At 46.7% G+C, this 72,089-nt stretch overlaps 1 protein-coding gene across 2 annotated transcripts; it reads right to left on the bottom strand.

Annotated features, from left to right (window-relative positions):
• Nucleotides 1–43,926: 43,926 nt before the first annotated feature.
• Nucleotides 43,927–58,054, bottom strand: LOC141085172 (acidic phospholipase A2-like). 2 transcript variants are annotated; one of them, XM_073570372.1, is made up of 4 exons: nucleotides 57,911–58,054; nucleotides 57,592–57,742; nucleotides 56,492–56,595; nucleotides 43,927–44,133 (listed from the first exon to the last, which is right to left on the bottom strand). In XM_073570372.1, the coding sequence occupies exons 2-4, from the start codon at nucleotides 57,690–57,692 to the stop codon at nucleotides 43,949–43,951; spliced, it is 390 nt and encodes a 129-aa protein (XP_073426473.1). In that variant the 5' UTR covers nucleotides 57,693–57,742; nucleotides 57,911–58,054; the 3' UTR covers nucleotides 43,927–43,948. The 2 variants fall into 2 exon arrangements, with proteins under 2 accessions (XP_073426473.1, XP_073426474.1); XM_073570373.1 differs by having other exon boundaries at nucleotides 56,492–56,539.
• Between the last annotated feature and the right edge of the window lie 14,035 nt (nucleotides 58,055–72,089).

Raw genomic sequence — 72,089 nt, 5'->3', positions numbered from 1 at the left:
TATTTAGTCAGTCAGCAATAGTGCAAGTTCCACCACTTAAAAAGATGAGAGGCGTCTGTAATTTACATCATAGGTAGACCTCAACTATGGGAGACAAACTGAGAAAAAAAAATCCAGAAAATCACATTGTCTGTTTTTTTTTCATTTTATTTGCATATTATGGTGGAAAATAAGTATTTGGTCAGAAACAAAATTTCATCTCAATACTTTGTGATATATCCTTTGTTGGCAATGACAGAGGTCAAATGTTTTCTGTAAGTCTTCACAAGGTTGCCACACACTGTTGTTGGTATGTTGGCCCATTCCTCCATGCAGATCTCCTCTAGAGCAGTGATGTTTTTGGCTTTTCGCTTGGCAACACGGACTTTCAACTCAACTAGGGTTGAGATCTGGAGACTGGCTAGGCCACTCCAGGACCTTGAAATGCTTCTTACAAAGCCACTCCTTCGTTGCCCTGGCGGTGTCCTTTGGATCATTGTCATGTTGAAAGACCCAGCCACGTTTCATCTTCAATGCCCTTGCTGATGGAAGGAGGTTTGCACTCAAAATCTCACACGATACATGGCCCCATTCATTCTTTCATGTACCCCGATCAGTCGTCCTGGCCCCTTTGCAGAGAAACAGTCCCAAAGCATGATGTTTCCACCACCATGCTTTATAGTAGGTATGGTGTTTGATGGATGCAACTCAGTATTCTTTTTCCTCCAAACACGACAAGTTGTGTTTCTACCAAACAGTTCCAGTTTGGTTTCATCAGACCATAGGACATTCTTTCAAAACTCCTCTGGATCATCCAAATGCTCTCTAGCAAACTTCAGACGGGCCCGGACATGTACAGGCTTAAGCAGTGGGACACGTCTGGCACTGCAGGATCTGAGTCCATGGTGGCGTAGTGTGTTACTTATGGTAGGCCTTGTTACATTGGTCCCAGCTCTCTGCAGTTCATTCACTAGGTCCCCCCGCGTGGTTCTGGGATTTTTGCTCACCGTTCTTGTGATCATTCTGACCCCACGGGGTGGGATTTTGCGTGGAGCTCCAGATCGAGGGAGATTATCAGTGGTCTTGTATGTCTTCCATTTTCTAATTATTGCTCCCACAGTTGATTTCTTCACTCCAAGCTGGTTGGCTATTGCAGATTCAGTCTTCCCAGCCTGGTGCAGGGCTACAATTTTGTTTCTGGTGTCCTTTGACAGCTCTTTGGTCTTCACCATAGTGGAGTTTGGAGTCAGACTGTTTGAGGGTGTGCACAGGTGTCTTTTTATACTGATAACAAGTTTAAACAGGTGCCATTACTACAGGTAATGAGTGGAGGAAAGAGGAGACTCTTAAAGAAGAAGTTACAGGTCTGTGAGAGCCAGAAATCTTGATTGCTTGTTTCTGACCAAATACTTATTTTCCACCATAATATGCAAATAAAATGAAAAAAAAACAGACAATGTGATTTTCTGGATTTTTTTTTCTCAGTTTGTCTCCCATAGTTGAGGTCTACCTATGATGTAAATTACAGACGCCTCTCATCTTTTTAAGTGGTGGAACTTGCACTATTGCTGACTGACTAAATACTTTTTTGCCCCACTGTAAAGTGATTTTAGGCAAAACCTGTGGAGAGATCTAGGTCCAGCTCCAATCATTATATAGGGTTAAGCTGGGTTCACACTTGCATATTTTGGATGCACATGGATCCGTTTTCGTCTCCATTGACTTTCAGTGGTGACGGATGGGACTTGCGTGTGCATCCAGTTGTCACCGTTTTCCAACACATCCGCATGTCTGCATATTTTATCAGATGCACAAAAACGCAACTTGTTGCAGTTTTGTGTCATCTGAAAAACACGCAGGCACAGGGTGACACACGGATCCGCGGCTACACGTCTGGAATTAAAATGGAGCTCTATGGAGCACGGATCCAGGACAACACGGATCCGTGTGCAGAGATCCGTTTTGCGGCACTGAGCATGCTCGGAAGCGATGGATGTGCTGTATGGGACCAGTATGCAGACATATTATAGACTATGTCCGCATGCTGCTCTGTCATACAGTGATCTTTCCTGCCTCACTAGAAGGGCTTATGCCCTGTGTTACAGTGTGGTAATGATAATAAAATGTATTGGGAGCATGTATATAACATGGCGGCACCTGGTTAGGGGCTGCACGAGTGGGGCTGCGTTCACACTAGCGTTGTGGTACGGTGCGTTGTGATGCGTAGCAATCCTGATGCATCCTGATCCAGATTACATCCCTATACTTAACATAGGGACGCACGGACCTGTGTTTGCATCAGGATCAGGATGCATCATGTGCACCAACACATATCACAGCACTTACTAATTCACAAAGCACATGAATAAAAAATGCCACAATACATGGTAAGGCTACAACTGAGGAGCCGGGGCCTGATCACAAGAGCTGACAATCTGAGGAAACAGCAATGCTGAATAACAGTCTACACTGCGTCACTAGACCCTTATACAGGTGGAGAATGAGGCCTCACTGTACAGGAGAGGCCGGAGTGAGGAGCAGAGGCCTGATCACAAGAGATTTTTGTCTTCCAATTAGAAATCGTCCAGACCTGAATAAGTAAGATGTTTCTTTATTTGGTCATGCTGGCATGGAGAGAGAATGACAGCCACACCAGGTGTGGGCCGTCCTCTGTCTAACTCAATACATATTCTTAAGAGTTTAAATAGCAAAGCCGAAAGGGTGTTGTAACATATTGCGTTTGCAGAAAAGAGTACATGGAATATGCTTAGCTTGTTAGAAATCCTTATCTACGTTACCAGAGAAGTCATGCAAGACAAGGAAAGCCAGCTAACGTTCACAAAAAGTAATGCCCAAAAGTAACACCCATGTCTTTACAATACAGTCAGCTGAAAAGAGTTTCAAAGTCTTAAGCAAAAATAAATGGCATATATGCAGTCATGTGCATAGATACATATATACATACATATATATATACATATACACACTCATATAAAAGAAAGGACTTTATTACAATTATTGTAACATTCCCTCATCTTGTAATAAAATCATTTATCTGTACACATTGGAAACAGATTTCTTTTTGTCAGATTTCACAGAAGATCTTCATATAATCTAGAGGGAGAGTAATATGTTCAGTATATTTATCATTAAGTCCAAAAATTTTCATTCTTTCGTTGGATTCCAAGGTCTCCATTCCTTGATGCATAGTTTTTGTTATGGCAGAGTCAATCAGTCTTTGAACAAGTCCTCTAATGCATAGAATAGCACAGCATCCACAAACAATCAGCACTCTGGCCACGATGGTAAGAGATGTCAACGCAGAAGTGAATAATCCGGACCATTTCCCAAACCATCCTTCAGTCCAGGAATATGTCGTCATATCCAGAGTTCTCTGCTAATTCATTAGACAGAGCAGTCAGTCCATCAAGAGCTTTGGAGATACTTCCATCAAAATCTGTATTAAGGATAAAGGGTGCAACAAAAATCCTCCAAGCATTTTATATACACCTCCCTTTTCTGCTACTAACTTGTCTAATGCCATCCTGTTCTACCAAGCCATGAGAGGAGTTGGTCCTAATTGCTCAGCTGTCCATTTAACTGCATCTCGGGTATAATTAACAAATCTCTGCTGGTTATAGTATAAGTAATTTATCCAATCTACATTCATTTTTATAATCACCCACCAAATTATGGATTCCCACCCGGCTGCTACCTGGTTCCTAGCCTTGTACTCCTTGGTCACTCCCCTGGGAACTCCAATGTCATCTCTGTAGATACTAGAATGGAAGGATCCTTGCAGAGTTTCACTCTTCTGTCTCTTCCCACTACGTACCTTTGGCCATATCCCTGTTGACAACAGGTGGAACGGCATGATTGGCTGGACCACCGCACAATCCCCTCGGGAACCATGTGGTAGTCTGGCTCTTATGCTTTTATCACCGCATAACCACCATATATCCGCTCTCAGGGTAGTGTGGTCTGACCATATGGCTGAGGACTTGGCCCTGTGGGAGACAATGATCCATTCTCTACAAGAGTCGCCTTGGAGCTCTCCGAAGTCGTGCCCATGCCCTGGAAGACTAAAACAAGTATAGTTACCAGGATTAGTAATCACCGGTGGTGGGATATCCACTTTCTCTAGTGGGGGATATAAAAATGATAACATTTTACATTTTCCTTCCCTTTCTGAGCAGACATAAGTTTTACTTTATAACTTAATTTTTTAAGCTTTCTGCAATGTATTTAAACCATTCTAACCATTCATTCTTCTTCTCACAGCCTCTCTCTAGAGCTAGTTTATCTTCATAAGTTAGGTTAGACAATCCAACTATGAACCCTATGGACTCTATTATGGTTCTCTCTGGCATACCTTCCTTGGGTCTATGTATGCTATTATTCTGAACTTCTATGTAGAAATGTCCTATTGGGTCTGCTCCTGACATATCAGCTCCTATAACCTTTGATCCCTCATCTTAGGGTTTTTTAAAAGTTCTCAGTAGCTGATTACAATTATTCTTATTTGTGTAATGGGATCTCCTTTTTTTTCCTAATGGAGAATCAGGCTTTAAATCTATGTAGCCATAAGGCTTATACCTATAGTCTCGGGCTACAATTGTCCACGCTGCTTTACTCCAGTCACACACATCCATCCCCTCTGCTATTAGAGCTCATAACACAAACATACTTATCAGACTCTGCTAGTTTCACAGCTTGTTCCCCATCTCTGTATCATTTATACAACAGACAGAAATCCACTAACATGGCGGCCTCCTGCCCGATTTCAAAAGTAAGATTTAAAGTCCTAAATCTGAAACCATTCTACCACCCTGGACTTTCCTCCCCTGCTGGGTCTATTACTCTCCAATCTCCCATCACTATGGTCACGAAGAATATACATGTGACTAACCCTGATGTACACATCCTAGATCTGACCGTCTTGTCCGGGTAGGGGGATGAATGGGAGACTTCACCAGTTTGAGACAAGCTTTCCCTTGTGGAAAACCTCCCTTTGTAGCTGGACTTTGACAAGCAAGTCAGATCCTACTCTGTCCCTACCTGTCTGACAAGTTTGCAGCATGAGAGATAGATCCAGGAATCTTGACCGCAGTAGGAGAAGTCTACAGGACTTGGTAAGGACCTTCCCACTTAGGATGGTGCTGGTGTTTCTTCTTTATCACCTTCACAAGGACCCAGTCTGCAGGTTTCACGATCTCAGGTTTTGTTAGTGGGTTTCCTGGAACAAAACTACGAGTAGAAACTTCTTTGTGAGTTAATATCTTAGCCATATATTCTGCTAATGTGCAATCAACTTCCTCATCTATCCTTTTAAAGGGTTTTAGCTGAGGTAACAGAAAAGACCTCCCGTATATGACTTCAAAGTGTCATGTCGGCGGTCTCGGCTGCACCCGCTCCCGCCCCTCCTCCAGCGGCAACCGCCGCCACCTCCTCCTACCGGCGTCCTCGTCGCGGCGCGCTCCCACGCTCTGCCTCTCCTCCTGTCACGGCACCGCGCTCCTTCCTTAGGGCGCGCGCGCGCACCAGCGTCCCCTCTTCCGCCTACGGGGGGTGGCGCCGGGGGCGGCACGTACCGCCCGCTTCCGGTCCCTAGGGTATTTCTGGCGCGCTCTCTATGCAGAGGACGCCTGAGTGTTGCTGTGCGCTCGCCACGCTGCGCTTTGGTCCCCTTCCGTTCCTATAGTGCCGCCTGTTTCCTGTTTGTCTTCCCCGTGGCTTCCAGCCCCCGGCTCTGCATCCTTGTTCCCAGCGTTCGTTCACCCTGCATGACCGCTCTGTTCTCCTTCTGGTACCCCCTTGTGTGCTTCCTCCCGGTCCTCTCCCCTCTAGTACCTGCTCCCTGTCTGTCTACCCATCCAGTAGTCCTGTTAGGTCCTCTACCTCTCAGTCCAGTACTCCTGCCTACGGGCGCCTCTTGTCCTTGAGCCGCCCCTCCTGGTACCGGCTGTCGCGGTTCTGTCCTCGGTAGTCTTGCCCCAAACGATCCCTGTATAGGGGTCGGTCTTCACCTGGAGCGCTCGACCCCCGGGGCTCCAGATCCGCGACCCAGAGGGTCCACTCTCGGACGTCCTTTTCCGAAAATCGTCACAGTACACTCAGGCCATGGACCCCGCCGGTGCCACGGCTGCCACGCAGAAGGAACTGTTGTTCCTGCGTGAAAATCAGGCCCGAATCATGTCCTTTATGAAGTCCATGGACACCCGTTTGTCCGCTATGCAGACCTCTGACCCCGGGCATGCTCCCCTCCTAGCCAGCCTGCAGCAGGAGCTTGCGCAGCAGCGCGATGCCCAGTCCCACGTTTTGGGGTATATGGCGTCCATCGATGACTGACTGCTTGCCTTGCAGTCCGCTGCGGTCGTCTCTAACCCTCCCAGGGACGCCGTCTCCTCCCCGCTCCCCCGCCTGGGTAAGCCTCCCAGATATGGTGGAGATTCTAAACTTTGTCGGGGCTTTTTAAACCAGTGCAGACTGCACTTCGAGCTGTTGCCCCAACAATATCCCACGGATCGCGCCAAGGTGGCGTTCATAGTATCCCACCTCGAGGGAGAAGCCCTGTCCTGGGTGAACCCTCTATGGGAGAGGGATGATCCCGTCGTAGCGAATATCCAGAACTTCCTGGAAACATTTCGTAGGGTGTTTGACGAACCCAGCCGCTTGGCTTCTACCACAGAAGCTCTCTTTAATCTCCGCCAGGGGTCGCTTACTGTGGGGCAGTACACCATCCGTTTTCGGACGTTGTCGTCTGAACTCGGATGGAATAATGAGGCACTTGTGGGTGCCTTCTGGAGAGGCCTTTCCAGCAAGATTAAAGATGAGCTAGCCGGTCGGGATACCCCCACCTCTCTGGAGGACCTTATAGCCCTGGCTACGCGCATAGACCTCCGTTTTTTGGAGCGCTCGCGGGAATCGGTTAGAGAACGCAGACCCTTCAGGCTATATCAAGCGCCCATTCCACGCTCTGCTGCTCCCTCTACTAGCAGCGTCCCCGAGCCCATGCAGGTAGATCGGGTCAGGTTGACTGAGCAGCGTCGCAGAGAGAGGATGACTAACGGGCTCTGCCTGTACTGTGGTGGGGCTAATCACTTCATCCGCACTTGTCCTGAGAGGCCGGGAAACGCCTCCACCTAGGTCAGGTAAGAGAGGTCTCCCTAGGTGATCATAATTCCTCTCTGCCTCTTACCCTTTCAGCCTTAATTGTTTCAGGACGGGAGCGCAGATCTGTGGAGGCGTATGTGGACTCGGGTGCGGCTGGCAATTTCATCCGGCAGCAAGAGGTGGACCAACTTCAGATTCCGGTGGTTATCCTAAAAGACCCACGGGCTATCACCTCCGTCGATGGAACACCCCTTCCCGGGCTCGTTACCAGGATCATGACCGAAGTGGACTTACAAATTGGAGCGCTTCATTTTGAAAAGATAGCCTTCTATGTGCTGCCTAAATTGTCTCACGCTGTCCTCCTCGGATTACCCTGGCTTCGGCTGCACGAGCCAGTTGTCGACTGGCGCTCAGGGGAGATCCTCCGCTGGGGTCAATCCTGCCACACTCGTTGTTTGCAATCCGTCCCCCATCCTCGTCTCCTGCCTACGCCGACCAATCTCACGGGTCTCCCCGCACCGTACTACGCGTACGCCGACGTTTTCAGTAAAAAAGAAGCGGAGTCTCTGCCTCCGCATCGGGCCTATGACTGCCCTATCAACTTGCTTCCTGGAGCCACTCCGCCCAGGGGGAGGACGTATCCCCTATCTCCAGCAGAGACCTCGGCCATGACTGAATACATCCGGGAGAACTTGGCGAAGGGGTTCATCCGAAAGTCCTCGTCCCCAGCTGGTGCAGGCTTCTTCTTTGTTCGGAAGAAAGACGGATCTCTTAGACCATGTATCGACTACCAGGGCCTGAACAATATTACAGTTAAGAATCGATACCCACTTCCACTTATCCCAGAACTCTTCGACCGGCTGAGAGGGGCTCGAATCTTCACGAAGCTGGACCTGCGGGGGGCCTACAATTTGATCCGGATTCGCGCAGGCGACGAATGGAAGACGGCCTTCAATACCCGTGATGGTCATTATGAGTATTTAGTCATGCCGTTTGGTCTCTGCAATGCTCCAGCTGTCTTCCAGGAGTTCGTTAACGAGGTGTTTCGGGACCTTCTGTACACTTGTGTAATAGTGTATTTAGACGATATCCTCATCTTCTCGCCTGACCTTTCCTCCCATCGGAGAAGCGTACGCATGGTCCTGCACCGTCTCCGGGAGAATCACCTCTACGCCAAGATTGAGAAGTGTCTCTTCGAGCAGACCTCGTTACCCTTCTTGGGTCATGTCATCACAGATTCCGGTCTGAAGATGGATCCCGAGAAACTCTCGGCGGTACTCAAGTGGCCCCGTCCTGTCGGAATCAAAGCCATCCAGCGTTTCCTCGGATTCGCGAATTATTACCGACAGTTCGTGCCGCATTTTTCCTTGTTGACCAAACCTATCTCGGCCTTGACTCGCAAAGGAACTAAGCCTGATCACTGGCCCTCCGAGGCGGAAGATGCCTTTCTAGCGCTGAAACGCTCCTTTGCAGCAGCACCGGTCCTACATCGGCCGGTGGCCAGTAGGCCTTTTGTTCTTGAAGTGGACGCCTCTTCCACCGGAGCTGGGGCGGTCCTCTCCCAGCGAGTTCCCCCTGGACGTCTGGTTCCCTGCGGGTTCTTTTCCAAGTCCTTTTCCCCAGCAGAGTGCAACTACTCCATCGGAGATCGGGAGTTGCTGGCCATCAAGATGGCTCTGGAAGAGTGGCGGTACCTGCTCGAGGGGGCTGTGCACCCCTTTACCATCTTCACGGACCACAAGAATTTGGCCTATCTGCAGTCCGCCCAAAGGCTCAATTCCAGACAAGCCAGATGGGCCTTGTATTTTTCTCGATTCGACTTCCAGCTTCACTTCCGGCCCGGTAATAAGAACACCAAAGCAGATGCACTTTCCAGATCTCTACAGTCGCCAGAAGAGGACGAGAACCCCTCGTATATTATCGAGCCTGCCAAAGTGATCACCGTGGCCCCGATGAACTTTTCTACTCCTCCACCAGGCAAGACCTTCGTGCCTCAAAATAAACATCTGGAGGTGTTGCGCTGGGGGCACTCCTCCAAGGTTGCTGGGCACGTGGGGTCCAAGAAGACTCTATCGCTACTCTCACGTTATTACTGGTGGGCCACCCTTCGCCAAGACGTGGCAGATTTTGTTGCCTCTTGCCCAACCTGTGCGCAGAACAAGGTTCCAAGAACTCTGCCCTCCGGTCTTCTCCATCCGTCGCCAGTGCCAAAGGCCCCTTGGCAGCAAATTGCCATGGACTTTATAACCGACTTGCCCTGCTCAGCTGGTTGCACCACCATCTTAGTCGTGGCGGACCGCTTCTCTAAGATGGCTCATTTTATCCCCCTGGCCGGGCTGCCCTCTGCTCCGAAGTTGGCCGAGATCTTCATCCAGCAGATCTTCAGGTTGCATGGTCTTCCCCTACGGATTGTGTCTGATCGAGGGGTCCAATTTACTTCTCGCTTCTGGAGGGCTCTATGTCAGCTTATTGGTACGTCCCTCGACTTCTCCTCCGCCTATCACCCGCAGACCAATGGGCAGGTAGAACGGGTTAACCAGGACCTAACAACTTACCTGCGCCACTTCTCTAATGCCCACCAGGATAACTGGGTCTCTCTTCTACCCTGGGCGGAATTCGCCCATAATAACCACCCCAGTGAGTCAACCACCAAAACTCCGTTCTTTGTGGTTTCTGGTCGCAATCCTGGTGTTCCACTACCCTTTGTCGCCTCTTCAGGAGTTCCCGCAGCTGATGCCCTCGCCACTGAATTTTCGAATATTTGGAAGGAGACCAGAGAGGCTCTTGTGAAGACCAGTGCCCGAATCAAAAGACATGCAGACAAGAGACGGAGGGACCTTCCCCCATACCACCCTGGTGATAAGGTCTGGCTCTCATCCAAGCACATCCGCTTGAAAGTTCCTTCCTATAAGCTGTGTCCTCGTTACATCGGTCCCTTCGAGGTACTAAAACGCATCAATGAAGTGTCTTACAAACTGAGGTTGCCGGCTTCACTCCGAGTCCCTAACGCCTTTCACGTCTCGCTCTTGAAACCTGTAGTTTTGAATCGGTTCCAACCGATCTTCATTCCCCCTCCTTTACCTATTGGGTCGGATGACATCTTTGAAGTAAAGGATATTTTAGCCATGAAGAGAGTCAGGGGGAGGACTTTCTTTCTCCTTGAGTGGAAGGGATTTGGTCCTGAGGAGAGGTCTTGGGAGCCTCAAAAGAATATCAACGCTCCTCTAATACTAAAGAAGTTTCTGGCCAATCTCAGAAATGGGGGATGTAAAGAGGGGGGTACTGTCATGTCGGCGGTCTCGGCTGCACCCGCTCCCGCCCCTCCTCCAGCGGCAACCGCCGCCACCTCCTCCTACCGGCGTCCTCGTCGCGGCGCGCTCCCACGCTCTGCCTCTCCTCCTGTCACGGCACCGCGCTCCTTCCTTAGGGCGCGCACGCGCACCAGCGTCCCCTCTTCCGCCTACGGGGGGTGGCGCCGGGGGCGGCACGTACCGCCCGCTTCCGGTCCCTAGGGTATTTCTGGCGCGCTCTCTATGCAGAGGACGCCTGAGTGTTGCTGTGCGCTCGCCACGCTGCGCTTTGGTCCCCTTCCGTTCCTATAGTGCCGCCTGTTTCCTGTTTGTCTTCCCCGTGGCTTCCAGCCCCCGGCTCTGCATCCTTGTTCCCAGCGTTCGTTCACCCTGCATGACCGCTCTGTTCTCCTTCTGGTACCCCCTTGTGTGCTTCCTCCCGGTCCTCTCCCCTCTAGTACCTGCTCCCTGTCTGTCTACCCATCCAGTAGTCCTGTTAGGTCCTCTACCTCTCAGTCCAGTACTCCTGCCTACGGGCGCCTCTTGTCCTTGAACCGCCCCTCCTGGTACCGGCTGTCACGGTTCTGTCCTCGGTAGTCTTGCCCCAAACGATCCCTGTATAGGGGTCGGTCTTCACCTGGAGCGCTCGACCCCCGGGGCTCCAGATCCGTGACCCAGAGGGTCCACTCTCGGACGTCCTTTTCCAAAAATCGTCACACAAAGGCTGTCAGCACTACCGATGTCCGTGTGACATACATATTTAGCACAACCAATAGGAGACAGTACAGCCACTTTTTCCTGCTTCCTGCATGGTCTTTGTCAACCTATTTTTCAAGATCCCACTGTGTCTTTCCACCAGTCCGGCGGACTGAGGATGACAGGCACAGCGGTTTCCCAACTCAATTGACAATGTTTTAGGTAATAATAACATTACTTAGTTTACTATATATTTTCTGGAACCCCAAATCTGGGTATGATTTCCTTTAGAAGGGCCTTCAGTACCATTCAGGGTGGACAGCTTCAATCCACCTGCTGAAAGCATCCATAATAACAAGGCCGGACTTTTTCCCTCACACTTGTTCAATAAAATCCATACAAATGTGTTGGAATAAATATTCAGGGTGAGGACATTGTCCTCTCTCTGGTCTCAGATTCCCTTAGGAATTATTTTTTGCACAAGTAATGCAGATTAAACAAAAAATTTTAATAGTTAGTAAAGCCATACATCATAAATACGTAAGATATGACCTCTACCATCCCTCCTGTTGAGACATAGCTTATGCCATGGCTCAATACTGTGACATATCTTAGGAGGTCACTGGGCAGTTTATACATATAGGTCATCTTTAAAGATCACCCCTTTTGTTACCATTTTTTTTTTCTTTCTTTTTTTAAGTACCAATAGCATGTCATCCACATATAAGAGTATCTGGCTACCTTCTGGTGACTCACATTGAGCTAGGTTAGCCGATTTTACCTGGAAAACAATAGTAGGTGATTCACAGTACCCTTGTGGGATTCCGGTGAGTGTATACCTGCTCCCCTTATATGTGAATACAAACCAAACCTGGCTATCTGGATGTACCAGGATGCTGAAGAAGACATTACTGACATCACTGTAAAGACCTTATGTTCCGGCCTACAGTCATTCAGCAGAGTATGGGGGTCTGGCCCTGTGGGGGCTCTTGTTATCACCGCCTTGTTTACAGATGGGGGGCCCTCCCTACTGGAAACAAGGTTGTGTTACAAGATGAGCTGGACAGGGTATAATCACCTCTTTTATCAATCCCACATCTGCAGGTCATGAGGACCACAAAGATCCTGGGTATGTGGTCAATTCTTCCTCTAATTCTAGGAAAGGATCAGCATTTCTCACTCGTTCCCCTGCCTCGCTGCAGGTGGACACTGGGTTTAGAAATGGTGTTCCACTTTAGTACTTGTGAACATGCCTGCAGTCTGACATTGTAGAATGAGCCATCACCCAAATCCTCCCATTGTTACTTTCCTTACACTCCAACAAAATAACCAAGGAATTTCCATTTTCTACCTTTACATCTGGAGAGGGAAACATGTGGCACGGTGCCTCTAAAAAGCAAAAACAACAATTTAATTTGTTCTGACAGTTTACAACTGATGACACAGTTCCCTTTATAATTCCAGTATATGGTGTGCAAAGAACAATCTAGAGCATGAAAATTCCCATATTTTACATCAGGACCCCTGAAATAACTGTAGTACATGGTGCAGTGTAGTTCTTCAGGTGTGTGAACATCTACATTTGTATACCTTTATCTACTGCTTCCCTGATGAAGGACTCAGTAATAAAGGAAGGTCCTGCAGTTATTAGATCTAGACTGTAATAATATCTAGATACTCCATACCCCTGGAGCACCATTGTCTCAGCCATGGATTTCACCTATAGTCCGGCAGCAGTAGGAATTATTCCCAGGCTCAGGGCTTGCATCATATCCCTCCACACAGCTGTTAATATAATTTGTGTAATTGCACTTTTACCTGTGCCGAGGGCCCGGTGTCTCCACAGGCATAGACAATGGTTCTCTGTGTCTTACCACTTGCTCCTTTTACCATTATGCAGGCAGCAGACAGTCCAATAGTCGGTATCTCTTCTGGATGTACTAAGGTTCTAGTGGCTCCTGAATCAACAAGAAAAGTGACCTCATGGCTTCCCACAAGGACGGTTACTTCTGGAAATACAGTGTTTTTTCTAAATGTATTTCTACTTTAGCCAAATTAAATATTTCCTCTCATTACACCTTTCTTGTACCAAATTTTCACATTTTTTGAAACTAAATTTATCATAAACTACAACCCATCTGTCAAAAGACACATTCAGGGTTTCCTAGTGGCCCCTTCTTATCTCAAAACCACAACCACATTCCACAACAATCCTCATGCTCACAGCTTATCTCCCCACCTCAGGACTGTGTGCTCTGGGTGGTGCCTACTCCTAGTGTTCAAGACTAAAAAGACATTGACAGGGATCTACAATGTTCACTCTCTATTTGTTATAATATGTAAGAGTTAGGCCTATAAGTTAGCAATAAGGACACATTGCACATTTGATCTGAAGACTGTTCTCTCTGGGTACCCGATGAAAAAGGACCATATCCAGTCTCATTCCAGGGATACCTTCTTGGTACAATCTTAATAACTTTCTAGCCTTCAGATAAAATGGTCAATAACAATCCTGCCTTACAATGAGGACAAGATCTTAAAATATATATCTATGGGATAAAGTCCCATAATGATGTTACATAAAATTCTTAAACACAAAAAGACAAACAAGATGAGGACTATACACAATATAAACCCTGGAGCACAATGGATTTCTACCCACTTGCAAGACGTTTGACAAATATCAGTGGAATTCATATATCAACAAGAAGATAACAAACCAACAGCAACAATTCAATTACTGCTACTATTATCCAGGATCTAAATAATCCTCACCGATTACACTATGTCCGAGGTATTTACCAGCTTGTATCTCTATATCCTGCCACCTCCGTCCAATGAAGGCCTATAGGGACGAGTGACACAGTGTAACAAGCATGAAAATCCCCAAGGGCTATGGTCACTGATATGACCGAGATAAATATGCTCACAGGGACTTCTGACCAGTGTAACAGTACAAACACACAATGTACAACAATCTTCACAGTTATGGATTGGACAGACACACGTACACAGAGACATAAGACAAGAGATTATTAAAGTTCCCTCGTACTCCTATTCCTGAAGTGCTGAGATAAAGTCCAATGACACCGCCTCTTTATATACAGAGACGTTCCCGTTCTTAATATCAGGTATTCAGAGCACCACCGGCGCAGACTCTCCTCAGTAAAACCAGGAGGGTTCAGTCACTCTGTGTTATTAAAAGAAAAACACATAACAAAACAACATAGAATATTCTCTATGGGGATCAGGTGACATGTACCTAGGTGATTTATACCACTATAATAACCTATGATTTGTCTCCAGTCCACACATGACTGTTGACCACGCCTACTGGACTCCCTAATACAGCCAGGATTTTATATTGCAATCCTCATACATTCACTCAAGGTAACATTCAAGGAGTCTCATGTGTAACATAGAACATATATTTATGGCGTTTTAGTTCTATGTAATTTTAAAAGACAGACAAAACAGCACACTTAACAGGAAACAACATTCAACAAAGTACAGAAGACAAAACAGAATACCGGCAAAAATTCATCTTATACTGGGTTCTATTTTAGGTTAATCCAGCGGATTCCTTAATCCGATGAGAATCTCCCTTGATTCTCCCATCTAGATCAATTTAACGTGCACACGGAGTTTTTTATTCCACAGTAGCCTTCTCACACTGGCTTTGTACCCATTGAAAAATAAAAATAAAAAAAATAAAGATTACTATTGATAGGAACTGAAGGAGTTAAATTGAGTTCTGTCTATGTTGCATTCTCTTGTTTAAAACCTTATCTGTTCTTCAAGGAGATGTCTCAGACATCTCCCTTGTGAACCAAGGTCAAATACCTCTGCTTTTTCGCCTAAATGACTTTCTTTGTCGAAAACAAGTTGTAAAATCATTTGTACTGCGCATGTCTGTAAAATGTTTAAATTCTTTACTATAAAAGACGGAAGCCTAACTGATAAGCCAGAGGCGTCTTGGCAGGCATCCCGAGTGGTATTATACAGCTGGTGTCTGTGTTATCCTTCTCGACGGAGCAATTAATTAGAGACATATGATGCTTCACACCTAAGAACATCGGTCCTTCAGATGAAAGAGTAATCTGAGGGATCCCGACAGTTTCCTGGCGCCCGAAACAGGGACCTGATATAGGCACCTCTCCAAGACTACCCGATCTACAGACCACTCCAGTTACTGATGAAATTGTGAACAGCAGACCTAAACACCTGGCCAGGTAAGAGATCAATTTTTCTCTTCTCTGCTCTTCATAATCTATCATTATAACTAAGGTCCGTATAAAGGGGAATCTAGTAGAGGAGGGGGCCGTAAAATCAGGTCCATATAAGAACTCTGAGGAAATCGGGTGTGACACGCATATGTAATTTCTGCTCGAATGAGAGGTTACTGTAGGTTCTGTGTGTGCACAGCTATTTTTAGAAAAAGAGCTGATGCAAATCAAAATGGGAGAGGTCTGACATTATGGAATATAAGGCTGGGTGAACAGTTCATACTGCGCAGCCCGGACGGACAAGTTTTTCACAATAGACGATTCCGCACTAGGAATAGAGGAGGTTGTTGAATGGCTACTTTGATTTGAAAGGTTGTGGAAAGTAGAAAAATAAGCTGCACAGTAGGTATTCGTTCAAAGAGTGGTGATATTGCCTAACTGGGTCATGTGACAGCGTCCTTTCGGGGAGGTCACCGCCTAAGCTTAAATCAACACCCTTTACGAATAAACCTTGTGACAGATAAGAGTGTGACCGAATGAGCACAGGACCGTGAAATGAGCCTGTGACAGGATATGACTGAAGAACCCCAGTAGATGGACACTTTATTTACAATCCTGTGTGTTGTGGGAGTATTTCTGTTCGGATGCTACATAGCATATAAGTACACGAAACACGTAGTACACCGAGGAACAGACACTCCATTTAGCCTGTTAGCACCTTAGGAAGAAGGTAACGAGGTATAGTAGAGCCTAGTCTTGAGCTTACCCAATACACCACCTAAGGCAGGGGACTAACAGGAAGACAACAAGAGAGACAGGATAAGAATAAAAGATAAGATGGGGAACAGTCAGGGAAAGACACCTGAAGAAGGAAATCGGTTATGTGATATAATTGAGGATAGATATGGAAGTAGTGCAGCAAAGAACCTGGAAAAAGTATTAATCAAATCCAAAGTGCAAGATAGGCAGGCTGTGTGAATCCTTGTATATATGTCTATGAGAACCTCTGAATAAGATGAGAGATGAGTAATTGAGTATAAAAAAAAAAAAAAATCAGTGAATGAGCACGTATGAATGAATCATCACACATCATTTTTGTGTCAAGAGATTTGTGACCTTTCTAGTTGTGGTGGAATCCCGGACAGATGCGTTATAGATATTTCAAATCTACATCTGAGACTGAATGAATTGAGTAATGATATAGTTCGTGTTATATGTGGCATTACATTGTAAAGTTTCCTGAATGCATTTGGCCAGAAAAAGGGCAAGACATGGTTAATCTCATTATACAGTTATCTGCCCTTACAGTGAAATCCCGTGATTTTGAGTTTCTTTGTAGAAATTGATTTTGATAAGTCTAAAGAACTACAGAATTCTGTGAAGGACGACGCTGCATTCTGACGGGAGGGGTGAAGGATGGAGCTGCGTAGTTTTTCTTCTCCCTTCGCTCTTATCTCTGCTGAGTGTGAGCTGTGCTCAAAATTCTCTGTAATTCTATCCGTAAGGTACAAGCTGAAAGATTTGTGCATTTTAAAGCAACAGTACTTAATTGAAGATTGGAAGTTAAAAGTAAGATATGGTGCCTAATTTAGAAGGGAATTGTAAGTGATTGCTTGGTCATTAATGTGTTTGAACCTGCTTCTAGTTGTGTGATTGATTTGTATAGCAAATTGTGTCAAATTACAAAAGACAGAGAAGGAAGGAAGCAGTAAAACAAGTGGGACAAATATTGAAAAAGGCAAAAATACCAGAGTGTGAATGTTTGGATGTACAAAAAGGCACAGACAAGTGAAGAAAATAGCAAGTGAATAAATGATGCTTGAGAATGTGCAGCAGTGTGGAAGGTGTATTATGAATGTTTGATTGACAAAGTGTAACCAGAGACCCAGACAAAACAGATGGACTTGTAAACACTGTGGTCAGACTCAGACAAACCCAGACTGAATAGCTACTTGTGTGACCTGTGCTACTGACCTAAGAGAATTGCACTAAATCCTATCCAGACAAGATCATAAGAAGCTGACATAATAGTGTGGATAGTGGGTAGTGGGGACATTGGCCCTTGAGGAGTAAGCTGACAGTAGACATCAGACGGCCAACCCCATCAGGACCTAGAAGTGTGACTAGAATAAGAAAGATACAGGTGTATTATCCCTGGAGCCCCTCTGACCAGCTAGCTTTGCTGAAGCAGCTGCCTGCCCCTGAAGACCAACCATTCCCGTTTTACAGACACATAAAGGAAGTACAGCAGACATATAAGTGTACCTGGGCAGACCTAGAGAGGTTGGTGAGTTTAAAGGCAGGTGACGCACTAGATCATATAATTAAGACACACACAGATGTGACAAAGAATCAGGCTTGGGGCATGGATGATAAATCTGCACGATCTGGGGAGACGTACTGTGAGTCACTAAGACAATGGGCTGCAGTGGAACAATCAGAGCAGTCTGTACTCCTGACTAATGTGACACAGCAAAGAGGAGAGAGAGTAGAGATATACCTTGGACGGTTACAGCTGAAATGGGCAGACATGGGGTACATTTGCATAAATCCACTTGATGTTAGAATACTGGTGGATGCATTCATTGACGGTATGAACAAAGACTTACGAGACGCAGTACAGACAGCCAGACCTGAATGGAGACATGTAGATCCGAAAGACCTCCTTAAGGTAGCTAAAGAAATTGAGCAAACAAGGACAATAAAACGACCTGTCATGTATGCTGGAGCACAAGGAAAAAAGTGGAGACGTAATAGGAAAGGCATGTGAGATGACACTGACGATCCATGCCATACTCCTACAAGTTCAACCAAAACATCTGTCTATGGCCAGACAGCTCCGACTTGAGTGTGCTCTACTAATTCCTGAGTATGTCACTCCTCAAAAGATGTAACGTTCTGAATCCAGCCACCCTCCTGCCTGTGGATTCAGAAAAGGGGGAATTGGTGACCGTATTGGCAAGTGAGGAAGGATACTTTGACATGACGCATGAACATGTCTGCATAGAACTGATGAGTCAGGAGACAGTTGGGTTTGCACACATTCATGAAAAACCTGTTCCTAATGCAGACTTTGAGTTTCTTTTTTGTAGATGGCCCCAGATACCACCAGGATGGACGATTCTACACTGGATATGCAGTAGTATCCTCACATGAGGTAATCCGAGCGGAACCACTCTCTCCTCACATGTCGGCGCAGGAGGCAGAGTTGAAGGCACTCACTGAGGCGTGTAGAGCCGCTGCAGGTAAAGTCGCTAATATTTTCACAGATTCGAAGCCCATTAAAAATGCAGAGCTGGTGAAACAATTGATGGAGGCATTGATGTTACCAGTCCAGGTTGGCATTGTCAAGGTAAAAGCACACACAAAGGTGACTCCGTGGAGGTAGAGGGCAATAGAAGGGCGAACGAGGCTGCTAAAATAGCACAAGGCGGCCTAGAGAGAGCAGTGGACGGTGGCGGGGAGTCAGCGTATTCCAGCCACATTGGGTCTAGATGTCCTGAAATCCCTCCAGCAAAAGGCTGCCCAAACAGAGAAGGTACACCGGGGGAGACTGGGAGCTGAGCTGAACTCAAATGGAGTATGGGAGAATAAGGATAAAATGTGCCCACCAAAGTCCCTGTTCCCAATCATGGCGCAAGCAGCACATGGCCCCAATCACACCTCAAAAAGTCATATGTGTGCCATGGTAGATGCCTTCTGGATCGCTCCTGGCTTCAGTTGCGCAGCCGCGAAACTTGTACAATCATGCCTCATCTGTGCACAGCACAACCCAGGTAAAACAGTAAAAGTCCCTAAGAAAGCGACACCTAGGCCTCTCTACCCGTTTCAGAGACGGCAGATTGACGACATACAGCTACCAAGGTAGGAGTGTATGCAAATATCCTAGTATGTGTAGATCTCTTCTCTGGATGGCCAGAGGCCTACCCGGTGAAAACGGCTACAGCTCGAGCTACTGCAAAGAAACTAGTGATGGAACTAGTACCACGATTCGGTGTCCCTGAGACAATTGAATCAGACAGAGGCACACATTTCACTGCTGAGGTAATGCAAAATGTCATGCAAATGATAGGTGTATAGTGTGGAAGGAACACACTGCCTACAACCTGGTGATTACGTATATGTCAAGAAACACTCCAGAAAGACCCTTGAACCCCGATATCAAGGACCTTACCAAGTACTCAGCATACCATAGTATTAGATTATTTAACTGTAGCGCAAGGAGGTATGTGTCAAGTCATCGGACCAGCTTGCTGTCATTATATAGATCCCAACAGTAGTTTAAAGTTAAGATCAAAAATAGAGGATGTTCAAAAACTTAGAGATCAGTACAATAAAGACAATGATCGTACTAAGGATAGTTGGTGGTCAGATACATTCTCTTTTCTTAATCCAGCTAATTGGTTTAAGGGTATTGGAGGCTGGATAACTGGGATTATACTAAGTCTATTACGTATTGTTGTTTGTATCTTCGTAATATATGTGCTATTGAAACTTGTTTTTTGGTGTATCTCTGTATGCAAGAAAAGATGTAGAAATAGATAAGGAAGTTTGACTGTAAACAACAAGAATTTAACTATTATTCCTTTGAGTCCTAGATTGACATCTCATTTCTGGCATGAAGGAGCGTACTCTTGCAATGATGGACGTGGCTTCAGTATCTGGGGGATGGAGAAGGTAGAAGACCTGTCTCCCTTGGGCAACCCGTCGGCCTGGGATAGTACCTGGTGAACGAGCCACTATCCGCTGTTGTTGCAGGATCCAGTGTTCCAGATTGTGGAAAATGAAGATGTCAAAGGGGGGAATGATAGGAACTGAAGGAGTTAAATTGAGTTCTGTCTATGTTGCATTCTCTTGTTTAAAACCTTATCTGTTCTTCAAGGAGATGTCTCAGACATCTCCCTTGTGAACCAAGGTCAAATACCTCTGCTTTTACGCCTAAATGACTTTCTTTGTCGAAAACAAGTTGTAAAATCATTTGTACTGCGCATGCCTGTAAAATGTTTAAATTCTTTACTATAAAAGACGGAAGCCTAACTGATAAGCCAGAGGCGTCTTGGCAGGCATCCCGAGTGGTATTATACAGCTGGTGTCTGTGTTATCCTTCTCGACGGAGCAATTAATTAGAGACATATGATGCTTCACACCTAAGAACATCGGTCCTTCAGATGAAAGAGTAATCTGAGGGATCCCGACACTATTATTCTTCGGAATATTTTACAAGAACAACAAACCCCATTCCTATGGAGCTTCGCAACTTTCAAGAGTTCTTATAACTCCAATTGCATGTAAACCTCCAACTTACAGGAGCCAATCACAAACTCCATTTGGAAACGTCTACAATCACAGTTCCCATTCAATTCCAAGAATAACATTCTTACTGGATTAACAAGGTTACCGAATATAATGAAAATTATTAAATGTTCTTACCTGTATTCAGATACAGACGATTCCCAGAGATCCTTAAACTATACGAAATCCGTCACTTTCCCTCAGACCGGGATAACTGATTAATGCCCCTGGTGACGCCTAATGTCAAGGCAGAGGACTCACTTAAGGAGTCCCAGACTCCCCCGTGCACGGTTTACAGTACTCACCGGTGAGGGAAAGGTGTTGGATTCCCGGCCAACGCACCAAAATGTCAGAGATTTTTGTCTTCCAATTAGAAATCGTCCAAACCTGAATAAGTAAGATGCTTCTTTATTTGGTCAAGCCGGCATGGAGAGAGAATGACAGCCACACCAGGTGTGGGCCGTCCTCTGTCTACTCAATACATATTCTTAAGAGTTTAAATAGCAAAGCCGAAAGGCGTTGAAAACACTACATTTGCAAAAAGAGTACATGGAATATGCTTAGCTTGTTAGAAATCCTTATCTACGTTACCAGAGAAGTCATGCAAGACAAGGAAAGCCAGCTAACGTTCACAAAAAGTAATGCCCAAAAGTAACACCCATGTCTTTACAATACAGTCAGCTGAAAAGAGTTTCAAAGTCTTAAGCAAAAATAAATGGCATATAAGCAGTCATGTGCATAGATACATATATACATACATATACACTCACTGGCCACTTTATTAGGTACACCATGCTAGTAAGGGGTTGGACCCCCTTTTGCCTTCAGAACTGCCTCAATTCTTCGTGGCAGAGATTCAACAAGGTGCTGGAAGCATTCCTCAGAGATTTTGGACCATATTGACATGATGGCATCACACAGTTGGCGCAGATTTGTCGGCTGCACATCCCTGATGCGAATCTCCCGTTCCACCACATCCCAAAGATGCTCTATTGGATTGAGATCTGGTGACTGAGGAGGCCATTTGAGTACAGTAAACTCATTGTCATGTTCAAGAAACCAATCTGAGATGATTCGAGCTTTATGACATGGCGCATTATCCTGCTGAAAGTAGCCATCAGATGTTGGGTACATTGTGGTCATAAAGGGATGGACATGGTCAGCAACAATACTCAGGTAGGCTGTGGCGTTGCAACGATGCTCATTTGGTACCAAGGGGCCCAAAGAGTGCCCAGAAAAAATTCCCCACACCATGACACCACCACCACCAGCCTGAACCGTTGATACAAGGCAGGATGGATCCATGCTTTCATGTTGTTTACGCCAAATTCTGACCCTACCATCCGAATGTCGCAGCAGAAATCGAGACTCATCAGACCAGGCAACGTTTTCCCAATCTTCTACTGTCCAATTTCGATGAGCTTGTGCAAATTGTAGCCTCAGTTTCCTGTTCTTAGCTGAGAGGAGTGGTACCCAGTGTGGTCTTCTGCTGCTGTAGCACATCTGCCTCAAAGTTCGACGCACTGTGCGTTCAGAGATGCTCTTCTGCCTACCTTGGTTGTAACGGGTGGCAATTTGAGTCACTGTTGCCTTTCTATCAGCTCGAACCAGTCTGCCCATTCTCCTCTGACCTCTGGCATCAACATGGCATTTCCGGCCACAGAACTACCGCTCACTGGATTTTTTTTCTTTTTCGGACCATTCTCTGTAAACCCTAGAGATGGTTGTGCGTGAAAATCCCAGTAGATCAGCAGTTTCTGAAATTCTCAGACCAGCCCTTCTGGCACCAACAATCATGCCACGTTCAAAGGCACTCAAATCACCTTTCTTCCCCATACTGATGCTCGGTTTGAACTGCAGGAGATTGTCTTGACCATGTCTACATGCCTAAATGCACTGAGTTGCCGCCATGTGATTGGCTGATTAGAAATTAAGTCTTAACACACAGTTGGACAGGTGTACCTAATAAAGTGGCCAGTGAGTGTGTATATATACATACACACTCATATAAAAGAAAGGACTTTATTACAATTATTGTAACAGAAACAGCAATGCTGATAACAGTCTACACTGCGTCACTAGATCCTTATACAGGGGTATAATGAGGCCTCACTGTACAGGAGAGACCGGAGCGAGGTGCAGGGGCCTGATCACAAGAGCTGACAATCTGAGGAGACAGCAATGCTGAATAACAGTCTGCACTGCGTCACTAGATCCTTATACAGGGGTATAATGAGGCCTCACTGTACAGGAGAGACCGGAGCGAGGAGCAGGGGCCTGATCACAAGAGCTGACAATCTGAGGAGACAGCAATGCTGAATAACAGTCTACACTGCGTCACTAGATCCTTATAAAGGTGTATAATGAGGCCTCACTGTACAGGAGAGACCGGAGCGAGGTGCAGGGGCCTGATCACAAGAGCTGACAATCTGAGGACACAGCAATGTTGAATAACAGTCTACACTGCGTCACTAGATCCTTATACAGGGGTATAATGAGGCCTCACTGTACAGGAGAGACCGGAGCGAGGAGCAGGGGCCTGATCATAACAGCTGACAATCTGAGGAGACAGCAATGCTGAATAACAGTCTACACTGCGTCACTAGATCCTTATACAGGGGTATAATGAGGCCTCACTGTACAGGAGAGACCGGAGCGAGGTGCAGGGGCCTGATCACAAGAGCTGACAATCTGAGGAGACAGCAATGCTGAATAACAGTCTACACTGCGTCACTAGATCCTTATACAAGGGTATAATGAGGCCTCACTGTACAGGAGAGACCGGAGCGAGGTGCAGGGGCCTGATCACAAGAGCTGACAATCTGAGGAGACAGCAATGCTGAATAACAGTCTACACTGCGTCACTAGATCCTTATACAAGGGTATAATGAGGCCTCACTGTACAGGAGAGACCGGAGCGAGGTGCAGGGGCCTGATCACAAGAGCTGACAATCTGAGGACACAGCAATGCTGAATAACAGTCTACACTGCGTCACTAGATCCTTATACAGGGGTATAATGAGGCCTCACTGTACAGGAGAGACCAGAGCGAGGAGCAGGGGCCTGATCACAAGAGCTGACAATCTGAGGACACAGCAATGCTGAATAACAGTCTACACTGCGTCACTAGATCCTTATACAGGGGTATAATGAGGCCTCACTGTACAGGAGAGACCGGAGCGAGGTGCAGGGGCCTGATCACAAGAGCTGACAATCTGAGGACACAGCAATGCTGAATAACAGTCTACACTGCGTCACTAGATCCTTATACAAGGGTATAATGAGGCCTCACTGTACAGGAGAGACCGGAGCGAGGAGCAGGGGCCTGATCACAAGAGCTGACAATCTGAGGACACAGCAATGCTGAATAACAGTCTACACTGCGTCACTAGATCCTTATACAGGGGTATAATGAGGCCTCACTGTACAGGAGAGACCGGAGCGAGGTGCAGGGGCCTGATCACAAGAGCTGACAATCTGAGGAGACAGCAATGCTGAATAACAGTCTACACTGCGTCACTAGATCCTTATACAAGGGTATAATGAGGCCTCACTGTACAGGAGAGACCGGAGCGAGGTGCAGGGGCCTGATCACAAGAGCTGACAATCTGAGGACACAGCAATGCTGAATAACAGTCTACACTGCGTCACTAGATCCTTATACAGAGGTATAATGAGACCTCACTGTATAGAAGAGACCGGAGCGAGGAGCAGGGGTCTGATCACAAGAGCTGACAATCTGAGGAGACAGCAATGCTGAATAACAGTCTTCACTGCGTCACTAGATCCTTATACAGGGGTATAATGAGGCCTCACTGTACAGGAGAGACCGGAGCGAGGAGCAGGGGCCTGATCACAAGAGCTGACAATCTGAGGACACAGCAATGCTGAAAAACAGTCTACACTGCGTCACTAGATCCTTATACAGAGGTATAATGAGACCTCACTGTATAGAAGAGACCGGAGCGAGGAGCAGGGGCCTGATCACAAGAGCTGACAATCTGAGGAGACAGCAATGCTGAATAACAGTCTTCACTGCGTCACTAGATCCTTATAAAGGGGTATAATGAGACCTCACTGTATAGAAGAGACCGGAGCGAGGAGCAGGGGTCTGATCACAAGAGCTGACAATCTGAGGAGACAGCAATGCTGAATAACAGTCTTCACTGCGTCACTAGATCCTTATACAGGGGTATAATGAGGCCTCACTGTACAGGAGAGACCGGAGCGAGGAGCAGGGGCCTGATCACAAGAGCTGACAATCTGAGGACACAGCAATGCTGAAAAACAGTCTACACTGCGTCACTAGATCCTTATACAGAGGTATAATGAGACCTCACTGTATAGAAGAGACCGGAGCGAGGAGCAGGGGCCTGATCACAAGAGCTGACAATCTGAGGAGACAGCAATGCTGAATAACAGTCTTCACTGCGTCACTAGATCCTTATAAAGGGGTATAATGAGACCTCACTGTATAGAAGAGACCGGAGCGAGGAGCAGGGGTCTGATCACAAGAGCTGACAATCTGAGGAGACAGCAATGCTGAATAACAGTCTTCACTGCGTCACTAGATCCTTATACAGGGGTATAATGAGGCCTCACTGTACAGGAGAGACCGGAGCGAGGAGCAGGGGCCTGATCACAAGAGCTGACAATCTGAGGACACAGCAATGCTGAAAAACAGTCTACACTGCGTCACTAGATCCTTATACAGAGGTATAATGAGACCTCACTGTATAGAAGAGACCGGAGCGAGGAGCAGGGGCCTGATCACAAGAGCTGACAATCTGAGGAGACAGCAATGCTGAATAACAGTCTTCACTGCGTCACTAGATCCTTATAAAGGGGTATAATGAGACCTCACTGTATAGAAGAGACCGGAGCGAGGAGCAGGGGTCTGATCACAAGAGCTGACAATCTGAGGAGACAGCAATGCTGAATAACAGTCTTCACTGCGTCACTAGATCCTTATACAGGGGTATAATGAGGCCTCACTGTACAGGAGAGACCGGAGCGAGGAGCAGGGGCCTGATCACAAGAGCTGACAATCTGAGGACACAGCAATGCTGAAAAACAGTCTACACTGCGTCACTAGATCCTTATACAGAGGTATAATGAGACCTCACTGTATAGAAGAGACCGGAGCGAGGAGCAGGGGCCTGATCACAAGAGCTGACAATCTGAGGAGACAGCAATGCTGAATAACAGTCTTCACTGCGTCACTAGATCCTTATAAAGGGGTATAATGAGACCTCACTGTATAGAAGAGACCGGAGCGAGGAGCAGGGGTCTGATCACAAGAGCTGACAATCTGAGGAGACAGCAATGCTGAATAACAGTCTTCACTGCGTCACTAGATCCTTATACAGGGGTATAATGAGGCCTCACTGTACAGGAGAGACCGGAGCGAGGAGCAGGGGCCTGATCACAAGAGCTGACAATCTGAGGACACAGCAATGCTGAAAAACAGTCTACACTGCGTCACTAGATCCTTATACAGAGGTATAATGAGACCTCACTGTATAGAAGAGACCGGAGCGAGGAGCAGGGGCCTGATCACAAGAGCTGACAATCTGAGGAGACAGCAATGCTGAATAACAGTCTTCACTGCGTCACTAGATCCTTATAAAGGGGTATAATGAGACCTCACTGTATAGAAGAGACCGGAGCGAGGAGCAGGGGTCTGATCACAAGAGCTGACAATCTGAGGAGACAGCAATGCTGAATAACAGTCTTCACTGCGTCACTAGATCCTTATACAGGGGTATAATGAGGCCTCACTGTACAGGAGAGACCGGAGCGAGGAGCAGGGGCCTGATCACAAGAGCTGACAATCTGAGGACACAGCAATGCTGAAAAACAGTCTACACTGCGTCACTAGATCCTTATACAGAGGTATAATGAGACCTCACTGTATAGAAGAGACCGGAGCGAGGAGCAGGGGCCTGATCACAAGAGCTGACAATCTGAGGAGACAGCAATGCTGAATAACAGTCTTCACTGCGTCACTAGATCCTTATAAAGGGGTATAATGAGACCTCACTGTATAGAAGAGACCGGAGCGAGGAGCAGGGGTCTGATCACAAGAGCTGACAATCTGAGGAGACAGCAATGCTGAATAACAGTCTTCACTGCGTCACTAGATCCTTATACAGGGGTATAATGAGGCCTCACTGTACAGGAGAGACCGGAGCGAGGAGCAGGGGCCTGATCACAAGAGCTGACAATCTGAGGACACAGCAATGCTGAAAAACAGTCTACACTGCGTCACTAGATCCTTATACAGAGGTATAATGAGACCTCACTGTATAGAAGAGACCGGAGCGAGGAGCAGGGGCCTGATCACAAGAGCTGACAATCTGAGGAGACAGCAATGCTGAATAACAGTCTTCACTGCGTCACTAGATCCTTATAAAGGGGTATAATGAGACCTCACTGTATAGAAGAGACCGGAGCGAGGAGCAGGGGTCTGATCACAAGAGCTGACAATCTGAGGAGACAGCAATGCTGAATAACAGTCTTCACTGCGTCACTAGATCCTTATACAGGGGTATAATGAGGCCTCACTGTACAGGAGAGACCGGAGCGAGGAGCAGGGGCCTGATCACAAGAGCTGACAATCTGAGGAGACAGCAATGCCGAATAACAGTCTACACTGCGTCACTAGATCCTTATACAGGTGTAGAAAGGGGCCCTCACTTTACAGGCAAAGACCTAGAACGATGATTGGGGAAAACGGATTTCTATTTAAAGAAAGAGCCGTTTAAAGAGCCAAAAGAGCCGGCTCTTTATGGTGAGCGGAGCCGAATGAGCCGGATCACCAAAAGAGCCGAACTTCCCATCACTAGAAGACGTTAACCTCTGAACAGGAAGTGGAAGGCATGCCCATAAGAATTAATGTAATTGCAAACTGCCATACACACAAGGCCAGTAGGTGGCAGCAGAGCAAAATGTAAGAACCTACATAGCATGAAAAATACAAGTCAAAGAAATTACAAAGCATAACTTAAATGCCCTTGAAACTGGCCGAACAGAAATTCTGTAAGGGATTTCACTATACTAGTGTCCTTGAAATAAAGTCCAACAACCTAGAAAACAAGCAAAAACATGCATGCAATGCAATAATAACAACTTTAAGGCTATGTGCCCACGCTAGCGTTTTTAAACGCTCAGGAAAAGGATCCCCTTCCCAGAAATCGCGCGTCTTTTTCCGCGCGTTTTTTGCGCGATTTATGACGCGTTTTTGACGCGTTTTTTGACACGCGATTTCTGGGATCATTGGGGATGGCTAAAAATGCTCAGCAATGCGGGAATTAATGAGCATGCTGCGTTTTTAGCCGCTAAGCGATTCCTGAGCGGTTAAAAACGCATGCATTGGCACAAGAAGCCAAAAACGCATGCTAATTAATTTGATGCATCTTTTAAGCATTTCTGCAGCGTCTGAGCCGGCTCAAACGCTGCGGAAATGCTTAACAAAACGCATCGTGGGCACACAGCCTAAACAAGATAAATGAACATCTTTAAGTCAGTTCCTGAGATAATCCAAAGATACCCATCTTTGGATCAGAGAAGCCGCACTAGGCCAAACTATCTCCGACCAAACTGTAATCCAATGGGCAAAGTACCAGTGCTGTGTTCTGGTCATCGTTCATCCTACCGGAATGTCCTCGATTGGTAGTACCAATACGAGCTTGTCGATTGGCCTCTGCAATGTCTTAGGGTACCGTTACACCTAGCGACTCACCAGCGATCCCGACCAGCGATATGATGCGGTCAGGATCGCTGGTGAATTGCTAGGTGGTCACTAGTGAGCTGCCACTCAGGCAGATCTCACCAGCGACATCGCTGGGGACGGGGATCGCTACTTACCTGTCAGACGCGGCGATCCTGCGTCCTCCCGCCCGGCTCCACGCGTCGCTCGTCGGCATCCAACAGGAAGCGCCGCAGGAAGTGGCTGACAAGGAATGCTCCAGGAGCTTCTCGCGCGATCAGCGATAACCAGCGGGGGAGCCGGTCGGAGGTAAGTATCACATGCAGCGATATCACTAGCAATATCGCTGCAACGTCACAAAATTGGTGACTTTACAGCGATATTGCTAGAGAATAGCAAAACGAGAGAAGCAGCAAAACAGCACTCAAGCAAAGTCTACTCACTGGTGGAGATATGGATGTCTGAAATCCGGGCGTCTGGGTGATATTCAAAATGGATAATCCGGTGCTTGCATGACACCACACGTAGAGTTGAGCGAAACGGGTCGGTCATATTCAAAAGTCGGCGACTTTCGCTGAAGTTGGGTTTCATGAAACGAAACCTGACCATAGCGTGAGGTCGGCCACGAGGTCGGCGACCAGAGCGCCAAAGTCGCGTTTCAAAAGATGCTTCCAGCGCCCTTTTTCAGCCAATGATGGAGGACGCACACTGTGGGCAATGCGATGACATAGGCATCGGTCACCACCATCTTTGAGAAGGGCATGCAAGTGATTGGCTGGCTTTGTGTGGCATCACAGGGGCTCTAAAAGGGTGTGCACACCGACCGCCATCTTACTTCTGCCGATCTTAGCATTAGGGAGAGGTTGCTGCTGCTGATTCAGAATAAGGGAGAGCGTTAGGCAGGGAAGAAGAACCAAAAAACTGCTTCTGCTGGTAGCGATTTCCACTTACAACACAACACTTTATGTGCAGTGACAGGGGAGGCTATATTTTTGTGCATCAGCTCTGTTGGTTATTAGGCTGCCTTATAATGCTCCCTGATAGCTGCATTGCTGTTTGCACACTGCTGTGCAAACTGCTTTTTTAAAAGCAAAAATACTTTTCTTCCTCTTTTCTGCACAGTTACCAAGTGTTCATTTTCCACCCTTTTGTGTGTGCAGCAGTTCTGCTTATTAGGCTGCCTGCTGCCATACTTGGACTGAGAGCATCATTGTCAGCATCCTCAAATCTTTAGTGAGATCCAAATACTCACCAATCCTATAGACATAGACACCCTCCACCTTGTCATATACCATCCAATTTCAGCCTGTTACATTGAGGTGTAATCTCTCCTGGGCCTGAGACAATAGTTCTGCGTCCTCAAATCTATAGTGAGATTCAAATTCTCACCAATCCTATAGACACCCTCCACCTTGTCATACACCATCCAATTTTAGCCTGTTACATTGAGGTGTAATCTCTCCTGGGCCTGAGATAATAGTTCAGCGTCCTCAAATCTCTAGTGAGATCCAAATTCTCACCAGTCCTATAGACACCCTCCACCTTGTCATATACCATCCAATTTCAGCCTGTTACATTGAGGTGTAATCTCTACTGGGCCTGAGACAATAGTTCTGCGTCCTCAAATCTATAGTGAGATTCAAATTCTCAACAATCCTATAGACACCCTCCACCTTGTCATATACCATCCAATTTCAGCCTGTTACATTGAGGTGTAATCTCTCCTGGGCCTGAGACAATAGTTCTGCGTCCTCAAATCTATAGTGAGATTCAAATTCTCACCAATCCTATAGACACCCTCCACCTTGTCATACACCATCCAATTTCAGCCTGTTACATTGAGGTGTAATCTCTCCTGGGCCTGAGACAATAGTTCAGCGTCCTCAAATCTCTAGTGAGATTTAAATTCTCACCAATACTACATACACCCTCCACCTTGTCATACACCATCCAAATACAGGCTGTTACATTGAGGTGTAATCTCTACTGGGCCTGAGACAATACTTCAGCATCCTCAAATCTCTTGTGAGATTCAAATTCTCACCAATACTACATGCACCCATCACCTTGTCATACACCATCCAATTTCAGTCTGTCACATTGAGGTGTAATCTCTACTGGACCTGAGACAATAGTTCAGCGTCCTCAAATCTCTAGTGAGATTCAAATTCTCACCAATACTATATATACAGCATCCAATTTCAGCCTGATACACTGAGGTGTAATTTCTACTGGGCCTGAGACAATAGTTCAGCGTCCTCAAATCTCTAGTGAGATTCAAATTCTCACCAATACTACATACACCCTCAACCTTGTCATACACTATCCAATTTCAGCCTGTTACATTGAGGTGTAATCTCTACTGGGCCTGAGACAATACTTCAGCGTCCTCAAATCTCTAGTGAGATTCAAATTCTCACCAATACTACATACACCCTCAACCTTGTCATACACTATCCAATTTCAGCCTGTTACATTGAGGTGTAATCTCTACTGGGCCTGAGACAATACTTCAGCATCCTCAAATCTCTAGTGAGATTCAAATTCTCACCAATACTACATACACCATCCACCTTGTCATACACCATCCAATTTCAGCCTGTTACATTGAGGTGTAATCTCTACTGGGCCTGAGACAATACTTCAGCGTCCTCAAATCTCTAGTGAGATTCAAATTCTCACCAATACTACATACACCCTCAACCTTGTCATACACTATCCAATTTCAGCCTGTTACATTGAGGTGTAATCTCTACTGGGCCTGAGACAATACTTCAGCATCCTCAAATCTCTTGTGAGATTCAAATTCTCACCAATACTACATACACCCTCCACCTTGTCATACACCATCCAATTTCAGCCTGTTACATTGAGGTGTAATCTCTACCGGAGCCTGAGACAATACTTCAGCGTCCTCAAATCTCTAGTGAGACTCAAATTCTCACCAATACTATATACACCCTCCACCTTGTCATACACCATCCAATTTCAGTCTGTTACATTGAGGTGTAATCTCTACTGGACCTGAGACAATAGTTCAGCGTCCTCAAATCTCTAGTGAGATTCAAATTCTCACCAATACTATATACACTTTCTACCTTGTTTTACAGTACCATATAGCTGGTGGTACTTTTGGGTACATTTTCACAAAAATGAGGAAGTATGGTGGAAGAGGCCGTGGAAGTGGGCGGGGGTTGCCAGCTGGTCCTGATGGTGGTGGTGTTGGTGGTGCATCTATTAGTAGTGGCAAAAGCATAATAGCACCTAAGGCAAGAGGTGTTGAGCCTGCATCATCATCTGGCTACACATGGCCTCGAAGGCTCCCTTTTCTGGGAGTAGGTAAACCGCTTTTAAAGCCGGAGCTTCAGGAACAAGTTTTGGCTTACATTGCTGACACAGCCTCCAGCTCTATCGCCTCCTCTTATGAAGTTTCAAAAAATAAAAGCACTGAGTCATCAGTGGAGGCTCCTGGTCAGGAACAACACCTTTCCTTGTGTCCTTCACCCCTACCAAAAGTGAAGGATGCGGCAGGCCACACTACAGATTACTCCATGGAGCTCTTTTCACATACCATGCCTGGGTTATCAAGTCAAATTGTGAATTTCTCAGTCCAAGATGAATCTGATATGGAGTGCACTGATGCACAGCCACTGCTAGATTTTTCTGCTGGTACATTCACTCAGAGCACTACATTGTCCTCGCAGTGTACTGAGGCAGAATCAGACCCTGATGAAACTCAGGTGCCCCTTCCCGCATACTATACCACCTTACACGGTGACACAGAGGAAGGTGCACATGAAATTGAAGAGGAGGTGATGGATGACCCAGTTGTTGACCCAGATTGGCATACATTGGGGAAGAGGGTGCCGCTGCTAATAGCTCAGAAGAGGAGGAGGAGGATCCGCAGCAGGCAACGACATAACAACAGCTGTTATCTGGCAGGACCGTAGCAGTCCAAAAACGGGTTACAAAAACCACTAGAGTTGCAGGACAGCTTGGCCAGACGGTCAAATTAGCACAGCGTGCAAGACCTCAAAATGTCTTCCATAGTAGGAAGAGTGCAGTGTGGCACTTTTTTGAACAAAATCCTAATGATCAGGCAAAACTCATATGTAAGAAGTGCGCAAAGACCTTTAGCCGAGGGAAAAATCTGAGAAATTTGAATACCAGTTGCATGCTTAGACATTTAACCACCATGCACTTGTAAGCGTGGACGGACTACCAAACCTCACGTACCACATGTGCACCTTCTCTGAATGAAGGTAGTCAGCAACGCTACATCGCTTCCCCCACTGTAAGCCCACCGGTTAGCACACCACCAGCAAATGTCGAGGTGTCGTCGCAAGAACAGATCAGTCATGGAATCACAATGTTATTGTTACGAAAGACTGAATCTAGGCCATCAGCAACACCACCAACACCATCACCAACCCTCTCTCAGTCCGCCATGTCCACCGCTAGTTCCACAATATGCAGCTCTCAAGTCCAGCTCACCCTACCAGAGACTCTGAGTAGGACAAGAAAGTACTCATCCTCTCATCCACTGGCTTTGGACACCCACATTGCCAAACTAATCTCGTTAGAGATGATGCCCTACCGGTTGGTTGAAAGCAAAGCTTTCTGCGAGCTCATGGCCTATGCAGTACCACGCTATGACCTACCCAGTCGGCACTTCTTTTCGCGAAAAGCCATCCCAGCCCTCCACGTGCATGTGAAAGGCCGCATTGTCCATGCACTCAAGCAATCAGTGAGTGGAAAGGTGCACCTCACAACAGATGCATGGTCTAGTAGGCATGGCCAGGGCCGTTATGTGTCCATCACTGCGCACTGGGTTAATGTGGTGGATGCAGGGTCCACAGGGGACAGCGGCGGTGGGACAGTGCTACCTAGCCCACGGTATAGGAAACAGTTGGCTGTAGGCGTTCGACCCTCCTCCTCCTCCTCCAGAAGCGAAAGCTCGACAACAGAGCACAGTCGCATGAGCACTCCATCCGTAGCTGCCAGTGTTGCACACGAGATGTCCCACTATCGAGCAGTTAGTGGTAAGCGTCAGCAGGCTGTGTTGAAGATGATGTGTTTGGGTGACAACAGACACACCGCGGAGGTACTGGGCGACTACTTGCAGCGACAAACTGAGTCATCGCTAGGCAGTCTACATCTTGAGGCAGGCAAGGTAGTTAGTGATAACAGCTGGAATTTTGTGGCAACCATAGCCCTTTCAAAACTCAGACACATACCTTGCCTGGCTCACACCTTGAACGTGGTGCTGCAGTGCTTCATCAATAATTATCCGGAGATAACAGCCCTGTTCCATAAGGTGCAAAGACTGTGCTCGCACATCCGCCGGTCGCCCATACACTCCAGTCGTATGCAGAAGCTGCAGCGATTGCTCCACCTTCCCAAGAACCGCCTAATTATCGACGTTGCAACAAGGTGGAACTCCACTCTGCACATGGTTCAGAGGCTGTGCGAACACAGGCAGGCTGTAATGCATTTGTGGGAGGATATACGGGCAGGCAGTTTGCGGGCAGACATGGAGTTGTCTGGTGTGCAGTGGTCGAAGCTGAAAGACCTCTGTAAAGTCCTTCAGTGTTTTGAGGAATGCACATGGCTGGTAAGCGCAGACAACGCCATCATAAGCATGAGCATCCAACTTATGCGTATGCTCATGCAAACTTTGATGCACATTAAGGAGCAGGCATCTGCAGCCGAGGAGGAAGAGGAGGAGGGAAGCCTTGATGACAGTCATCCATTGTCTGCTCAGGGAAGTCTCGTGGATGAGGTGGAGGAAGAAGAGGAAGAGGAGGGGGAGGAGGATGTTGGGGATGATTATTTAGGGGAGGAGGATGCTTCTCAGGGGGAAAGAAAAAATGTTGGCGTGGCAAGGTCAGGTACAGGGTTTGTGCGTGACTGGAGGGATGTTGATTTGCCAGAAAGTGCTCCTCCACCCAGCACTCGCAGTGCGTCATTGACACCTGGAACATTGGCCCACATGTCTTATTATGCCTTGCAGATCCTAAAAAGGGACCCCCGCATTGCCAAAATGATGAACGATGACGACTACTGGTGGGCCAGCATCCTGGATCCACGCTATAAAGGCAAATTCCAAAAACATCATGCCACAGGAGAACCTAGAGCTAATATTGGCTATCAAACAAGCAACTCTGGTAAACCGTTTGTTTGAGGCATTCCCAGCACACAGCGGCGGTGATGTTTCTCCCACGAGCCGTAGGGGGCAACATGGAAGAGGTGTTTGTGGTGCACACAGCCGAAGTGGCGTTGGACACAGGGGTTTCATGACCATGTTGTGGACTGATTTTTCAAGTACCGCTCACACGACTGGTAATACTGCATCGATTGAAAGTGACAGGAGACAGCAGTTGTCAACTATGGTAACAAAATACTTTTCCTCCCATATCGATGTTCTCCCTCACCGGTCATTCCCCTTTGACTATTGGGCTAGTAAACTTGACACCTGGTCTGAATTGGCACAATATACCTTACAGGAGCTTGCTTGCCCTGCTGCTAGTGTGTTATCTGAAAGAGACTTCAGTGCTGCTGGATCAATCCTGACAGAAAAAAGGACCTGTCTGTCGACCCAAAATGTTGATGATCTAACCTTCATTAAAATGAACCATGCACGGGTTTCAAAGGATTTTGTCCCTCCCTCCCCTGCTGACACGTAGGTTGCCAGAAAAATGGCTCGCTTTTGTCCTCCTCTTCCGCTGACTTCTCCAATTACTCCATTACCAACTGTTGAATGTCCAACATCAACATATGCCATTTTTTCACCTCCCTAACTGGGCTGCCTCGCCCCACAAGGCCGGGGTCACCACCTGGCGCACGCACCCGTGTGAGTGCCGTTGCCCTGGACAGGTGGGTGGGCCCACTCTTGGGCAACGGCACTGGCACAGGGTCCCTCATAGTACAATCAAGTTTCTCTGACGGTGGGGGTGCACACCCGCCGTCAGACACACCAGCGTACTATGAGGGGCCCTGTGCCAGTACCGCCGGTCACGACTGGGCCCCCCCTGCTTGCTCAGGGCACCAGCACTTGCAATACTTACCTCTCCCTGCTCCACCACTGTGTAGCCTGGCCTGTTAAATACTTCACTGGGAATACCAATACAAATTTGGTGAAATGATAGATGATGGTTAAGACGTAGCTATGCCCTGTCCTGCTGGCCTCTATCTTCAGATGATCAATGGCTTCCATTTGTTTTGGACGTCGACTCACAATGAGATGCAATGGTGGTTTATCATCAGCTTTCACGGTTTTCTGACTCACAGATGTGTGACATTCCTGCCCTCATTTTTAAATGTGTCCTCTCATGCTAATCCAATAGAATTGCCTACGGCCTGTGGCTTCTGTCTTTTGCACTCCAAAGTTACCTGACAGATCATGATAGGCAGTGAGGATGGGTCGCCCTCCCAGGGCTGTGGGGTACTCGGTACCGGGCCGGTGTCGAGGGGATGTGTCACAGCAGCGGTGACCCGGTCCGTGGTCCTGGATGCCCAATGAATTGGCCGGAGATGTAGTTATATTACAGTTTATATAAATTGTTTGTGATGCCACCTGTGGTGCTTGGCAAGTGTGATGTTAAGCCAACGCTGCGTGCAGATCCACTGGGACTGATGGTGTATGCAGCAAAGGTGTTAAAGCTCCCCACAGGCGGAGCTGTAGTCCCAGGGCAGTGTAGAAGAAGCAATGGCGGGGAGGCGTAGATGGTGTAGGTACAGGTACTCAGATGTAGCGGTGCGGAATAACTGGAGGACACTAGGGCGTGCGGTTACAAAGCTTTACTCACTGTTTGCAGTTCACACACATGCCGGCCTCCGCACTGTGTTCTCCAGGTCAGGGCTCCAGCCAACCTCCAGGCAAGATAGGATTCTCCTTCCCACACTCCACCAACATGTACCTTCCTGAACGACTCCTCCAATGCGCCTTTAGGTGCGAAGCACTCCAGTACTTAGTTACCCTGGAATGCCTCTCTCTAGGTGTTCCTAGTCTCTACTTGTATGACAGACAGCTGTAGCCTGCTTCAGGGAACTCTAGCTCCAGAGTCCCGGCTCACTATTAAGGTGCTGTTGTGTCCCAAGTCTATGATGGGAGCAAGGCGTTAGCGGCTCACTACTCCACCGGTGTCTGTTGCTGGACATAAAGATCTGATCAACCTCGGGGACCTGGCCCCGGCCTTTGCCCTCTGGACTGGAAGGGTTATCTATCTTTCTTCAACCAGCTTCCCACCGTCCTTCTATTCTCCTTCGTTCCGATCCGTTCTATCTCTCTTATGGAAGGTCAGGTTATCAATCTTATGAGTCTCTTTCTCTGTCTTTCTCGTGCCACAAGCCCAGATCACTGAGACCTGCTGCAGCACGTCCTTCAGACATCCATCTTCCTTCCTCTCCAACTCTGATCTCCTACTCCCCTTAACTCTCCCTCTTCCCACTCTTTTGTATCATCTTACTCCACCCGCCTCCCAGCACATCTTGTGTTACGAAGCAGGGTTCCATGAGGGGTGCTCTGCTACCCCCAGCCTGAAGCTGTTAGGTGGCCCCACTGAACTATCCTGTGTGTGGAATGCAGGTGTGGAGTGTGGTCAGGATTTCCCACCTTACCTGGATGGTGGGGCACTACACCTTAGAAGAAGGTGCAGTACCTCTGTGGCGACTGAAGCCTCAGGGGCGCCACAAGGACAATGTCTACATCTCTCCTTGTGATCACAATTTGATGGAGATGAGTAACGGTGATGGGTACCACGGTACTGCGATATAGCAAACATTTCTTCACAAGAACTGTTTTCGCTGTCTCCACAGACAAAGTAATTGAGGGTCAGCATCGCCTCTGAGAGTTCTCCCGGGAGTTTTTCCCGTGATTAGTAATTCCAAAATTTCTGCAATCACTCGACTTTCCGTCTGTGCTTGTATCCATCTCGTTTCCTCTTGCGGAGAGTCTGGACTGTGTTACTCAGACTGAAATATATATGAAGATTGAAAAATACCCCAACAGTGTATACTGGTGTACGCTTTGAATGCATAACCCTTTTTCTACTTTTTAGATTCTTGTCTAATCCATACTGAGGCTCTGAGTGTCTTTGTCGGACTCCGGAAATATACACGCAGATTTTTAATGTTTAAACTATGCTATGTATACCTGCTATCCAGTGATACTATACCCTTTCACAACTTTCTACAATCACGTTGAATCCATACTGGGCCTGAGACCGTCTGAGTCTGCCTCCTGATATATAGACACAGATTTTTAATGTGTAAACTATTCTATATATATACCTGTTATCCGGTGATACTGTACCCTTTCTCAACTTTCTACAATCTTGTCGAATCCATACTGAGCCTGAGAACATCTGAGTCTGCCTCCTGATTAGAGATGAGTGGTGTTCGAGTCGACCTGTTCGCCAAATTAAAATTCCAGCTGTTTTGGGCGGTGTTCGAGCCGTTCGCTGAACTCGAACACTTTGCTTAAAATTCGGCTGTTCGAGGTTCCGTTCGAGAATGGTTCGTTCACCAAAAGCGTAACTTCATTTTCACATCAATAATGTTTTTCAATGTTAATAGACTGTTTCATGGCATAGTAGCGGTGTGTGGTAGCAAGCGGTGTAGTGCACCTGTCAAGGAGCTACACCATGTGTGTTTCTAATAATTTTTTACCGCATCTTGTCCAGAAAATCCTTTAGGGCCTTGTGGCACTGTCTGCTACTCAGCAGAGGAGCCCACCAGTGAACCTAGCTATGCCGCCTGTTTATGAAAGAACCAGTTTTTGACTGCATTTAGCACAGTTAATACTTTGGGCCTACGGTAGTAGCTGTGTCTGCTACTCATCAGAGGAGCCCACCCGTGAACCAAGCTGTGCTGCCTGTTTATGTAAGAACCATTTTTTAACTCCATTTAGCCCAGTGAATACTTTGGGACTAGTACCGGTGTCTACTGCTCAGCAGAGGAGACCACCTATGAACCTAGCTGTGCCGCCTGTTTATGTAAGCACTGTCTGCTACTTGGCAGAGTTGCCCACCCGTGAACCAAGCTATGCTGCCTGTTTATGTAAAAATTGCGTGCCACTCAGCATAGGAGCCCAGCTGTTAAGCAAGCTACAGCACCTGTGGTTTGGACACTTAATTTTTCCATTCTTTCTGGAATGCCGGTTAGGCCTAATTCCGGAATTCCGGTTGACCTGCACTTACTGGGAAATCCTCGTTCGCGGGGAAGTATTGGAATCCCCGATCCCCATCACTAACGGTGTTCAGCGGGTTATCTGCACCTGTAAGCGACACATGCTGGTCCTTTCAGTGTAGCGCGCATGCAGCCCCGGACATGTAAGGGCATACCAGACCCGTTATTGCTCGATCTCGTGTGCCAGAGCCTCGCTTTTCCCTCAAGTAAGCTTGACATGTACCGCGGGGGCATGCCGGAGTTTCGTTCGTTAACTGAATTAAGCTGACAAATCGCTATTACAACTAAAAACGGACATCCACCACCACCCACTGAATCGACAAAGCTTTCAATCTGTCAATCTTTTCTGTAGCTGGCATGGTTGAGGTTTCCCGGGTGGAGTCGAATTAAGCCGCAGGCTCCACTCCTGGTGGTGCCCTTCTGGACATTCCTTTAAGGTTCAGCTTTGCAACCATACTGCCCCCGGAAACCAAACACTTTGCCTTCATGGACGCTGTTCGGAGGGTCGTGGGAACAACGCCGCCCGATCAGCAGTTGGCATAATTTATGGTGGGAAATCCGACGGTATATGATCATCTTTGATTTCAGATTTTTATTTTTTTTTGTATTTTACATTTTTATTCCAGCCTTTCTTGACTTCATAAGGGCATGACATGCCTATATCTGTGTCTCCTCCTCCTCCTCCTTTTACTCCTCCACCTCTTTTCTATATGTAGTTGCCATTTTCCATATGTCATTTTTGTGTTCTGAGCATTTTGTCTGCTTTGGGACACCTTTTAAGGTGTTTTGTAATTGTTTTCTATGTGTTTGTTTGTGTTTGTGCTTTCCTGCCATTATTTTCAATGGTGTTCGACGGTGTTCGACGAACATTCGACGAACTTGCCTCCTGTTCGACGAACCAAAACAAACTCGAACACTAGCGTGGTGGCTCAACACTACGCCTGAAATATTGATGTACATTTTTAATGTTTAAAATATGCTATATATACCTGGTATCTGGTGATACTGTACAGTACCCTTTCTGCCAGGAAGTCCTCCTCCACCCACCATTCTAAGTGTATCATTGACACCTGGAACATTGTCCCACATGTGTGATTATTTCTTGCAAATCTTCTTGTTATATTGTGGTGTGATCCATCCTGAGCATGTGACAGTCTGTGGGTTAGTCCTGCAATTTAGATGTACATTTAAAAATTACCCCAACACTAGTGTATACAGCTCTACGCTTGTGATACATTACCCATTTACTGCTTTTTATATTCTGGTCTAATCCAAACTGACCAAGTGAGAGTTATTTTCTGACTGTGAAAATAAATACTGAGATTGACAACAATAACACCTACACTGTGTACAGCTGTACTCTTCAGATCCATTACCGTTTTACGGCTTCTTATATTGTGTTGTAATCCATACTGAGCCTGAGAGCGTCTGTGTCTGCCTCCTGAAATATCTACAGAGATTTAGAATGTTTAAACTATACTATATATACCTGCTATCTGATGATACTGTACACTTTTTCTACTTTTTATATTCTTGTCTAATCCATACTGAGCCTGTGAGCATCTGTGTGACTGATGGAATATATAGGGAGATTGACAATTATCCTTTGACTGTATAGAGCTGTACGCTTCTGATACAGTACCATATATCTGATGTTATTTTGGGTACATTTTCTCCAAAATGTTGAAGTATGGTGGAAGAGGCCGCGGATGTGGGTGTGGGGGGGCCAGCTGGTGCTGATGGTGGTGGTGCATCTGCTGGTAGTGGCAAAAGCACAATAGCAGCTAAGGCAGGAGGTGTTGAGCCTGCATCATGGTCTGGCTCCGGAACGCCTGGAAGGCTACCTTTCCTGGGAGTAGGTTAACCACTTTTAAAGCCGGAGCATCAGGAACTGGTTTTGGCTTATATTGCCGAAACAGACTCCAGCAAATATGCCCTCCTCTTCTGAAGTTTCAAAAAATGCAAGCACTGAGTCGTCAAGTGCTGGCTCCTGGTCAGGAAGAACCCCTTTCCTTGTGTCCTGCACCCCCACCCAAAGTGAATGATGCAGCAGGCCACACTTCACATTAGTCCATGTAGCTCTTTCTATCATACCATGCCTGGGTTATCAAGTCAAATCGTGAATTCCCCAGTCCAAGATGAATCTGACATGGAGTGTGGGTGGCCAGCCAGGGCAGTGGGGTTAATTGGTACCGGGCCGGTGTCTCGGAGGGGTGTGTCACATTGGTGGTGATGACCTGTTCCGTGGCCCTGGGTGTCCATGCAAAGGGGCGAATAAAGTTTATAGGTGAATGATACGTGATGCCATCTGTGGTTTCTGATCAGATTGACCCGCGCTGCAGTGTCACTTCTCTAGGACAGATGTTGTGGTGCAGCTAAGATGTAGAAGCCCTGCACAGGTAGGGCCGTAGTCGCAGGGCAGATGAAAGAGTTGGTAGATGGTGTGCAGTGCAGGATGTAGCAGAGCCGTGCGCCAGGCGCAGGAGAAAGATGACAGACACAGTCGTACAGTTCCTTTACCTGTACTTGGTAAGTGCCATCCAGGACCCAGAATACAGATGGAGGAGTTGGTCAGCCTGGAAGCAAATTTGAAATTCTCTCTCTGCAGATAGGTAGTGTGGCCTCCGTTCTAGTGCTTAGGCCTCTTTCATACTTCAGTTTTTTGTGTCAGTTACAATCCACCAAAAAGGCTGAGAAGTGGATCCGTTATTAACTGATGTGAACGGATGCCACAGGATCCGTTTTTTGACGAATCCGTAAAATGAGGAAATTTAAAGGAACCGCTGGCCGGGAAGAGGAGAGAGAGAGAGAGAGGGAGGGAGGGAGAGAGAGAGACAGAGAGAGAGGGAGAGAGAAAGAGAGAGAGAGAGAATTTTTTTTTTTGTCCGGCACCCAGACAGAATTTCGGGTTAAATCAGTGTCTGGAGGATCCGCCGGCCCAAAAAACATTGCAAGCTCCGTTTGGAAATCTTTGAGGATGTTAACGGACAGCAACATTATGGCAGATCCTCACAAAAACGGATGCAACGGACGACAATCCGTCAAAATCCGCCAATAATGGAAGTCAATGGGGAAAAAAACGGATCCGCAAAAAAAAATTGCGGATCCGTTTTTTTCAAAACCTGGCGGATTTTGACTGATTGTAAAAAACGGAAGTGTGAAAGAGGCCTTATCTGAAGTACTCGCAGTACTGAGTTCACTGAAGTTCCCCCTGTTGACTCTCTTTTGGAACTTTCTCGTATGGCAGGCAGCCAGAGCCTTTTCCTTCTGGCTCACACACGTCGCTGCTGGGGCCTCCGAGCCTTAGTTGGGAACAGAGCATTTACAGCTGCTACTTCCTCCGGTTTCTGCTGCAGGACCGTCAGTGTCCCTACAAACTCGGAGACAGGAATCCGGACCATGCGCTCCAGCTAGGAGTGAGCCTTAACTCTGCTCATCCTCCAGCTCCCCTTCTCACATCCACACACTTCCCCTTCCCTTCACAGACTGCCCTAACTTTCCACCTCCCAACCACAGAGAGCAGCTCCTCAGCAGTCAGGTTCAGAGCTCTCCCTGCTGGCCTGGAGTGGGAACTGTGTTGTGTGTTGGTTTAACTTCTAGAGAGATCCTTCGTTGCTCCCAAGCATGACATCACACTCCCTAGGAGGAAGGTAATGCCGCTGTGGCTACCGTACTCCTGGGGGCGACACAAGTGCACTGATGCCCAGCCACTGCTAGATGAATCTGCTGGTACATTGACCCAGACCACTACATTCTCCTCGCACTCTACACAGCCAGAATCTGACCCTGATGAAACTCAGGTTCCCCTTCCCACATACTATACCACCTTACACGGTGACAGAGAGAAAGGTGCAGATGAAAGTGCAGGTTCCTTGAGTAGGTGGGGGGGCATACTCATGGGCGATGGCACTAGCACAGGGCCCCTCATAGTACGCAAAAGTGTCTCTGCCGGTGGGAGGGCCCTCCACCCGCCATCAGACACCGCTGTACTATGAGGGGCCCTGTGCCAGTGCCATCGCCAACGAGTGGGCCCCCCTGCTTGCTCAGGATCACAACACTTGCAAAGTTGAAATACTTACCTCTCCCTGCTCCACCACCGTGACGTCTTTCGCGTTTCCTGACAGTGACATTCTGGTCAGAGAGCGCGATGACATCACGTCTGTACGCCCTCTGTCTAAACAGTCCAAGTGCAGAGAGATGGAAGATGGGGACGACGAGGAGTCCAGTCTAGTACAGGGATTCCCTAGCGAGGAGACTTATTTAATTGTTTTCAATGTTGGAACAGCAATTTTTGGGGAGCACTATACTCTGGAGAATGATATATGAGGCCGACCATACACTGGAGCATTCCAAAGGTGAACATCAGACACTGGAGCAGCATTTACAGGGCACATTATACACTGGAGCATTAGAAATGGGGCCCATTATATATGGAGCATTATTTGGGCCCATAAGACATTGGAGCTTCATCCATGGGGACCAACATATACTGTAGCATTATGTGGAGCTCATCATATACTGTATGGAACATTATATGGGACCAATGATTCTGTATGGAGAAATATATGGGCCTCATTACTCTGTATGGCACACTATGCGGTGGCCATTATACTGTATGGAGTAATATACTGTCCGTTTTTGGAGCTATTGGAGAAATTAAAATGGATATCAGTCACGAGATGTAAGAAGTGAAGTATTTTATGTACTATACCGCTATTTCTTTGCCGTATCAGAGGATCATGAATTGTGGCATGTGTTAAAGGAGCCCAGTGACATTCTTTGGCCCAGGGCCCACGAAAATCTGAAGCCAGCCCTACCCCACCACAACTTTAGCCAAATAACCCCCAGTTTTCAATGCCTAACTATTATTATAAAGTAAATTAAGGTTGACAAGCTTAAGTAATAAGAATTGATGTTTTGGGCATTAAAATGGGCACTGTAGGTGTGTTTCCTGTCCTCCACTCCCTGCCGACCTTGGTTCCCCATTGACTTGCATTGGGTTTCGTGTTTCAGTCGGCCTTCGACTTTTCACGATAATTGGCCGATTGCGTTCGACCTGACTTTTGAGAAAGTCTGGTTTCATGAAACCCGACTCGACCCAAAAAAAGGCAAAGTCTCTCATCCCTAGTTGTAGTGTATGTACGCTGTGACTGCACCAGCACAATAGTGAGTGCAGCTCTGGAGTATAATCCATGATGTAACTCAGGACCAGTAATGAAATGTATTTACGCTGTGACTGAACCAGCAGAATAGTGAGTGCAGCTGTGGAGTATATTACAGGATGTAACTCAGGATCAGTAATGTAATGTATGTACACAGTGACTGCACCAGCAGAATTGAGGTGCTGAATATCATCCCATTTCGGTGCTCTCTCGGTCTTCTTTGTTGTGTCCTCGGTTTCTAATAACAATTAATTGACTGAATACAAATGTAAAGTTCTCATAGATTGATATTTATTTTGTTCCGAACAGCAACTTCTTTATCTCTGATGGCTGAAAGCAGGTTTTAAATTTCCTATAACACTTTTTTTCAACTTCTGAGTTTGCTTCTGAATTCTCAGGGTTCATTAAACACATCACAGTTTTCCGGTCGCACTCACAGGTTTGTCTGGCACAATGGTTTATATCCGGAATCTCACCTGTGGGTATAACAGAAACATCCATCATTTATCATTATGAACGATCTGTGCCTGAGATATAAGATGAAGGATCTGTGATAATAAAAGAAGTCCATAGAAAAATAGAAGACGATACAGCCTTAGATGAAGCGTGAGTGAATGCGAAATGGCCGTCACTCAGTTTTTACCATGTAGCTCATATGATTTTGTGATTGCCGCATCTTCTGTGTTTCTCTGAATTTCTACATGCTCTATCAATATACTGAGCACTGCCACTGCTGTTATCTCCTTGGCAGAACTATAATCCGATTTAATAGTGAATGGTGCTGAATGTGAATTTCTACTTTATGGGAGAAGAATGAAAGAAGGTTTATAAAAGAACGCAGCCGTGATAAAGAGACTTTTTGCTCAGTGTAAAAAGTTTAATGGCTGCCAATTCTGAATTCGGTCCTTCTATATCTTTCTAATAGAATTTCAAACAATTAGTTAGTCTACCCCCTGAATGTGGCGTAAAACTGAAATTTTGCACAAGTAGTAGGGCGCACTCCAATCAATATACCCAGTGCAGATATAGGTGCTACATCTAGTAGTTAATCAAAGATGCGTGATAGAAAATAAAGAGAAAAGAAAAGAACTACTTAATGACGAGCACACTCATAAATATACACAATGTTTATTGGCAAAAAGAGACACATATAAAAACAAGTAAAGCCATACAATGGTCCAAGTCTTAACGCTCTATGTTGGGGTAGAGAGTTCCAGAGTAGGGGTGATGTGCGGGAGAAATCTTGTATGCGATTGTGGGAAGAGGGGAGTAGAGAAGGAGATCTTGTGAGGATTGGAGGTTGCGTGCATGTAAGTACCGAGATACGAGGTCACAGATGTATGGAGGAGACAGGTTGTGGACAGCTTTGTATGTCATGGTTAGGGTTTTGAATTGGAGTCTCTGGGTAACGGGGAGCTAGTGAAGGGATTGACAGAGGGGAGACAAGTGGATTAGTCGGGCAGCAGAGTTTTGAATAGATTGGAGGGGCGCGAGTGTGCTAGAAGGGAGGCCACAGAGCAGGAGGTTGCAGTAGTCAAGGCGGAAGATGATGATGGCTTGCACTAGAGTTTTTGAAGAGTCTTCGTGCAGAAATGTACGGATCCGGGAAATATTTTTGAGTTAAAGTCGGTAGGAAGTGGAAAGGGCTTGGAAATGTGGTTCGAAGGCGAGATCAGTGTCAAGAGTTACCCCAAAGCAGCAAGCTCGTGGGATTAGGGAGAGTGAGCAGACATTGAATATGATGGATAGGTGGTCTGTTAGGGGGATCAAGTGAGATGAGGAAAAGATGATGAATTCTGTTTTGTACTGTGATAAAACACTCCGGGATCGCCTTTGCTGGGGTCAAAGGTCACGTGCGTTCAGCATGAAACTCAGGCGCAGAGTTGGGACTCGGGTGTAACTGACCCTGAGTCAGGTTTATTAACAGTGAAAGCAATGCAAAAGGAAATAAAACATAAAACAAATCCTTGCCTGTCCGGCACTAACTAAACAATGGACAACCTAACTACCAACTGGTGGGCTTCTCCCGTCCAGCCAAACCACAGATGCAGTGGGCACTGCTTCCACTCACGTGTGTCTCTCACACAGACAGGCTCTCTGTGTTCCCAGGCTGAGACCCTCACACAACCACCTGGCATCCTTTTATATCCACCTCCCATTATTCATTAGCAAGCAGGTGCGATACTGACCAGACTAGGCCACATAGGAAAGGAATCTGGGCGAGATATACCTGCCCTCATCCACTATTCCCACATGATTCTCACATATCCCCCCCTCTGCTCAGACCTCTCCGGTCGAGCAATGACACCCGCCAAACAGTGCACTCGGGACAGGGCATCTGCATTTCCCATCTGTACCCCTGGGCGGTGCTCCACCGTAAAAGTGTAGGCCTGCAGGGCAAGGAACCACCGGGTCACCCGGCTATTCCGTTCCTTGTTCAAGTGCATCCACTTGAGAGGGGCATGGTCCGTGATCAGCCTGAACTTTCGGCCCACCAGGTAATATTTGAGGGCCTCTAGAGCCCACTTAATGGCGAGGCACTCTTTTTCTACGACTGCATACCTTTGCTCGTGTTTATTCAGCTTCCTGCTGAGATAGAGGACTGGGTGTTCCACTACGTCCCTCACTTGTGAGAGTACTGCCCCGATACCGGTATCAGAGGCATCCGTTTGTACCACAAACTCGCTGCGGAAGTCCGGAGCCACCAGTACGGGCTGAGAGCAAAGTGCCCGTTTTAGGCTATGGAAGGCTTCTTCAGCCGCTAAACTCCATTTAATCATGACAGAGTCTTTCCCTTTTGTAAGATCTGTCAGGGGGGTAGCAATGGCTGCAAAATTGGGTATGAACCGGCGATAATAGCCGGCGATCCCCAGGAAGGCTTGCACCTGCTTCTTGTTGACAGGTTGTGGCCAGTCCTGAACCGCCTGAATCTTATCAACCTGGGGTTTAACAACACCCCTCCCAATTACATACCCCAAATACCGGGCTTCTTCTAGCCCGATGTGACATTTCTTGGGGTTCGCGGTTAGACCTGCCTCCCACAGGTCGTCAATCACAGCTTGTACTTGCTGGAGATGAGTCTCCCAGTCCAAGCTGTAAATGACAATGTCGTCCAAATAGGCCGAAGCGTACTGCCTATGCGGCCTCAGGACTCGATCCATCAGTCTCTGGAAGGTCGCCGGTGCTCCGTGCAGTCCAAACGGCATATACACATACTGAAATAGACCTTCTGGGGTAGCAAATGCAGTCTTTTCTCTGGCAGCCTCCGCGAGAGGGATCTGCCAATACCCGTTTGTTAGGTCTAGGGTCGTAATATACCGGGCTTTTCCTAACCGATCTATTAACTCGTCGACCCGGGGCATAGGGTAGGCATCAAATTTTGAGACCGCATTCAGTTTCCTGAAGTCATTGCAGAACCGGATGGTGCCGTCCGGTTTAGGAATTAGCACAATCGGGCTGGACCAAGCACTGTGCGATTCCTCAATGACACCTAACTCTAACATTGCCTTCACTTCTCGGGAAACGGCTTCACGGCGCGCTTCCGGGATTCGGTAGGGCTTTACGTGAACTGTGACACCAGGTTCTGTTACGATGTCATGTTTCATTAGCGTAGTCTGCCCGGGTTTTTCTGAGAAAAACTTTTGGTTGTGAAGTAGAAACTGCCTGACCTCAGTCTTTTGCCGCTCCGAGAGAGTCTCTGCAACCCGTACCTCCGGTACGGTATGCGAGCAGACGGGACGGGCCAGCTCCGCTGACAAGGCAGACCGATCTTTCCAGGGTTTTATCAGATTTACATGATAAATCTGTTCAGATTTCCGCTTACCTGCCTGGTATACTTTGTAGTTTACTTCACCAACTCTTTCCTTAATCTCAAAGGGGCCCTGCCCCTTTGCCAGGAACTTACTGTCCACCGTGGGGACCAGGATCAACACCCTATCTCCGAGTGCAAACGTACGGATCTTGGCGCCCCTATCATAGATTCTTTTTTGGGCTCCTTGAGCCTGCATCATGTGTTCTTTGACTATAGGCATAACAGCCGCAATACGGTCCTGCATTTGTGTGACGTGATCTATCACCGTTTTAAACGGAGTGACCTGACCCTCCCAGGTTTCTTTTGCAACGTCTAACAGTCCGCGAGGACGTCGGGCGTACAATAACTCGAAAGGCGAGAATCCCGTGGAAGACTGGGGTACTTCCCTGATGGCAAAAAGCAAATACGGAAGTAAATAGTCCCAGTTCTTCCCATCCTTGTCTATCACCTTTCTCAGCATCTGCTTCAGAGTTTTATTGAACCGTTCGACCAACCTGTCTGTTTGAGGATGATACACGGATGTGCGTAACGGTTCGATTTGTAACAATCGGCAGAGCTCCTTCATTACCCTGGACATAAAGGGGGTCCCCTGGTCGGTGAGTATCTGTTTTGGTATACCGACCCGACTAAACACATGCACCAGTTCCTTGGCAATCGTCTTGGTGGCCGTGTTACGCAAAGGGATGGCCTCCGGGTAACGAGTGGCATAATCCAAGATGACCAGGATATGTTGGTGTCCACGTGCAGACCGTGGAAGGGGTCCAACTAAATCCATCCCAATCCTCTCAAACGGGACTTCAATAATAGGTAGGGGTACCAAAGGGCTACAGAACCGGGGCTTAGGTGCAGAGGCTTGGCAGTCAGGACAAGACTCACAATATACACGAATATCGTGATGCATGCCTGGCCAAACAAAACAGTGTAATATCCTTTCGGTGGTTTTCTGGACTCCCAGGTGACCTCCCATCACATGTCCGTGGGCCAGGTCCAGCACCTGCCACCGGTAGGGTTTTGGCACGAATAATAGTTGCAACGTACCTTCCCCCTTTTTCTCTATCTGATAGAGTAAATCATTCTCCAGAACCATGTAAGGATATGCCAGCCTAGAGCCAGGTTCTACGGGTACCCCGTTTATCACTTTTACATTTGTCCTAGCCTGAGAAAGGGTAGGATCCTTTATTTGCTCGCTTTGGAAGTCATCTTTCTGAACTTCTAAATCCGGCAAACGGGGAGGTGGACGGCTGTCGGCCTCCTCCTCTTCCCCGGTCTCCTCCGTATCACCCGCCATGACTGAAAACGGGAACTGCAGGTCATTTCCCGCAGACTCTTCCCCCGAGTCTTCCAGGGAGACCTCTTCCAGGGGCTCGGGACCCCCACGCGCCCTGGGAGAAGAATCATGTACACGATTACCCAAGGGCATCAACTGATTCTCCCACAATTGCCAGAAGTGGGGAAAATCCCGGCCCAGGATAACATCATGCAATAACGCCGGGACGAGTCCCACTTTATGTTGCACAGACCCATAGGAAGTAGTAATGCATATGACCGTGGTGAGGTATGAACAGGTGTCTCCATGCACACACGTTACAGAAAATTTGTCTGATGGTCCAGTCGGGGCTGACACCAGACTGGCCTTCACCAGAGTCACCACACTTCCCGAGTCTAACAATGCCACCACATTTTTGCCATCAACAGTTAAATCACACAAGTGTTTTTCCGCATCCTTTTGACCGGCATGCACACTCACTACCCGTGCAACCATAGACATGCGGTTTTTAGAGTCTGTGACGTCGCACTGCATGGGTTCAGTAGTGACCGGACAGTTCGCAGCAATATGTCCCATCTCTTGGCAGCGGAAACACCTAACGGGCCCCTTGCTTAGACCATAGTTCGTTACTCTCGGCCTCGCAGTGCGGGCAGTCCCGTTTTCCTCCCCCACTGTCTTAGGGATTTTTCCATCTCCCCTACTCCCTGGAACAGTCTTACCGGTTCCACGTGGAGATGATGAAGAACGAGGTGGGGTAGCGTCGTCTCGGAGTCCTTCCGCCACGGAGTAACGTTCAACCAGATCCACCAGTTGATCTGCCGTCGTAGGATTTCCATGGCTTACCCACTTCCTCAGGGCTGGCGGTAGAGCTCTCAGGTACTTGTCCATGACGACTCTCTGGATTATCTCTGGCGCTGTCAGCACCTCGGGTTGTAGCCACTTCTTCGTCACGTGGATCAGGTCGAACATCTGTGACCGCGGTGGTTTATCCGGCTGATAAGTCCATTGATGCACTCTCTGTGCACGGACAGCGGTCGTCACTCCCAGCCGGGCCAAGATCTCGGCTTTCAGTTTGTCAAAGTCCTGCGCAGCTTCAGGCTCTAAGTCATAATAAGCCTTTTGGGCCTCACCGGAAAGAAACGGGGCAATCAGGCCGGCCCATCGTGCCTTCGGCCATTTTTCTCGTACCGCCGTCCGTTCAAACGTGGTCAGGTATGCCTCAACGTCATCTTCGGTCGTCATCTTCTGCCAGTACCGACTCACGTGAATCACTCTCGACTCGGCTTGCAGGTTAACCTCATGTAGGCTTGCCAGGTGCTGCGCCACCTGCTGGAGAAGCGAATGATCGGTAGCTGTCATGTCCACCAACTCCTTCAGCTGGGCCATCATCACCCGATTAGCTTCTTGCTGGACGGCGGTGGACTGTACCAGCGCTTTCACCACGTCCTCCATGCTCATGCTTGCAACATGATGCCCGCGTTCTCCACCACAATGTGATAAAACACTCCGGGATCGCCTTTGCTGGGGTCAAAGGTCACGTGCGTTCAGCATGAAACTCAGGCGCAGAGCTGGGACTCGGGTGTAACTGACCCTGGGTCAGGTTTATTAACAGTGAAAGCAATGCAAAAGGAAATAAAACATAAAACAAATCCTTGCCTGTCCAGCACTAACTAAACAATGGACAACCTAACTACCAACTGGCGGGCTTCTCCCGTCCAGCCAAACCACAGTTGCAGTGGGCACTGCTTCCACTCACGTGTGTCTCTCACACAGACAGGCTCTCTGTGTTCCCAGGCTGAGACCCTCACACAACCACCTGGCATCCTTTTATATCCACCTCCCATTATTCATTAGCAAGCAGGTGCGATACTGACCAGACTAGGCCACATAGGAAAGGAATCTGGGCGAGATATACCTGCCCTCATCCACTATTCCCACATGATTCTCACAGTACATATTAAGATATAGAAAGCTAGCGGAGAAGAAGCATGAAATAGCAGACAGACATTGTTGGATTCTGGTTAGTAAGGAGGTGATATCGGGATCAGATGTAGATCTGTGTGTCATCAGCATGGAGGTGATACTGCAAGCCGTGAGATTCTATGAGCTGACCCAGGTCAAAGGTGTAAATGGAGAAGATCAGGGGTCATAGGACTGAACCTTGCAGGACTCCGACATATAGGGGGAGAGGTGAGGAGGTGGTGTGTGAGTGGGAGATGCTTAATGTTCAGTCTGTTAGGTGGAGCAAGAGAGCATAATAGGACCAGGGACATGGCCCCACAGATTTCGCTGTGTCAAGCATGGCTTTGTCAGGAGTACTATAGTCCCTGTAGCCAGTCAAAGCCTAAAAACAAGTATAGTTAGATGTAATCACATACCAGTGGTGATCGTGAGGCCGCTATGCTGAATCAGAAGCAAGGACATGATGCATCATGTCAGTAAGGGCTGACGTCTCTTCACTAACCTGGTAAATGTGCTTTGCACCAGAAGCAGACTGTTGTTACTGCATAATTAGAGAAGCGGATGGCAACGATATAACATGAAGCGCAACATGGTCCTTCAAGTTCTTTACAGAAAACCAGATATGATTAAAACACTGGATGAGACAGACCGACAAGTTTTCTGCAATCTAGTTGAGCTACTGAGAGAAAATGAGTCTGATACAGCCCTTGTCCTTGGTTCTGGAGATCTGAATTTTCTTTGAGTTGTTGAAGAACGATATACTTCAGTTACCATCGTACTCAAATCATCATTGGAACCTAAGTACCTCAGAAAAGCAAGCCGTTCTGAGCCTTAAAAATAGTAACACTTTTCTTATAAAGGAAGCTGACAAGGGGGAAAATGTACCTGGAGGAGGCCTACAGAGAGCTTGATGACCCTACGTTCTACCGTAGACTCCCCTCAGACCTCACTGGATCTTTCTCCATCAAACTCAGGGGCCTATTAGATCGGACATGTGACATGGGCATCGTAAATGTCAGAGAGAGGAAGTTTATATGGGTAGAACATCTGGCAATATCTGAGTTCTACAGTTGTGGCCAAAAGTATTGACACCCCTGCAATTCTGTCAGATAATACTCAGTTTCTTCCTGAAAATGATTGCAAACACAAATTCTTTGGTATTATTATCTTCATTTAATTTGTCTTAAATGAAAAAACACAAAAAGAATTGTCCTAAAGCCAAATTGGATATAATTCCATACCAAACATAAAAAAGAGGGTGGACAAAAGTATTGGCACTATTCGAAAAATCATGTGATGCTTCTCTAATTTGTGTAATTAACAGCACCTGTAACTTACCTGTGGCACCTAACAGGTGTTAGCAATAACTAAATCACACTTGCAGCCAGTTGACATGGATTAAAGTTGACTCAACCTCTGTCCTGTGTCCTTGTGTGTACCACATTGAGCATGGAGAAAAGAAAGAAGACCAAAGAACTGTCTGAGGACTTGAGAAACCAAATTGTGAGGAAGCATGAGCAATCTCAAGGCTACAAGTCCATCTCCAAAGACCTGAATGTTCCTGTGTCTACCGTGCGCAGTGTCATCAAGAAGTTTAAAGCCCATGACACTGTGGCTAACCACCCTAGATGTGGACGGAAAAGAAAAATGGACAAGAGATTTCAACGTCAATACTTTTGGCCACAACTGTATATGCTATCCAAAGTGCATAACAACATCTCCAAACCTCCAGGCCACCCCATGGTGTCCAGGATTGGCAGCTTATGTGAAAAGGCCAGTACATATGAGGACTTCTTTTTGCAACTGCAGGTCATGCAGCTTCCCTCATTTGTGAAAGATAAATCATATTTCGCTAAGACTTGTAACATCACTTTTTCTGCTCAGGCACTTTTGGTCACGTGTGACGTTGAGTCTTTATACTCCAACATCAACTATTCTGATGGTATGAGAGCAGTCACTTACTTTATTGATCAACAACTGAATTACGACAGAATGCATGATTACTTTGTTAAAGATCATCTTGATTTTGTCCTGAGACACAATTATTTCTTATCCGAAAGGTCATTCTGTCTGCAGACCTCAGGAGTGGCCATTGGGGCCCGATGCATGCAGCCTTTGTGAACCTATTCTTGGGATGGTTGGAGTCTGTGGTGGTTTACTACTCATGGTGGTTTAAGGACAAGATTCGACACTGGCTTCGTTATGTCGACGACATCTTTTTTGCCTGGCTAGGTACGCAACAAGAATGTTCTATGTTTTCAGAATCTTTGAATCAGAACTCTCTGAACGTACTTCTTACCAATTCCATGTCTCCCATTTCAGCAATCTTTTTGTATCTCACTCTCTCAGTACACGATGGTCATTTGGTGACTAACCTGTATCGTAAACCCAACGCAACGAACAGTCTCTTGGAGTACATACCATAGAAGAAAACAAGCAGGACAAAGGCACAGCTGTATGACCTCCGGTTAATGAAGCTGCACACACATTAAGGAATACGGGTGCCACTTCCAAGGAAAAAAATCTGTGTATCCATAGAGAAGAAAGCGGATAGGCACAATACGTTCCGTGCAAAAAATATCCTTTATTGTGGCATCATGTTACACAGCAGGCAGATAAAACAATGGAGAAAATACAGACGACGATCGTTTTGCGCTTACATTGCGCTTCAACAGGTCATATGTAGGACAAAGCTCACAACATATTTAAAAGCAACCATTGCCCTTATCCCAACCACCAAACATCAGGTGACAGCATCTCATTAATTAAGCGCGAAACGAACGGTTGTCTGTATTTGCTCCATCATTTTATCTGCCTGCTGTTGGTAACATGATGCCACAATAAAGGATATTTTTTGCACAAGGACAGATTGTGCGAACAGAAGTATATCGTAAACCAACTTCCACAAATTCACTGCTGCAGTTTGACAGCTCTCATCCGCTGTTCTTGAAAAAATCCCTACCTTACAGCCAAAGGATTAATAATGACCCCATCAGGTTTAAGGAACAATCTATGGACCTCTATAAACGTTTTTCAGACAGGGGTTATCCCAAATCTGTTTTTGACATGGCATTAAAGAGGGTTGAGGACTGTCCTATTGTTTCATATGAAAGGAAACCCCGGGTACAACAGAATAAAAAAGAAAAAAAGATTTATTTTTAATTTTAGATTTGGTCCTATGGATAGTCAAATTAGATCTGCGATCAACAAGAATTGGCATTTGCTAGAGGGAGAAAAAGAAATTGCGGATATAGTGTCCAGGGGCCTGCTTGTTACATATCGGAGGACAAAGAATATAAAAGATATTCTAGTTCGCAATCGTGTTAAAACTGGATCTAATAATTGGTTGCAAAAAAACATGCCTGTAAGTAATCATAAATGCGGAAATTGTTCTTTCTGTTCCTTCCATCTTACTACTAAATATTTACAGATGGGAGGTATTTCACATAAAGTCCAAGATTTTATAACCTGACGCATAAATTACATTGTACACGTTGTTTTTTGTCCTTGTCGTTTTCATTATATCGGAAAGACTATCCGTCCCATATTTGTACGCTTCCTTGAGAACTTTAACTCCATCACCTCGGGTAAAGGGGTCCCGAGACTAATTGAACATATAAGAAAAAAACATGCAGGCAATCCTGAAGTTTTACGGTTCGCAGGGATTGAAACAGTTAAAATGCCTGCTCAAGCAGGTGACCTAAATAAATTATTATTAAGAAAGGAGGCTAGATGGATTATTCGGACTCGTGCTCAAGACCCATCAGGTTTCAATGACAAAATCGACATGGCTGTGTTTTTGTGATTTCTTTTTTTATTTGTATTTAATGATCTTTCTTTTGCAATTTTTTTTTTGCTTTCCGCTTGTTCATAATTAATGAGATGCTGTCACCTGATGTTTGGTGGGTGAGACAAGCACTATGGTTGCTTTAACATATGTTGTGAGCTTTGTCCTACATATGACCTGGAGTCTCTTGGAGTACCATAGTTTTCATCCGCTGCACACAAAAAAAAGAGGTCCCCATAGGATAATTTTTGAGAACAAGAAGAAACTGCACAAGAGCTCATGGAGAGATTCAGGAGGAGGGGATACCCTAGAAAATACATTTAATCAGCCTATGAACGTGACAAGTAACACAGGATTTGTTGCTGACCACCAACTGCAGGCCGCAGGATCTCCAGCTTCGGGTTATCACCAATTACAACACACAATGGACACAAGTGAGACAGGTCTTACAAAAACATTGGAAGATTCTTACAACTGATCTTCAAACCACCACCATTGTGGGTGATCTACCTTTGCTTATAGCAAGAAGGGCCCCCAATTTTCAGGACATCCTCACTAGGAGCCATTACTCAAGGCCTGCGGCCAATTTGAACTGAGGGGCTCCTTTCCTTGTGGAGACTGCAATATTTGCCAGTAAATGCATCCTACACAGGATACTTTTGTAAAACCACGGTCTTCGACACAACACCATTTATAATGTTATATCAACTGCAAAACCACACATGTGCTTTATGCTATCATGTGTCCCTGTGGAACATCACAGGAGTTGATTTTGCACATTGCACAAATATTTGTGTACAGTGTTAGGACTGGGACCATTGTATGGTTTTACTTCTTTTTAAATGTATGTCTCTTTTTGCCATTAAATATTGTGTCTATTTTGTATATTGTGAGGTAGCGCTGTCATTCAGGGTTGGGGGACACTCGCTTGCAGCGATAAAAAACACATCCGGCACAGGATTTTCCAACAAATCATAGTCTATGAGGTTTATTCATCCTTCATAAACCTCCAGCAGCAATATACACAGCATTACAGGAGAGCGTCCATTATACAGGCTATTTAGCCCCAGGGTTATCTCACCCACGTCAGGGTTCCCATATGGCTGTTTCTCCAGGCCGCAGAAGTCCACTCACTCCTCAGGGACTCTGAGATACTGGCCGCCATTACACACACAGCCGCTCCACAGGCTGCTGTTAGTGAGGAGATCCTTCTCCTCACGGGACCTTCCAAACTGGACCAATCAGGTCCCAGCATTCACTCCATGTGACCTAACCTGGCCACATTATATGGTCCATAGCCACGCCCACCGGGTCACATGACTATGACCTCACCACAGGTCCTTCACACAGACATATATACTTTACAATAGCATTCATAAACATACATATGTCTCTATCTCAAGGTCACCCACCTTGAGATACATAATGGCTCTTCAACCACTCACACTCTTGGGACATCCACACAGCGCCCCCTCGTGGACACAGTGGTCATTACACCACAATATTTATGAATGTGCTTGTCATTATATAGTTCTTTTCTTTTCTGCCACGCAAACTGAAATTTTGCAACTTCTGCCGTTTTTCCAACTTTTGAAAAGTGGGTGGAGCTTAGCTGAGGGCGTAGCCAAGCAAAACGCGACAAACTCATTATAATATATAGCAGGAAAATGGCATAAAGTCATATAGAAATAATTTTTGATCCATGACTAGGGCATAGATCTGAACAATGCACCAGATTCACTGTGAGCTGCACGCTTTTTCAGGAGATGGGAGATTCTTACTCCAGCGCATCCGGGATCATAACTGGCAAAGAAACATCAGATTTGATGAATCAGGGCCATTATGCTTAAAGCTTCCATACAAGTTTAATGTTTCTAGAATGAAGTGAATGAACTAGAACTTTTTTGTTCCATCGAAATTTTAATTGTAATCACAGCTGAGGGTTTGTTACACTCGTATCTCACACCGTCAGCTTGTATCTTGACCGAAAGAGAACTGTGCACTTACCACAACGGATGATCCCGTTACTGTATGTGAAAGTGTATCTCGAAAATCCTGTAAAACAGAAATAGCCAATAGCTTCACGGCAACATTTACTTAGAGCACAGCACCTGAGGAAACAAGAGAGTAATGTCACGGGGGCGAAACCATAATGTCATCAATAACACCTGAGCCCTGGAGGCAAAAAAGAAAAAAAAATCCTGTTGGTCTGTAGGAGAAGACCCGAACTAATAACCCTTTCTTGACCGGGCAATTTTTCAGTTATTGTTTTCTAACCTACTTTTTTTTAAACTATCTTTGTAGCTGTACAAGGGTAAAACAACCACTAATCTACAACGGCATAAATAAAGAATATATTATGGCTGAGGACCAATAATTATGTCTACTGCTAGGTAAGAGAAAATAAGAATTCACCTACAAAAGGTAATAAGACGCCAGGTAATATAAATACGAAGATAACGACAATCACAGAAATCTGTATTACATGGAATCAACAGATTGTAATAAGATATGTAGAATGGGAATAAATGATAAAAGAAAAAGAAGAAGAAGGGGGGAAGAAGAAGAAGAAGAAGAAGGCGACATCACTAAAGGGAGAACAAAAAACAAAGCCGAGAATGCAAAAGTAGCAAAAGAACAATGGTGAGCAGCGCTGGAGATGGAGGAGCTCAGGTATGGGGATGGTGAACGTGCAAGAGTGCACCTGATGTCACCTGCAGTCCTATGTAACACCACAAATAACACAGTGATAAATCTCTGAGTACTGATAATGTAGTTAATGTCACCTGCAGTCCTATGTAACCCCACAGATAACACAGTGAAAAATCTCTGAGTACAGATAATGAAGTAGATGTCACCTGCAGTCCTATGTAACACCACATATAGCACAATGATAACTCTCTGAGTACAGATAATGTAGTAGATGTCACCTGCAGTCCTATGTAACACCACATATAGCACAATGATAACTCTGAGTACAGATAATGTAGTAGATGTCACCTGCAGTCCTATATAACACCACATGTAGCACAGTGATAACTCTGTGTGTTATCTGTGGTGTTACATAGGACTGCAGGTCACGTCTTGTACTGTAGATTTTCACTTACCTTTCGATGTGCTCCACATTCTGATTACTTGCAGATGATACACATAAGCAGCCATAAGGAAGAGCATCTATCAGGTCTTGGTTCATCGTTTCCTTCAGCATATCGTTGAAAGTTTTGATCGGCAATTAGATTATGCGGCCTTCTACCGACCCTAGAAGATAAAATCCACCCGTCACCTTGTGTGACACGGAGCGCTGCATTCACCAGGAATGATGGAGGTTACAGGGAATATTCCTCCCCTGGATCAGGGAGCTGCCTGGAGATCAGTCCCTGCTATATTCCCATCACCTGAGAAGCTCCGGATAATATCAGGACTTACCGAGACTGAGGAGGAGCAGCAGCCAGGTTATCATTGTGCCCTGGAGACAGAGAGCAAATATCCAGGAGAAGACGATCTATAGGAGCAGCAGATACAACCAAGGATTATATCCTCCTGATATCTGCATTATATATTCCTACCACTAGGTGGGGCTGCTGAGCTCTCTCTGCTATTGGCTGCCCTGGGTTATTTAACTAATAGCATCATATGAGATGTGCAGCATCTGAAACAATAGATACTGGAAGCCGGTGCTAGCATTTCTTCTGTGGTGTTGCTATCAGTGTGTCAAGAGTGGGAGAAGAGGGTTGCATTGACAATCCAACACAATACACAGCACTTTGAACACATTTTATAAGTGGTCATAAACTTGTAAATAACTCATGAAAGAATAAAATTACGCTAAAATCAAGCACACCATTGTTTTTCTTGTGAAATTCTCAATAAGTGTGATGTGTCACACGACCCTCTTCCCATCGAAAAAAATAAAGCTGGATCCAAAATGGCCAACTTCAAAATGGCCGCCATGGTCACCACTCATCATGAAAAGTTTTCCCCCTCCCATATAATAATGTGCGACAAACAGGAAGATGATATCACCAACCATTCCCATTTTATTTAGGTGTATCCATATAAATGGCCCACCCTGTATATACACTGCTCAAAAAAATAAAGGGAACACTTAAACAACAGAATATAACTCCAAGTAAATCAAACCTGTGAAATCAAACTGTCCACTTAGGAAGCAACACTGTTTGACAATCAATTTCACATGCTCTTGTGCAAATGGAATAGACAACAGGTGGAAATTATTGGCAATTATCAAGACACCCTCAATAAAGGAGTGGTTTTGCAGGTGGGTACCACAGACCACATCTCAGTACCAATGCTTTCTGGCTGATGTTTTGGTCACTTTTGAATGTTGGTTGTGCTTTCACACTCGTGGTAGCATGAGACGGACTCTACAACCCACACAAGTGGCTCAGGTAGTGCAGCTCATTGAGGATGGCATATCGATGTGAGCTGTGGCAAGAAGGTTTGCTGTGTCTGGCGCTACCAGGAGACACGCCAGTACACCAGGAGATGTGGAGGGGGCCGTAGGAGGGCAACAAGCCAGCAGTAGGACCGCTACATCAGCCTTTGTGCAAGGAGGAACAGAGGAGCACTGCCAGAGCCCTGCTCAATGACCTCTAGCAGGCCACAAATGTGCACGTGTCTGCACAAACGGTTAGAAACCGACTCCTTGAGGATGATCTGAGTGCCCAACGTCCACAGATGGGGGTTGTGCTCACAGCCCAACACCGTGCGGCCCTCCAAAGAAATGCCACCCCACACTATTACTGAGCCACTGCCAAATCAGTCATGCTGAAGGATGTTGCAGGCAGCAGATCGCTCTCCACGGCGTCTCCAGACTCTTTTCACATCTGTCACATGTGCTCAGTGTGAACCTGCTTTCATCTGTGAATAACAGAGGGCGCCAGTGGCGAATTTGCCAATCCTGGCGTTCTGTGGAAAATGCCAAGCGTCCTGCATGGTGTTGTGGATTGCTGAGTGTTTTTCTACCTGTTCAATATTTGGGGCGCTTTTCTTTCTACAGGATTAATCTCTTATTTTACTATCTGTTTTTAAGGGTTAACTATATTGCATTTAAATCTTGAGGTGTAGCTATATTCCCAAGGGGTTAATTAAGGGTGGAGGTTCATAATTAAGGGTTTATAAGGGGCAGCTGGTTGCGGCTCAAGTCCTTTTGGAAGTGCATTGAGCAGCAGGGTGGTTTGCTGTGAAGGGGAAAAAAAATCTCTTTAAATCTTCTGCCTGAGTGAGTGTGACCAGAGTGTAAGTGCAAACGGTGGTAAGTATGTGACTTGTGATTCAGTGACTTTGGATTCAGGGAGTTTCCAAGGGAGGTATTACTAAATTGCTGTTATATTTTATTAATACTTTTTATTTATTTTTACTTATCTTTTCCGTCTGGTGCAATCCCCATTAGGAATGTGCTCCACTATTGCCAATGCCATCCAGTGTACATCTTGCCACATGTATGCAATACTTGAACAGCCGGTCGAGGGTGCATACTGCTGTGCGAGATATGAGCACATTGTGCTTTTGGAAGCCCAGATACTGGATCTAAATGTGCAGCTGGCAACACTGAGATCCATAGACAATAAGTAAAGGAGTCTGCTGCTCAGAAAGCAGACGCTCAATGGGATAGATGAGGGGGGGATGCTATGTTGGAGCTGCAGGACAGTGAAGCAGCAAGCTGGATGACAGTTAGAAGGCGGGGTAGAGGGAAGAGTGCCAGGGAGGCTAGTCCTAATATGGCACAACAACCCAATAAGTTTGATAAGTTGGTAGATGAGGGGAGTGTCAGTGCAGGGGTAGCCTGCTGCAGCAAGGCATGTCCTCTGAAAGCCGGAGGGTTGTCTGCTCCAGTAAGGGGGGAAATAGGAGAGCAGTGCAGGCCAGACAGCTTCTGGTAGTGGGGGACTCAATTATTAGGGGAACAGATAGGGTAATCTGTCACAAAGACAGGGATCGTGGAACGGTGTGCTGTCTACCTGGCGCTCGAGTCCGACACATCGCTGATTGGGTTGACAAATTACTGGGAGGGTCTGGTGAGGACCCAGTGGTCATGGTGCACATTGGCACAAATGACAAAGTTAGAGGTAGGTGGAAGGTCCTTAAAGATGATTTAAGGGAATTAGGCTGCAAGCTTAAAGCAAGGACCTCCAAGGTGGTATTTTCTGAAATACTGCCTGTACCACGTGCCACGCCAGAGAGTCAATTGGAGATTAGGGAGGTTAATAAGTGGCTCAAGAATTGGTGTAGGAAGGAGGGGTTTGGGTTCCTGGAGAACTGGGCCGACTTCTCAGTTGGCTACAGGTTCTAGGCTAGGGATGGTCTGCACCTCAATATGGAGGGTGCAGCTGTGCTGGGGAGAAAATGGCTAGAAGGTTGGAGGAGTGTTTAAACTAGGAACTGGGAGGGAGGGTATTCATTTTATAGGGGGGAAGACAGTGCAGATAGAGATAGATAGAGACCTGGGCACAAATAATGATATTGGGGGTGGCATGGGGGGTGCGATAAGAACAGTTAAAAATTTAAGAAAGAAAGAATGTACATAGAGATACATAAAGTACATGTATACTAATGCCAGAAGCCTCACCAACAAAATGGAGGAATTAGAATGAATTTTGTTGGAACATAATTATGACATGGTGGGCATATCTGAGACATGGCTGGATGACAGCTATAACTGGGCGGTTAATTTACAGGGCTATAGTCTGTTCAGAAATGACAGTACAAATGTTAGCTGTCGGGTTCCTGCAACCTCACTGCAGGGATCCACAGCCTTGCATTCAGTGGTCTCCCATTTTCCATCGACCGCAGAGGAGCCTGCTCAGCAGTCCCGTCGATCCCTACGCTCTGCTCAGACCAGCTCTGTGGGTCTGGCTGTTGCTGCCACCTCTGGGCCAGCAATAGCAACGCAGGCTACTCAGCAGCAAGCCACTCCAGAGGCTAAGTCATTCCGTCGCTCCACTGAGCATGCTCACGAGACGATCTCCCATTGGAGATCGGGAGTCACATGCACAGGTCCTTTTCCAGATCTGATTGGGCCATCTCAGGTATCTGGAAGCTTCCGGAAGGTCCCGGCTATAAAAGGTTCGCATGGCCGCTCGGCCATGCGCTAGTATAGACTCTAGTTGCTACCTGTGTGAATGATGACGGATGCATGGACTTGCAAATGACTCATTAAGATTCCCCTCCCTCTGATATTACGTGTGTGAATAGGGAACTAGTGATAGAGTCAGTGCCAGTCAGTGGCAAGCTACAGGCCACAGTGCATATCAACCTCGGTACTAGCGTCCGACAGTGTGCCTGCTACCGGGCATTGTCGTCCTGCGGCAGTGTCTGTTGCCACACTGCAGTCAGCAGTACTTATTGGTGTCCGCGTTTGCGACGCCGCACGCATGGTAGGTCTAGAGGGACGCTGCCCTGTGTCTTGGGCCCGAGTCCTGTGACCATATACCGTGCGTGCATTCCTCTGAGACCTGTGAGTTCAACAGGCTCAGCATTTGTGTTTAATGCCTCGGCGTCTCTGTGAATTAACAGAGTCCGCCCAGCGCACACCGGGTGACGTTGAACCCGCGTGCGCTATACCGCCATATCAAGTGTCTGCCATTACATAGCAGCAGTGTGACACCTCTGCATGGTGGACCCCGGGCGGCAAACGCACTTTCTATTATTATTTAGTGCGTTCCGCCGTCCCTAACAATAAATAAGCGAGGGGGGGTGTGTTTATATGGAAAATCATCCTGAAAACCCATCCTGCGTGATAATATATGTGAATCTAATGAAAATGTAGAGTCCCTGTGGGTGGAGATAAGGGGAAGGGGAAAAAATAATAAATTACTGATAGGGGTTTGGTAAATCTCCAAAAATAATGGAAGCAACGGAGAATATCCTCATAAAGCAAATAGATGAAGCTGCGACTCAAGGAGAAGTCATTATTATGTGGGACGGGCGGCACGGTGGCTCAGTGGTTAGCGCTGCAGCCTTGGGTTCAAATACCACCAAGGACAACATCTGCAAGGAGTTTGTATGTTCTCCCCGTGTTTGCGTGGGTTTCCTCCGGGTACTCCGGTTTCCTCCCACATTCCAAAGACATACTGATAGGGAATTTAGATTGTGAGCCCCATTGGGCACAGTGATGGCAATGTGTGAAAACTGTAAAGCGCTGCGGAATTTGTTAGCGCTATATAAAAATAAAAGATTATTTATTATTACCCTGAAATACATTGGGGAACCGAAACCTGCAGTTCCAGCAAAGGTTATAGGTTTTTGTCAACTATGAGAGACAATTTCCTTTCACAACTGGTTCAGGCCCCAACAAGAGGGGGGGCACTGCTAGACCTAATATTAACCAACAGGCCAGACCGCATATCAAATATAAGGGTTGAGGGTCACTTGAGTAATAGTGATCACAAGATAATACGTTTTCATGTATCCTTTAATAAGATGTGTAGTAGAGGGGTTACAAGGACACTAAACTTCAGGAAAGCAAATTACCAATGGATGAAAGATGAACTTGATGCAATTAACTGGGACGAAATCCTGAGACATGAAAATACACAAAGAATATGGGAGAAGTTTATTAGCATTCTGAATAGGACCTGTGCACAATATATACCATATGGGAATAAACATGCTAGAAATAGGATGATCCACTATGGCTAAATAGAGCTGTAAGGGGTGCAATAAGAGATAAAAATAAAGCATTTAGAGAATTAAAGCAAGTAGGTAGTGATGAGGCATTAAATAAATACAGAAGATTAAATAAATTCTGTAACAAGCAAATCAAGACAGCAAAGATTGAGACAGAGAGACTCATTACCAGAGAAAGTAAAAATAATCCCAAAATATTCTTTAACTACATAAATAGTAAGAAACTAAAACATGATAGTGCTGGTCCCCGTAAAGATAGTCTGGGTGAAAAGGCGGATGAGGATGAGGAAAAAGCCAATATGCTAAATGACTTTTTTCAACAGTATTTACACAGGAAAATCCCATGACAGATAACATGATCAGTGAAAAAAAAAATTCTCCGTTAAATGTCACTTGCTTAACCCAGCAGGAAGTATGGCGGCGTCCAAAAATCAGTAAAATTGACAAATCCCCAGGCCCGGATGGGATACACCTCCGAGTACTGAAGGAAATAAGAACAGTCATAGACAGACCATTATTTTTAATCTTTAAAGATTCCATAATAACAGGGTGTGTACCACAGGACTGGCATATAGCAAAGTGGTGCCAATATTCAAAAAGGGGACAAAAACTGAACTTGTAAATTATAGGCCAGTGAGCTTAACCTCAACTGTGGGTAAACTCCTGGAGGGTTTTCTAAGAGATGCTATACTGGAGTATCTGAAGAAGAATAACAACCCATGACCCAATATCAACAGGGGTTAACGAAGAGCATTCTTGTCATGCTAATCTGATAAGCTTTTATGACGAGGTAAGTTCCGGACCAGGGAAATGCAGTGGACGTGGTGTACATGGACTTTTCAAATGCTTTTGATAAGGTGCCACACAAAAGGTTGATACATAAAATGAGAACAATGGGGATAGGGGAAAATATGTGTAAGTGGGGTAAGAGCTCAGGGATAGGAAACAAAGGGTGGTTGTTAATAGAGCACACTCGGACTGGGTCACGGTTAGCAGTGGGGTACCACAGTCAGTATTGGGCCTGCTTCTTTTTAACATATTTATTAATGAACTTGTAGGGGGTATAGAGAGTAGAATTTCAATATTTGCAGATGACACTAAACTCTGCAGGGTAATCAATACAGAGGAGGACAATTTTATATTACGGGAGGATTTATGTAAACTAGAAGCTTGGGCTGATAAATGGCAAATGAGCTTTAATGGGGATGAATGTAAGGTCATGCACTTGGGTAGAACGTACAAGATGTATAATTATGTGCTTAATTGTAAAACACTGGGCAAATCTGTCACTGAAAAAGACCTGGGTGTATGGGTGGACGACAAACTCACATTTAGTGGCAGTGTCAGGCAGCTGCTGCAAAGGCAAATAAAATAATGGGATGCATTAAAAGAGGCATAGATGTTTATAGATAATGAGTCTGGATGTTTTATTTTATGTGTTGCATGGATTTATGTATTTTTACATCAATTAAGGAATTTGCTCCTAAGACCTTGTGGGGGCATCACAACACAGAACCAGACCGCAATCAGAGGACAATAAAACATCCAGACTCCTTATCTATGAACTGTTCCAATATTTATGTCTATCCCTCTCCCATAATGATCATTCCGCTTCACCTCACTTCTTATCTATTGCATTTTTTCTGTGCTGTGTTGTGCATAAATATGTGATTCTTCAGATTTTGTATTAGTCTAGCCTGATGAAGAGACCTGCGTAGTCTCGAAAGCTTGCAATTTGTTACCATCTTTTCAGTTAGCCATTAAAAGGTATCAACCACTGAGGACTCTCAATTCTGAGTAATTTTCTATCTACTGGCTAACATGGTACAAAGATATACCTCTATACAAGTCACTAGTGCGACCACACTTAGAATACTGTGCACGGTTCTGGTCTCCGGTGTATAAGAAAGACATAGCTGAACTGGAGCGGGTGCAGAGAAGAGCGACCAAGGTTATTAGGGAACTAGGGGGTCTGCAATACCAAGACAGGTTATTACACTGGGGGTTGTTTAGTTTAGAAAATCGAAGGCTTAGGGGTGATCTTATTGAAACGTATAAATATATGCGGGGACAGTACAAAGACCTTTCTAATGATCTTTTTACTCTTAGACCTGAGACAGGGACAAGGGGGCATCCTCTACGTCTGGAGGATAGAAGGTTTAAGCATAATCACAGACGCAGATTCTTTACTGTAAGAGCAGTAAGCAGTGACGGACTGGGGTACCAAGGGCCCACCAGTAACATTGACTTTGGGGGGCCCACAATATACAAATATTACACTACCCTTGTTCACAAATGTACCAATATCTCTATATAATAATAAACTGGGTAGTTTGGTTAATGAATGATGAGATGCTGCTTTTTTTTCTGTACAGAATCAATTAAATTATGCCAAGTACTGCCCATACAGTGGGGTTGCGGCCCAGATCTGCACAGGAGCCCACCGGAGGATTCCCCTGTTTCCCTATGGGCCAGTCGGAGCCTGGCAGTGAGACTATGGAATTCTCTGCCATATGATGTTGTAATGAGTGATTCCCTGCTAAAATTTAACAAGGGCCTGGATGCCTTTTTGAAAAGTGTAATGTTACAGGGTATATATAGTTTCCTTGATATTGCGTTGATCCAGGGAACTAGTCTGATTGCCGAATGTGGAGCTGGCCACTCCTATCTTAACTTATTCCTATTCTAAATACTTGTTGCTGTTCTACAATGTCTCCCTCTGGTGGGCTAACCTCATTACTACACCTTCCCTACACATAACATATTTATATTGTGTTACACAGCATTATAAACACACCAGCTGAAACACAGGCAGGAAAGTGGACACCACCTAGTCCTTGTGCAGCCCTTAGGCCTGCTTCACACTTCAGTTTTCTGGTGTCAGTAAAAATCCGTCGTTAGCAGAGAAGAAACGGATCTGACGGATTTGCTTGGCGGATCTGTCTTTTTCCCCATAGACTTGTATTAGCGACAGATTGTGACGGATGGCCATCCGTGTCATCCATTGGAAAATAGGTGTCCATCGGCCGGAAAAAACCGTCCATAGGAACGTTTTTTGTCTCCGTCGAAAAGTCTGACTGTGACGTCGCCGTCTGTCGTCTGCTAGAATGAACGCCTATGGGCGACGGATCCTTCGCCGTCCATCATATGATGGAATCCGTCGCCGGATTCCGTTTTTTCAAACTGAGCATGGCCAGAACAATTTCTCTTCATTTAATTTAACCCCAAAAGCCGTTCTGGCACTGAAAAGTCTCTCTCTCTCCACCAAATTCTGCTTCAACGGTTCCGTCAAAAAACGGATTCGGTGCATCAGTTTTTTACAATCTGCACAGGATCCGTTTTTTCAACACTTTGATGGATTGTGATTGATTCTAAAAGATGGAAGTGTGAAACAGGCCTTACACTGCAACCTTTCAGCAAGCTTTGCTCGGGCTGACAAACCTGATCAGTAACACAGACTTCCCGTAGAAGTCCGTGTTTGGGGTCCGTGCACTCACACTAGGTTTCCTGTACGAACTCTGAAGTTTACCGTTCAGGTTCACCCATCTCTATTGCTAACATCTGCTTTAGCTTTTTTACTAGCATTTCTTGGCTCCTCTCAGATAAAGGGGTTGGAGCAACTATTATTAAAAACTTCATTTGGGAACAATGCGATCTCTTCTTGTTGAACTGAGACAAACATCCTCCATCACCTAAAGCGTCCTGGCGCAGTCTTAGGGTCCATATGTAAACAGCTCCTGCATGAACTGCATCCACAGACGTCATCCATGTGACAGAGGTGGTGCCAAGTCATTTCATTAATTAGAAATCAAATGTGAAGTGCACGATAATAAGTTTACACAGTGCATAGAGGATGGTGAAATCATATTATACAATGGAAATTGCAAACAGAGCCATGAGTTGCAAGCTGTATGGCAGCTAAGGACACGAAAGCCTTTTTTTTAGCTCTCTCTGCGAAAAGTGATCGCCAAACATAAATTCGGGACGAATATGGCACATTCGGATTCGCGATTGGAAACACAAGCAAATTTTTATAACATCAGGAAAAATCGGAAACATTCAGTCAAAAGTGCAGGAAAATATTTGCGTTGCCACTAAAGTATTTTCAGCACTTTGGCTATGATAATGGTGGTGCATCATGAGCGTGGGGCACATGTTTAATGAGGTGATTGGCTTGGCAGAGCTCAAAGGCACGTCGTGATTGTAAACTTTCTTTGTCTTCTAACTTTATGTGTGCACATTGTAGCTAGCCAATCAGGGTGCAGGAAACACCCACAATGTCCTGACACAATGGGTTGTGTTATTGGCTGCTGATATCACATGTCCCTCTCCATATAAAGAGCGGACATCTATTTTTAGCACCATTTTGACACTGTAAGGCTGTGTGCACACGCTGCGGATTTTGCTGCGGTTCCGCAGCGGTTTTGGCCGCTGCGGACCTGCAGCAGTTTTTGCTGCGGTGTACAGTACCATGATTCCCTATGGGAATCAAAAACCGCAATGCAGATGGTGCAGAATTTTCCGCGCGGATTATCTGCGGTTTTCAATCCGCAGAAAGAATTGGCATGTCAATTCTTTCTGCGGATTCTGCTGCGGTTTGCCATCTCCTCCATTGAGGAGATGAAAAACCGCAGGGCAAAACCGCAGAGCAATCCGCAGGTAAAACCGCAGGTATTTTGACCTGCGGTTTCACCTGTGGATTTCACAAAATCCGCGCAGATGAATCCGCACCTAATCCGCAGCGTGTGCACACAGCCTAAGGCTGTGTGCACACGATGCAGATTTGCAGCGGATCCGCAGCGGATTTTACCACGCAGAAACTTTGCATATCCGCATTGTGAAGTACAGTAGCCTTAAAATCAATGGAAAAAAAAAACGCTGTGCAGACGCTGAGGATTTTTCCGCGCGGTTTTCCTGCGGTACAAAATCCGCAGCATGTTACTTCTTTTGTGCGGTTTTCCATCTCCCTTGTCTACAAATCCGCAGGGGGAAAAAAGCACAAAAACCGCAATAAAACCGCAGGAAAAATGGAAGAAATCTGCAGGGCTAAAAAGTCATCTGCACTCAGCCTAAGGGGCTGAATCACTACGTGGGTCCCTCGCGGAGGGCGCAGGATGGGGTCAGTACATAGGGGGCGTGGCGGTGGCCGGCGGGTATCCCAGACAGCATGAGTGGGCCCTCCCATCTCGCCAGGGCCCCGGCAATTGCCCGGGTGCTGACGCCGGCCCTGGCCTATGCATATCAATGAGCATAACTGCCACCTCACGACTGCCCCATGTTTTCCCTATGGCAACATTTTCCCATTAAAATGCATTGAGACAATGCATTCCAATGACAGGAAAATGTTTTTTCAAATGCAAATTGCGCAAAAACTACAAATCCGATCAACACGAAAAATACTTAGCACACCTCTCGTGGACGCTGGCTTCGAATCGACACCTCAACGGAGTCTGTGCGTGTAGCGGTTCGGGCCGCATTAATTGCGGAAATCAACTGAATAGTAATAATAATACTAGATGTGTATTTCCTGAAGGAAGTACAGATAGTGGTCTGAAATGGTGCCCGGGCTGCCCCTTTAAGAGAGACTTGCCTGCTGCCCCTGCAAGACTTTCAACTCCGGATCCGTTTTAACTGTGGGTGCCTCTCAGGGGCCACTTTGGCCTCAGGGTCCGATTTTGTGGGTGGGGCCCCTCAGGGCCCGATTTTGTGGGTGGGGCCCCTCAGGGTCCGATTTTATGGGTTGGGCCCCTCAGGGTCCGTTTTTGTGGGTTGGGCCCCTCAGGGTCCGATTTTGTGTCCGGGGCCCCACAGGGTCCGATTTTGTGTCCGGGGCCCCTCAGGGTCCGATTTTGTGGTTGGGACCTCTCAGGGTCTGATTTTGTGGTTGGGGCCCCTCAGGGTCCGATTTTGTGGCCGGGGCGCCTCAGGGTCTGATTTTGTGGTTGGGACCCCTCAGGGTCTGATTTTGTGGTTGGGGCCCCTCAGGGTCCGATTTTGTGGCCGGGGCGCCTCAGGGTCCAATTTGGTGGGCGGGGCCCCTCAGGGTCCTATTTGGTGGGCGGGGCCCCTCAGGGTCCAATTTGGTAGGCGGGGCCCCTCAGGGTCCGATTTTCTGGCCGGGGCCCCTCAGGGTCTGATTTTGTGGGTTGGGACCCTTCAGGGTCCGATTTTCTGGCCGGGGCCCCTCAGGGTCCGATTTTGTGGTTGGGACCCCTCAGGGTCTGATTTTGTGGTTGGGGCCCCTCAGGGTCCGATTTTGTGGCCGGGGCGCCTCCGGGTCTGATTTTGTGGTTGGGGCCCCTCAGGGTCCGATTTTGTGGGTGCGGCCACTCAGGGTCCGATTTGGTGGGTGGGGCCACTCAGGGTCCGTTTTTTTGGGCGGGGCTACTCAGGGTCCGAATTGGTAGGCGGGGCCCCTCAGGGTCTGATTTGGTGGGCAGGACCCCTCAGGGTCCAATTTGGTGGGCGGGGCCCCTCAGGGTCAGGTTTTCTGGCCGGGGCCCCTCAGGGTCCGATTTTGTGGTTGGGACCCCTCAGGGTCTGATTTTGTGGTTGGGGCCCCTCAGGGTCCGATTTTGTGGCCGGGGCCCCTCAGGGTCCGATTTTTGTGGCTGGGGCCCATCAGGGTCCGATTTTGTGGCCGAGGCCCCTCAGGGTCCGATTTTGTTGTGGCCCCTCAGGGTCTGATTTTGTGGCAGGGGTCAATCAGCCTCCGATTTGGAGGCCGGGGTCGATCAGCCTCCCATTTGGAGGCGGGGGTGGCTCAGCCTCTGATTTGGAGCCTGGGTTCACTCAGCTTTTGATTTGGCATGTCGGCCCTTTAAGACTCATTTCAGTGCGCCGGCCCTTTAACATTCACTTTGGTGCGTCGGCCCTTTAAGAGCTAGTTTGGCTCACTGGGCTTCTTCTAAATCAACTTTGGCGCACATTCTCTCTCAGGGGCATGTGTCATGTGATGAAGCTAGATTTGCATTTGTGCTGTGGGTTTCGCTTTAAGAGCTGATATTATGTGGCAGAAGCTCTGTCTTGGGGCGTCATGTGACGTTCGTAGGTGTTGGCATAGTAACTTGGTCTGCCTGCGCATATCAATGAGCTTAACTGCCATTTCAATCGCCTCAGGGCACGTTTTGCCATTTCCCATTGAAAAGCATTGGAGACAGTGCATTCCAATGACGGGAAAAAAAAATTTCAAACGCAAATTGCGCAAAAACTACAAATCCGATCGACACGAAAAATACTTAGCACACCTCTCATGGACGCTGGCTTCGAAATGACACCTCAACGGAGTCTGTGCGTGTAGCGGTTCGGGCCGCATTAATTGCTGAAATCAACTGGAAAATAAGAAGAAGAAGAATAAGTTAGCAGCGTTCGGATTACAATATAGTGGTTTTTTCAAACCACTATAACTAGATGTGCATTTCCTGAAGGAAGTACAGATAGTGGTTTGAAATGGTGCCCGGGCTGCCCCTTTAAGAGAGACTTGCCTGCTGCCCCTGCAAGACTTTCAAGTCAGGATCCGTTTTAACTGTGAGTGCCTCTCAGGGGCCACTTTGGCCTGTGGGGCCCTTCAGGGTCTAATTTGGTGGGTGGGGCCCCTCAGGATCTGAATTGGCGGGCGGGGCCACTCTGGGTCTGATTTGGTGGGCGGGGCCACTCGGTCCGATTTGGCGGGCGGGGCCACTCTGGGTCCGATTTTGAGGCCAGGGTAGCTCAGCCTCCGATTTGTAGGCCAGGGTCGATTAGCCTCCGATATGGAGGCTGGGGTGGCTCAGCCTCCGATTTGGAGCCTGGGATCACTCAGCTTTGTATTTTGCGCGCCGGCCCTTTAAGACTCATTTTGGTGTGCCATCCCTTTAAGAATCACTTAGGCGCGTCGGCCCTTTAAGAGCCAGTTTGGCGCACTGGGCTTCTAAATCCACTTTGGCGCACATTATCTTTCAGGGGCATGCGTCATGTGATGAAGCTAGATTTGCATTTGTGCTTTGGGTTTCAGTTTAAGAGCTGATATTATCTGGCAGAAACTGTGTCCTGCTGGGGTCATGTAAAGTTCGTAGGCATTGGCATAGTAACTGGGTGTGCCTGCGCATATCAATGAGCTTAACTGCCACCTCATGACTGCCCCATGTTTTCCCTATGGCAACATTTTTCCATTGAAATGCATTGAGACAGTGCATTCCAATGACAGGAAAATGTTTTTTCAAACGCAAATTGCGCAAAAACTACAAATCCGATCGACACGAAAAATACTTAGCACACCACTCATGGACGCTGGCTTCGAAACAACGCCTCAACGGAGTCTGTGCATGTAGCGGTTTGGGCTGCATTAATTGCAGAAATCAACTGAATAGTAATAATAATACTAGATGTGTATTTCCTGAAGGAAGTACAGATAGTGGTTTGAAATGGAGCCCGGGCTGCCCCTATAAGAGAGACTTGCCTGTTGCCCCTGCTAGACTTTCAACTCAGGATCAGTTTTAACTGTGGGTGCCTCTCAGGGGCCACTTTGGCCTCAGGGTCCGATTTTGTGGTTGGGGCCTTTCAGATTCCAATTTGGTGGGCGGGTCCCCTCAGGGTCTGATTTGGTGAGCGGGGCCTCTCAGAGTTCAATTTGGTGAGCGGGACCCCTCAGGGTCCGATTCGGTGGGCGGGGCCCATCAGGGTCCGATTTGGTGGATGGGGCCCCTCAGTGTCCTATTTGGTGGGCGGGGCCCCTCAGGGTTGGATTTGGTGGGCAGGGCCCGTCAGGGTCCGATTTGGTGGGCGGGACCCCCTGGGGCCCGATTTGGTGGTTGGGGCCTTTCAGAATCCGATTTGGTGGACGGGGCCCCTCAGGGTCCGATTTGGTGAGCGGGGCCCCTCAGAGTTCGATTTGGTGAGCGGGGCCCCTCAGGGTCCGATGTGGTGAGCGGGGCCCCTCAGGGTCCGATTTGGTGGGCGGCATCTCTCAGAGTTTGAT

The sequence above is a fragment of the Dendrobates tinctorius genome, unplaced genomic scaffold (assembly GCF_039654945.1).
Source record: "Dendrobates tinctorius isolate UK_male_01 unplaced genomic scaffold, ASM3965494v1 ptg000028l, whole genome shotgun sequence".
Classification (NCBI taxonomy): domain Eukaryota; kingdom Metazoa; phylum Chordata; class Amphibia; order Anura; family Dendrobatidae; genus Dendrobates; species Dendrobates tinctorius.
The sequence above is the reverse complement of the archived record's forward strand: the minus strand, read 5'-3'. Positions and strand labels throughout refer to the sequence as shown.

Coding starts and splice junctions, on each gene's coding strand:
- LOC141085172 (XM_073570372.1), bottom strand. CDS start 57,692: ATGCTGAAGGAAACGATGAACCAAGACCTGATAGATGCTCTTCCTTAT. Junction 56,596..57,591: donor AATGTGGAGCACATCGAAAG/GTAAGTGAAAAT, acceptor TTGTTTCCTCAG/GTGCTGTGCTCTAAGTAAAT. Junction 44,134..56,491: donor TAACGGGATCATCCGTTGTG/GTAAGTGCACAG, acceptor TTATACCCACAG/GTGAGATTCCGGATATAAAC.